General features: G+C 46.0%; 1 protein-coding gene across 1 annotated transcript; it reads right to left on the bottom strand.

The window, feature by feature from the left end:
- Nucleotides 1–28,776: 28,776 nt before the first annotated feature.
- Nucleotides 28,777–38,189, bottom strand: LOC149343914 (uncharacterized). Its single transcript, XM_089542522.1, has 4 exons — nt 38,082–38,189; nt 36,796–36,890; nt 33,923–34,172; nt 28,777–29,178 (listed from the first exon to the last, which is right to left on the bottom strand). Exons 2-4 carry the CDS (start codon nt 36,860–36,862, stop codon nt 28,896–28,898), a joined length of 600 nt encoding a protein of 199 aa, XP_089398648.1. The 5' UTR covers nt 36,863–36,890; nt 38,082–38,189; the 3' UTR covers nt 28,777–28,895.
- Nucleotides 38,190–72,089: the final 33,900 nt, after the last annotated feature.

The raw sequence follows: 72,089 nt of genomic DNA on the forward strand, positions 1-72,089 counted from the left end.
GCTGTTGCACGAAAATAAAAACGACTATGAAAATAACGATTCGCTCAACAGGAGGCCTATGTGTAAAATATACAGCCTGAGGAAGAACTGTCGGCGCAAAAATGAGGCTTGCGGGCGCTAGTTTTTCTCGCACTGCTTGGAAAGAGCAACGTTGGGCTCGGAGAACCCATCGGCGGTGTCCGTAGCAGCCACGTGCCGGTGTAGTAGTGCATAGCTTAGCCACTGCGCCATATTTGCGTATTTGTGACATTTTTTTGCGCATTTGTGCAGGCAATATTGAAATAGAATATGAATTGGAATAGATTGTGAATAGACACCACTTATTCAGAATTGAAATATAATTATGATTTCATTAGACTAGCGAATTGAACAAGACAGCTATCGCATTTCCTCGGCATCAATCTAATCGATCGTCCGTAATTCTTTTCGTTTCATTAGCATATAGTTTTTCTGTGACCGCTTCTGCTTATGCACATATTTTAGAGCGCTAGACGGTTCTGGCCAGCACAAGTAGCACATGTTTTCGGGCTATCGGGCTAGATGGTTATGCGATGTTTATTACTGACAGCCGTAATAAATACAACAACCGCTTGAAGTCGAAATCACAGTCCACTCAAGGCTACCGGAAAATCTTACCCCATGTATGCAATTCCGCCCCACATAAGTGTGATAGATCCTTGAAGTTTTATGGAAGGAGCCTTGAGCCCCTTCTTCCTCAAGAATAATCGCAAGAAATGAAGCAACGTTTCCCTTCGCTCCAAACGACATGCCCCTTCGAGAAGCAAGTTGGCAAAACAGCCCTTACAGTGCACGTAACTTGTCTAAATAGCCACACTTTGTTCAGCCGCAGCGCCGAAGCCAACGGTGTTTTCAAAATTCTAAAAGATACCTATAATAACTACCATGGGCAATGAGCCTATGATTTATTAAGGGGCCAAACAGTAGTAGTCAAAAAGTTAAATATTCAGTATTAGATAACCAGCCTCCTACCTAGAACATCATGTCCGTATTCTGTGTACTACAGCGTGGGCAATACTAGGCCGTATAAAGCGCTGCAGAAAGTCTTAGATAAACGATCGTGGTCATATTCTGCAGACGTAAATTAAGATACCTTCGTTGGAACGGTCCTCGAGGACTAGCATGTGATACCGGCACTCCAGCAGGATGCCATGGTTATCCTTCTGCTAACATTGTCTATGAGCACTGCGACAGGACACGGGTGTGAGAGTAAAAGGATAACAGGGTTGTTCTCCTGCAGTAGTATCGCCTTGGAAAGGTGCCCTGTAACCCTTCACTTCGTACTGAGCATGAAAGTGGCATTATATGATGATGACCTATTGAGAAGAGACGTACAAGCTATAATTTGAATTGAGGAATACATATTTTGAATTTTGAATATTTTGAATTGGGGAATACATATGCCATTGACGTCTTGGGCAGACACTACAGCTAACTGGTTTGTGCACTGAGGTGCAAAAAACTTTTTTAGAAAACTTTATACATACTGGTGCCCTGCAACATACATTACATGGGCACAGACAATGAGGACAGCTCCACATCTGGCCAATGGAGACATCCTCTCCGAGAGCAGCTTTTCGACTTTTCACTACTGAACAGCAGGCACTTCATCTGCATGACATAATAATTTCTAGCTGTGCATTCCCTGGAATGTGAAGGATCTGCAATATCTTGTACTTACTGATAAATATTTCCATTGCTACATTTCTCACAAACACAAACTATTTTTCAAACAGACAGAAGTTTAAATACAATACAGCACAAATTCACAGTAGTGCTCACGATAAGCTTTGCGCTGCTTTATTTCTTCCAATGATTTTCATTTGAAAGGGTTGTCTAAAAAGTGTTCCTTTTCTAGAAATCGTTTTTCGTAAATACTCAGCACCGACTTTTCTTCAAAGCTGCTTGCCACTAAAACCTCTTGAGCTGCAGCCAATGCTACACAGGTGAACAAGCAGCGAGTTTCCTTGGTCGGGCACCGCCGCGACGCGTCGCTAAATTCGCTCAGCCGCTTCCATGCGAAACAGCCATGACGCGTACAAATCCAACTTCGCTTTCGACACCCGTGGTCTTTTCCATACAATTTCTGGCTCTTTTTCGAACCCTCAAAAGTAATTACCGTCATTAACATTGACGAAGATAATTCTTGGCCATCTGAAAGCCTTTCGCATTTCTCAAAAGGCGAAAAAGTTAGTCTTGCTAAAAAATTTGCAAAAAATGATGCTTTATGGTTTATGGGGATTTAACGTCCCAAAGCCACTCAGGCTGCGAGGGGCGCCGTAGTGGAGGGCTCCGGAAATTTCGACCACCTGGGGTTCTGTAATGTGCACTGACATCGCACAGCACACTGTAATCTAGAATTTTGCCTCCACCGAATTTCGACCACCACGTCCGAGATCGAACCCCTGTCTTTCAGGTCAGGAACCCAGAGCCATAACCACTGAGACACCGCGACGGCGTACACAAAAAAAATGAAGTATTTTGTTTTGCGGTCGAAAATATTGTTTACGAATGGATATGCTTTGCGGTTTTTATCGCGTAAAAAGTGATTTCTGGACAACTTTTGGTGTTGTTTTATTGCATTATTTTACCACTAAAACATACGTGTCACCTATGTTTTTTTTTTCTTTTAAACTGTATCACTGTCTCATTAAATATGATTGGAACTGTATTAGCACAAAATTTCCGCAAAAACAAATACCGTACTCAGGAAAAACTGTGTTGTACCGTATTTTCGACTATAAATTTTGTACAGTGCCGTTCGCAGTAAAATGTTAGATTTCTCCCGATTGATATTGCAGCAGCCACCTCAAGGCACGGCTTTTATTTTCTTGAAGGTCTGAAGGTGAACTGAAACAAAACACAGTCTGTAAGAATGCACAAACACGTAGTACAGTAGGAGGTCCCGATGTAAAACTGTCTAGGAGACATCCCGTCACAATTACTTGAATATAAGCACAGAAGATAGAGAGATGAGCTGGAAAAAACACACGAAATCGAAACCTATCAGTACAATTTTTGGCAATGAATAAGTAATACAATAGCGGCAAAAATATATGTTTTGTTTGTTTCTCTGCGGTCAATTGTGCTAGTACGCTGTTTTACCATCTGGTGGCGACCACAATCAACTGCTTTCACATTTTGCGAGATTTTTGCAGTTTTCTTTGGTTTCTTCGTTGCGATGATTCTTTGCCGCATTTAAATTTATAGTAACGAAGAACTGCACGCATTCTGTTCGACGACTGCCGAGCACGCTTATTGCTACACGACGGCAGGGTCATTCAGTTCTTTGAAGAGGCGAGTCTGCCCAGTAAATAGTTTTCTTTAGCAGCACTTTTCGCTGTCTTTCTGATAGCCGTCGCTACTAATTGGCGTCTGATGGTGGCACTGAGCACCGGATATCCTTATCGACCTCGCCCCATGCCAGCCGCCGAAGCAGCCCGAGCCACCTCGAAGCATACAGCGGAAAATGAAGGCGTCCGAACCGAAGAGGAATTTTCGAAAGACCCGAGGTCTCCAAAATTTGCCACCCGAACGCAGACTACTACCGAGCAACGCGCTGGTGTGGAAAAACGTTTGTAAATTCACTGGCGACACCATCCTTTTTACACTTCCGCTGTTGACAACACCAGATCCACAAACATCGTTAGCAGAACAGGCCTATATATTCGGCAAACATTTTGCTGAAGTCTCAAGCTCATCCAACTGCAGTAACACGTTCCTGAAACGGAAAGAAAGGCCTCAAAAACAAAAACCTCTGTCTGGAGCAGGTAAGCATGAGGACTACAACCAGCCTGTCGCACAGCAGGAATTAAATAGGGTATTATCTTTCGGAAAAAAGACAGCACCACGCCTAGACAATGTGCTTTACGCTACACTTGCCTATCTCTGAGGCTACCGTAAATGCACTGTTGAAAGTCTCTAATAAAATATGGATAGCTGGAATTATACTTAATGAGTGGAAAAAAAGCACTCATAGTACTTTTCTGAAGCCCGAAAAACCACCGAAAAATTCAAGTAGTTACAGCCCAATAGCCCTCACCAGCTGCATTCCCAAATCTTTCTAAAGTGGACTAAACATTAGATTGACCTTTGTACTTGAATTCCGGCAACTTTTACACATATATATGAGCGTGAATTTAAAACAGCATGTTCAACCACTGATCACATTGTCCGCGTAGCAAGCACCAACCGGGAGGCGTTCATCCACAAGCAGCACTGCATCCGGGTCTTCTTCGACCTGGAGGAAGCTTACGATACCGCGTCAAAAGTTCGGCATCCTCCGTGATCTAGAAGCGCTAGGTATCTACAGCAGGAAACTGAACTGCTTTAACAACTTCCCGGCTAACCGAACATTCAGAGTCCGCCTAGGAGCAACTTTCTCTATGAATTTCACCCAAGAGATTGGCATACCCCGGGGGGGAATAATAAGCACAACACTCTTCAGAGTAAAAATGAATTCCTTAGCTAAAGTAACACCCAAGTCCATAATGTATTCGGTTTATGTAGATCACCCACAGATAGCATGCACTTCCTCCAGCATGTCAACGTTGTGAGGGACAAATACAAACCACATTAAATAAACTCGCTGCTTGTGCAGAGAAAAATATGAAATTTTCTTTTAAAGAAACAGTGGCCGCTCTGTTCGCATTGTTACCAGCCCTACAGGTCAACCCCAATCTATACTTTAACCAAACCGCGCTACCAATTAAACAATAAAACAAAATTTTAGACGTATCTTTTAACGAGAAACATTTATACCACACATTAACAACCTTAAAAAGAACTTCTCAAGCCGCCAATATCTTAAAAGTGTCTCCCAGAAACGGTGGATGTCCGATAGAGCATGCCTTTTACAAATATATCGCTATCTGGCGCGCTGCAAGCTGGACCACGGGTACGTAGTACAAAGTTCGGCCAGAGCGTCCTACGTAAAAAGATTAGACCCAGCTCATAATCTTCGTCTGCGCTTATCATCTGGTGCATACAGAAAATCGCCGGTAGGCTGCCTTTATGCTGACTCTAATGAGCGAACATTAGAAGATCGAAGAAATGCACTTACATGGACATATGTCCTAAAAAACCGTGCTCTTCCAAAACACCTCTGCCCCACCATTATCACCAAGTGCCTATCTAAAAGGTTATTCACCAACAAACCACTCTTTATGAGCCTATTAATACTGCGCTTTGAAGACAAATGCGAAGAGCTTGCGGTACTACATGCGCTACCTAAAATTGCATCGAGACAAAACCCTTTGCCACCATGATACAGCTTCCCTGCAGTATGTGACTTTAAAATGACACATTTAGACAAAAAGTAACCTCCAAACCAGCACATACTACAGGAATTCTTCGCGCTGCAAGAAAAATATTGCATCTGCACAGAATTTTACATTGATCGCTCCAAAATCAAGCGCGTGTCAAAAGCGCAGTAATTCAAGCCAAAGGAAAAAAAATGATACGACTGCCACAGTATGCTTCGGTTTTTACTTACGAGTGTTGCGCCATCTTCGTAGCTCTAGAGCAAATAGTAAAAGAGAACATCAAACACAGCATCATCAACAATGATTCCTTGAATATGCTCAGAGCATTGTACTCTAGAAACGCTTCTGAACCCATAACAAGAAACATCATACACAAGATGGATAAAATCCCAAAACAAAAACATAACATCATATTCTGCTGGGTCTATAGCCATGTTGGAATTGCGGGCAAACAGAAAGCAGATACAGGCGCTGCACAAGACCGAATTAGTCAAATGAAACCAGTTAACATACTGCGCAGGAACGTTTTGAAGTTAATATGCAGTTAACTTAGAAATAAGTGCTAAGGTACATGGCAGGACGAAATACACAAAAAACTGCACTCTGTAAAGCCCATTTTAGGGGAATTGAAATATGTAGACATCAGGAACGCTTTACAGAAGTTATCTTATGTCGACTATGCATCGGACACACAAACCTCACGCACAACTTCCTACTGACAAAAGACAAACCTCTCTGCAAATGTGTGGCAATGAACTCACAGTAAACCACATTTTAATTTCATGTACAAAACTTGAGCAACTGAGAAAAAGTATTTTAGGACATTCTACAATGAATACATCATATTACACCCCGTGTTGCTTTTAGGTGATGAAGCACTTATTTATTTTTCATGTATTTTCAAGTTTCTTAAAGATGCCATTAATTGAAACAAATTATAGGTATCTCCTTTAACACAAACTATTCTAACCCTGTGTTTGGCGCATCATGGATTTTGTGCTTTTGCGCCATAAAACCCAATAGAAGTAACTAACAACACATATGTTAAACCCCGACCAAGTATCTAGTCCGTCCGCTCTTGGTTCGGCCAACAATTAGCAACAGTGATGTCCTGCTAATTATAAAAAACATATAACACATAGATAGCTTCCATGCCCGACCACCTCCGAATTCGACCGCGCCAAACATAATGGGTACCTCTAAATTCGGCCCATCAATCCCGAAACTCGACCTTCGAGGTCCAGGCACAAGAAAATGGTTGCCTTCAAATTTGGTCCCAGACACCCGAAAAACTTGCCCTCCTCCCCCCCCCCCCTCCCTTACCCCCCAACGAAAGAAATTTTACCATCGCCGATTTTAACCAATCATAATGTCCAGCCATAATTGATTGCGCCCAACAGCATGCAGACCTCCAAATTTTGCCCAGCCACCCCGGATATTTTCACTTAGCCTATTTGAACCAACAACGATGTCCAGCCATTTTTAACTGTGTTTAGCATGATGGTACTCTCCGAGTTTGGTCCGGGATATTTAAATAATTTGGCCAAGACAAAAGCTAAAATTTGACCTTAGCCTTTTTGGATGAAAATCGATGTCAACTCATAATTGACCATGATGGTGGCCTCCAAATTTGGCCCGAGTCGTTTACAAAATATTACTATGCCATTGACAAAAAACAAGTCAGTCTTTCGCATTATAATACCTGAAATTAAGTTAAAACCCTAACAATTTTCTTCTGGTCACATAGCTTGTTTTAATTAACTAATCGCCTTGATGCGTCTTTGAGAGGGGAGTAATGCTTCGAATCCTTAGTCTGTTTGTTCGTTCACGGTCAAACACGCCAGCCCTCGACATTGTTCGGTTTGTGGCGTGAGATGCAGCCAGGCTTATCTCGATTGATCGCGGCAATGCACAATTGCTTCTACAATTTTCGAGACTGTTGCAATTGCATTTCGTTCCTTACCTTAAAGGTTCCTTGCCAGCCTTAGAGTGAGTCGGGCCACGAGCTGCGGGCATTCTGTTTGACGGCCGCCGATAACACTGTTTATTAGGTCTTCACCCAGTCATTTAATTCTTGGTGGACGCTTTCTTTTGAAAGCCTTTTTCGCTCCCTTTGTGACTGCGGTCAACATGTGTGAGAGGAGAATGGCAGAAAAGAATGGCAGAATGGAGAATCGCAGAATGGCAGAAGAGGATGGCAGAATTTTTAAAACACGAAACATTGGCATCAGACGGCAAAAGGATAAAAAGATGTGACAAAAAAGATATGAAACAGTGATGGCGGATGTATTGATGTAGACATTATAAAGATAAAATGAACACAAACCAAATATTCCAAATGAGGAATAATTTTGATCATTTACTGTGAGATTAGGAAGCAAACTAAAACTAAGGCAAGCTTAGCTATCGCTTGAAGTGAGAGTTAGTTGATGATATGCAGTTATTTTCCTCCGAAGTAGTTTTTAGAATAAAAGATCTACTTCACGACAAACAGTAAAAAAGAATTCACCGGTAAAGTCTTGACCTTGTTCATGAACAAATAAATGCAATAAATATTGCCCCGAAGCAGATTCAAACTCCCGGCGGTGAGCTCAGATCACCGTCGCTGGCCACTGTTCGAGAGCAATGTGCTATCGCCGCACCCCATCATGCCACGCAACACGTCATCTTCATCAACTTCCATCTGAAGCCCGAACCGATCAGATCAGCTTGACCTAAATCAGAGCTTAATCTGAGCCTGATATCATTGTTGCGACGTCGAAGCAAAGCCAAACTAGACGCAAATCAGGCTGAACGCATGCTTTCGCACATCTACTCGGTTTAACTACGTCAAAACCCAACTGTTTTTAAACACTCGGGATAACGGCAATATCGAGGTGACCGTTACAAGTTTTCTACTTCTCATGCAGGTTTTCTTGGCTAACATTTCCAGTGCGGTCCGTCCTTACGTATTTCCTTTCAACGAAAATTAACGGAATAAAATTGCTCAAAGTAATTCGAGAAGGAAACGAAACAGACGTGAGGACAGGACCGAGCGCAAACTTCTAACTAGTATTTATTTCTGACACACCCGATGCTTAAGTGCCAAACGTGAAATCATTTGTCACAGGCATGACAGGTAAAACACATGCACACTCAACCAGCAAAAAACAGCTGCCAAGCAAGAAGGAGCACTACCCTTATCTCATCTTATCGAGCAAACCAAACCGAAGGAAAAAACCAAAGGAAAACAACCACTGCGGCAGGGCGGCTGCAGAAAAGAAGGCGAGGCCAAACCTACGAATACATACTCACGCATGGGATACTGCGCGCGCAGACAGCTCAAAACACACACATGCACATGCACACGTAAAACGTATCTCATGACACGGCCACGTCATAGATAAAACGGCAAGAAGAAAAAAAGAGAAAAGGGTACACTTAAATTCGATAAAACCAGCCAAAAGGCTACAGAGATGAGATGGTCCTTCTGAAAAGGCTCTTTCTTTCGTTAGAAGTGTCAACGAGGTTGAACTAACACATTCTTCACCGGATTTTGCTATTAGAAAGGCCTCTATTATTTTTCTCTGCATTTTTCTTTTGGCACGTGCAAAACAGTGGTGCCCCCGTACACATGTTTGCATTGGTGAGACACTATATGGTCATACGCCCCGCCGCGGTGGCTCAGTGGTTACGGCGCTCGGCTGCTGACCCGGCTGCGGCGGCTGAATTTCTTTGGAGGAGAAATTCTAGAGGCCCGTGTGCTGTGCGATGTCAGTGCACGTTAAAGAACCCCAGGTGGTCGAAATTTCCGGAGCCTTTCACTACGGCGTCTCTCATAGCCTCAGTCGCTTTGGGACGTTAAACCCCAATAAACCAAAAAACGAAACTATATGGTCATACAGGTTGCCACTCTTGTAGATTTTCATATTCCACCTGTGTTCAATGATTCGATCATTGACACATCTACCCGCGTGTCCAATGTACTATGCGCAACCACAAGTGAGAGGCAGGCTTTACACCTCTTTGTTGGAGCATTCGATGAGCCTAGTTCCATGCTTCTTTTGACATTCTCCACGTTTTTTGCCTAGCACTGTGCGGATGCTTGAGAGCTTGGTAGGCGCGGAGAAGAGCACCCTGGCGTTCGTGTTGCAAAACTTATTCAGGTTATGCGAGATTTTGTGCAGATAAGGAATCACTTGAACCTGCTGTCTTGGCCGACGCACACTTGAGGCTTTCTTACTGCCATTCTTTTTTACTTTTTGCAGTGGACTTGCTGCGACACTGTTAATGACGGTAGAGAGATAGCCTGCTTTTTCTAGACGATCAATCTGCTGCAGACAACTGTCCTCCATGTAGTGTGAACAGCTTTTGGTGAGTGTGGCTTGAAGAAGACGGGTAATGATTCCACGTTTGATGAGGTTTCAATAGGTGCTTTGATAATATAAGAGGCTTTTCTTGCTGCGTGGATTATATTTGTAGCAAGGGTAGCAACCGGATTTACTGAATGTGATTAATAAATCGAGGAACTGAATCTCTTGATTCTGTAGCATCTCCCATGTAAACTCTAGGCCCATTGCTTCGGCACTTAACATATCTAAAATACTAGATACGAGAACATCAAAGTCGCAGCCAGGCACCACCTATAGTATGAAAAGGTAGTCATCGACATACCTCAGGACTTCCTCAACACCCATTCCTCTAAGACGGCCGGAGATTGGCTTGTCCATGGCGCACAGGTAGATGTCACACAGCACGGGTGCCACATAGGATCCTATGAGAATCCCTTTTCTTTTGACATCGTTTTTCTTGATTAAAAAATACAGCCGTTGACTTAAGGTAGAACTCTAAGAGGGTGATGAACTTATCGGGACTTACACCTGAGTATCTCTCGAAGCTGCATTCGTTGGTGTGCTCAGCTTCCTGCCGTACGGTTTCTAGGAGCTGCCCTTGCGGTACATAGTAATAAAGATCTTCCACCTCCTCAAAAAAGTCTCTATTAGCTGAAAGGAGGCTTTCGAAAGCTTCTACTGCTTCATTAGAACTTCTCACCAAAAAGGGACTCTCCAGTGGCAGGCACTTCAGCTGTTGCTGCAGAAACTTGCTCTATGCACCCTGCCATGTTTACGCTTTTCCGACGCAATTGTTAGTTAGTTAGTTATAAGGGGTTTTATGGCGCATAAGCAACTATGGCTATCATGCGCCAAACACAAGGTTAGATGATGTTATGTTAAGTGTATAGAGTTACATTATATTAGATTTAAAACATTGGCTTTCTTTAGACACTTACAAACAAGTGAAAACTCGACAAGTGTTTGCTCACCTAAAAGCAATGCGGGATGAAATGGAATGTCTTCATTGTAAAATACCATAAAACTTTTTTTTCTAAGTTCTTCCAGATGCGAACAAGAAATTAAAACGTGATTTACCGTGAGCTCCTCACCACACATTTCACACACAGGTTTGTCTTTTTTTGTTAATAAAAAGCTATGGGTGATGTGTGTGCCACCTATGCGTAAACGACATAAAGTTACTTTCATAAACCGCTCTTTATGGCGGCTTGATTTCCATTCTTTTAAAATGGGCTTTACAGTATGCAGCTTGTTGTTTCCTTCATTTTCCCAGGAAGCTTGCCATTTGGCTCTTAGTTTGCTACGTACTAACTTCATGTAATCCTTAGGAGGCAAATTCACATGTTTTATTTCCATGGTTCTTGCTTGTGCAGCACAAATGTCGGCTCTCTCATTGTCCCTAATACCAACCTGACCTTGAACCCAGCAAAATTTTATAACATGTATTTTTGCGGTGACCTTCACTATATTGTGTATGAAGCTCCCTATCAGTGGCTCCGTGGCATTTTTGGAGTTTAATGCTGTAAGGACGCTCAGTGAATCTGTATAAATGATGCTGTTTTTGATGTTTTCATTTGTTATTTTCTGTATCGCAACACAAATGGCATAAACCCCAGCGGTGAAAACTGTAGCACATGAGTGCAGTCATACTGCATTTTTATTTTTACCTTGTATTACTGCGCTTCCTACATGAGCATGAGTTTTTGACCTATCAGTATAAAATGCAGTATAATTTCTGTATTTTTCTCGTAGTGCTAGATATTCTTGTATTATATGGTCGTGTGGTGTACAGGTTTTCCTGAGGCGTGTTAGTGTGACGTCACACACTGTGGGGAGAGTGTACCACGGTGGTAGCCCTTCGTGTCTTGGGGCAATATTTGATTTCATTTAGTATGTTCAGAGCTTGACATTTTTCTTCGAAGCGCAAGAGCAACAACTTAATCACATGGGTCTTGTTGTCGAAAAGTACTCGGGAGGGCATTTCGTGACAATTGCTTAACAGCGATGTTTGGGCTGAGAAATGATTTTGAGGATGTATGTACAAGTTAGTGCAGTTCTTCGATCTTCTAAGGAAGGTTCATTAGTTTCCACATACAGACTTGCTATTGGGGTAATTCTGTAAGCACCGGAAGACAACCTTAAACCAAGATTGTGGACAGGATCCAGTCGTTTTATGTAGGACGGTCTTGCTGAGCCATGTACTATGGACCCATAGTCTAACTTAGAGCGAACCTGAGAACGATATATATGTAACAGGGAAGCCCTATCAGACCCCGAGCGTTTTCTTGATAGTAGTTTCAGCACATTGAGGGCCTGGGAAGTTTTTTTCTTTAAGCTGTTTATATGTGGCAAGAAAGTGAGTTTTTTATCGAAAGTTATCCCTAGAAATTTATGCTCTTGTTTTACAGGTAATGGGGTTTGGTGTAAATATAGTATGCGGCCGGCCTGTAGGCCTCGTCTCAAAGAGAACAGAACCGCTACTGTTTTCTGAGGGGAAAATCTAAATCCGTTTCTATCTGCCCAGGTAGCCAGTTTATTTATTGTTATTTGTATTTGCCGCTCACAGGTAGGTATGCTGGAAGACGGGCATGCTATTTGGAGGTCGTCTACGTAAACTGAGTACATTATGGATTTTAGGATTTCTTTTCCTATAGAGTTCATTTTGATGGCAAATAAGGTCGTGCTGAGGATGCACCCTTGGGGTACACCAGTTTCTTGAATAAAAGTGTTGGAGAAGGTTGCGCCGAGGCGGACTCTGAATGTGCGGTTGCTTAGGAAGTCGGTCAAACAGCTCAGCATCCTGCAGCGGATACCTAGGTCCGCTAGGTCACGGAGGATACCGAACCTCCACGTGGTATCGTAAGCCTTCTCTAGGTCGAAGAAGACCCCGATACAGTGTTGGTTGTGGATGAACGCTTCCAGGACTGTGTTCTCAAAGCGAACAAGGTGATCGGTGGTGGAACATGTCTTTTTAAACCCGCTCTGGTGTATATCTAAAAGTTGCCGGGGCTGAAGTATGAAGTTTAGTCTGATGTTTAGAATGCTTTCGAATGATTTTGCTATGCAGCTAGTGAGTGCTATTGGCCTGTAACTGGTGGGACTAGTAGGTGGTTTGCCAGGTTTTAGGAAGGGTACTATGATTGCTTCTTTCCATGCTTGGGGGATTTCTCCAGTCATCCATACTTTATTGAAAAATTTTAGGAGCGCCTCTATGGCAGTCTCAGAGAGGTGAGCAAGCATGGCATAATGTATATTGTCTGGGCCTGGTGCTGTCTTTTTACCGGATGTTAGTACTGTGTTTAGTTCCTGCATTGTAATAAGCTGATTGTAGTCTTCATGTATGCATGTTCTGAAGTGAAGTTTTTGTTTTTCTACTATTGTTTTGTGCTTTTGAAATGTGTGTGTGTAGTTGAATGAGCTTGAAGCTGTGGAAAAATGCTCACCCAATATGTTGGCCTGCTCTTCTAATGTTGTTTGAGTACCGGGTGTTGTTAGCATTAGAAATGTAAAAGGAGTAAAATTTCCTGCGAATTTCCGCACCTGCTCCCACATTTTCTTTGATGATATTGAGCTGTTTATCGAGGATATGTACTGTTGCCATGATGCCCTTTCTGTGTTGCGTCTAATATATCGTGCTTTGGCTCTAGCCCTTTTGAAGGTGAGCAAGTTTTCTGCAGTAGAATATCAGCGAAGGTTGCCCCTAGCCTTGTTTTGGTGCTTTTTAGCCAATGGGCATTCTTTTGACCACTAAACTTTATGTATTTTTTCGTACAATTTTAGACGTTGGTATGATTGCTTCTATTGCTGCACATATTAAGCATGTAACAAATTTTTCATTTATTTCTTCTATCGTAAGGGTTTCGGCATATTCTTTTTCCAGTGTGGCCTTCGTTCTCAAAAGTGCCCAATCGGCGAGGTGAATTTTCCATCGCCGTGGCTTCGTAGGGAGGATGGAGGTAGCTGATCTTAGCTTTAAAACCGTAGGTAAGCGATCACTTCCCCGAGGGTCATCTAAATCATCCCAAATAAAAGCACTAAAAACCGAAGGAGATGCAAATGCTAAATCGAGGCAGGTCATTTTTCCAGAGCTGGGGCAGCAGTACGTGGCTTTTCCCGTATTCATTAAACATATGTTATTCGAAAGAATAAAATTCTCGATGAGCTGACCCCTGGAATCAGTATGCTCACTTCCCCAGAATGAGGAGTGTGGGTTAAAATCCCCACTTATCACATATGGCTCAGGCAACTGCTCTAGAAGTTCTTCTAGATCATGCATGGCAATTGTGTTGTGTGGTGGTATGTACACAGAACATATTGTTATTGTTTTATGGCTAATGATGTTTACTGCGACCGCTTCTAAGTTTGTCTTTAATGATACCTCTCTTGCAGGGACATCGCTTTGCGTAATGATAGCGACGCCACCACAGAGTCAGCTAGCTTGCACTCGGTATTTCCGGAAAATATATCTTTTTAGGATGTTTGTGTGCTGTGGCCCAAGGTTCGTTTCCTGCAGGCACACAGCTGTAGGTGCCATTGTTTTGAGCATATCGGTTATGTCTGTGTAGTTTCTGTGTATTAGATTATTGCATTAGATATGCCATTGTGATAAGCTGGGGATTGGGGAAAGTTACTTATTTTCAGGAGCAGTGATTCGTGGTTTCCCTTTTTTCTTTAGGGAGTCTCGCCGCCGCTGCAGCGGTAGGGAGCCAGGAGTTGAATCCATCGCCACTTTCGTGGCGCCGGATTTCCGCGGAGACGCCGCGGATGTGTGAGTTTTAGATGTCGGCTGACTTTCGCTGACATCCATATCCTCCATGGTGGACGTGGAGGATGCTTCTTGGTTTCGATTGCCCGTGGCCTTCGCATTCGTCTTTTTTGTTGGCACCGCTGAACCAGGCCCTGCTACAGCAGCAGAGTGTCTTGGACCAGCAGTTGCTTTTTTAGAGGGGTGGGGCGACCGGTCCAGTTCAGCAGAGCTGTTCTGGGTGTCTGTCGCTGAGGATGCAGCTGCTGAAAGTGGGGCCTGAGGGCCTCCAGCGAGGATCGCGTGCTCTTCTCGCGAAATTTTCAGCCCTGTGAACTGTGCCACCGAATTCTGTGGTGGGGACTTGGGTGTCGACACAAGGTCCTTCGGATCGACCTGTGTGCCGACAGAAATCGAAGGCGGCGGCGGTCACCGCGTCACCGCTTCGGAGTATGTCCCTTTCTGTTGGAAAGAGACGCGTTTTTTTTGCCTCAAGGTAGGACAGGTGTTCTGTGGTCTTCAAAGTAATGATTTGTTTTTCTGTTTTCCAGACTGGGCACGACCTGGAGTACGCGCCATGTTCGTCGTTTGCATTTCGGTGCGCGTTCGCATCCTTCCTCGATATGTGCGTCTTCTGCGCATGTGACACAAGTGGGTTTGCCCCACAAGCCAACATGCTGTGTCCAAAGCGCTGGCATTTGAAACATCGTCTCGGATTTGGTATGTATGGGCGGACTTTACAATGGAGGTATGCGGCGTGGATAGAATCAGGCAGATTTGTGCTATTGAAAGTTAGGACAATGTGTTTTCTCTTCATTTCAGCATTGTTTCTCCGGATAGTTATTCGTCGGGCTGCTATAGCTCCTTGTTCAGCTAGTTCTTCTTCCATTTCCGCATCGGTACTCTGCAGGAGTTCATATTCAGATATGACGCCCTTTGAGTGGTTCAGGGTGCGGTGCGGGGTTACCTGTACACTCATTTTTCCAAGATTCTGTAATGACATCAGTTTGTTGCTTTGTTCATTTGTGTTTATTTCTACAAGGAGATCTCCGGTTCGCTGCTTTTTTGCGTTGTAGTCTTTGCCTACACAGCTTTTTAGGGTGTTGGCAATGACAAATGCAGACAGGTTGGCTACCGGTTAATCGGTGTTTGAGGCTTCTGTGGGTTCAATTTCTTCACATCGGTGCGACCCCTATTTGGGGGCCGATCAGATTTTTTTGCAGATTTATCCATTCGGCATGTACTGACTAAGGGTTCCTAATAGTTTGTCGCCTCTGATTCACCCTTATACACAGAAGGAGGTCCCTGGACTCCCCGCCTGGTAGACAGACGAGGGGCCCATCGGCCGAGGATTGACCACTTCCTCGACCGCCACCGTTCATGGTTTCTTCCCTCCACCTCTCAACCTATCGCCACGGTACGGATGACAGCTTCGGTATGGGGGCTAAGGGTCCGTGGTGGCGCCAAGCACCAACACCTCGTTACTCAAGGTGCCCCTGCGGGGGCCACAATTGTCCTGAGTGGGCATTCCGGCTTGTGCGTTTTGCCTGAAAAGAACAATCCTACGAAATTAATCTTCGATTTTTGGTGGCTGTTTTTACCCTCTCCAGGGAAAGATCTTGCAGCAGTTGAAAGGCAAAAGATTTCTGCTTTCTTGTACGAAACTTTACAGCTTTAAATTATTGTCTAGGGCTGCAAGCGCTTTATTTTTGAAAAGTGTTGCAGGCAACACAACGAAGCCCCCATCTTAATCACCATGTAGTAAGGTAGCTCCGCAGCTCTGTATCGCCTTGGCTATCTTTATAATGGAAGGCTTCTTTCTCTGGACTGCGTCTGCTGTTGTAGTACACAGTCAACGCCATCGCCAATCACTACCTTGTTCCTTTCCTTCGCCCTTGCGGCCACAGTCCTAAAAGCTCCAGTAGTTGTGGCCTGCTGGCTGCTGGTTCGTACTGAACTGCGGTCTTTTTTCCAGCGTGTTTCTTATGTCCACACGGAGCCGCAAAACCGCAGAACGACGAGCGTATCCATAGTTTCACGATTGCTTTTGTCTTTCCTGGGTAGATTGCTGACAATGCAGCGCCACTGAAACTAAGTACACTGGGTGGCCATATTTTTTAATTCGGCGAGACGACAAGCCTGTCTTGATGGATCAGTGTGTTCAGTGATGTACATTTTAAGCCATTCTTCCAGCAGGTGAACTTGGTGCCAATATTCAAATTTTAAAGTTTTGTAGATACTTCTTAAATGGCCCCACGAAGGATTCACATGCCTAAATAAGTATCGAACCTCTGGTGGCGCTTGCTTCCTTCTTAGGCAGAACGTGATGAACCCTGCTTAGCAGACGGTTCTGAAGACGAGTCTGACGCATGTGCTTGCTGGATCACTGGTCATTTCAATTGACAGAATAGAACCCAATGTAGAAGAAATAAGTTCACTAAGCATTTTCGTGTGGGCGAGTTGCTTCATACCAGCAATTACAGGAATAAGATTGGGCAAAGGGACTGAAGAAGAAAACGAGAGACGTGAGGACAGGAAAGAGCGCAAACTTCCAACTAGTTTTTATTTCAGAGACCCAAGCCGCTTATGTACCAAATGTGAATCAATTATCACAGGCATGACAGGTAAAACACATGCGCACTCAACCAGCAAAAAACAACTACCACGCCAGGAGGAACACTGCACATAATAACTTTGAGTTTAATGGTGCTGCGAATTGAGTGACGTGTCACCGACTGCCGAAGGGGAACGCGCTCGCGTGCAGGTTCGAAGAAGAAAACCAAGAGTTCAAACAAAACAAAACGAAGCCGTTTTTATGCTTTAAAGGAAAGGAGCCAAGAAAAAACGAAAACAACAACAAAAACACACATTCAAGACGCGTACAACACAATAGATAAAAGGAAAGAGTTCACCAGATACACAACGTCCGAGGAGAAGCGAGAATGCCTTGCAGGCAGCAAGGACGCGGGTTGATGAGTTGCGGTGCGTCGCTGGCGTTGCGTCGAGGGAAGCGGTAGTAGAAAGCCAGGCGTTAAGGTGGAACCCTGGAAGACGCTCAGCCTCGTGAGCCGACCCAGGAACTTGGCGGCAGCAGCAGCAAAAGCATAGCCGTGTCCAGTCAACCGCGTGCCAAAACGCCGTAGGCTAATGCAGGTTATTTAAGGAAGCAGCGGCAGCACGGACCATTAATCTATCGGCTTCCACTGCCAGTCTGGAAAGGGACGCAGTAGGCCTGTGTCGGTGATCCAAGGAATGTCTCCGGCAGCCCGGACCCAAAGTCCGACGGCTGCCACCCCCAAGCTTGAATGACCAACTTCCATTGTGGTGTCTTCGTTCACACCTCGGTTCACTGACACATCAGCTCTTCGCACGTGCACACGCGCAACGGGAGCCTCGCACGCGTGGCGCTGTGCTGTCCGACGCACCACCGTCGACGCACCACGTTCAAAAATCTCTCGACGATTCTGTGGGCACATCGCATATCGCCACCCTTCGGAAAAGGTTTTTCACATAGAAGAAACTGCCGATGGTTCACGCAACACTTTTGTTCATGTGGTAAACGGACAAGTCAGATGTCGCTGAAGACAATGAAGGCACTTTACACAGTCACACATGGAGGCACGTGGAAACGATCTTTTAGGAAATGGCCTCTTGAAACGCAAGCTCTTCGTACCGTTCGAAGATGTTGATGTGGAATATCTTCTTAGTGTGCCCCAAGTCGATCCAATAATCCACATCATTCTTTTCACCAGAAACCACGAATGGACCTTTCCACTGCATCAGGAGTTTATTGTAGTTACTCGGCAAAAGATTGAGGGCACGACCCCCAGCCTATAAGTTCCGCTTCTTTCTATTTCTGTCGTAGTAGCTCTTCTAAGATTTTTTGGCACGCAACAAATTTTGATGTGCTGCTCTCACAGTTTCCTTGAGACGTTCTCTTAGATCATGAACGTACCCATATAATGTCTTCGGGTCTTCTTCCAGCTCTTCTCTTGTCCGGAGCTCTCTGAGGGCTGCGAGCCGTCCTCGCACATGCCGTCTAAATATACACTCAAATGAAGAAAATCCTGAACTCGCCTGCGCCACCTTCCTGTATGCAAACAGAAGTGGAACGATATAATTATTTCATGTTTTGGGCTGCTCTTTACTGAGCTTCCGCAGCATCTGCTTGAGTGTGCCGTTAAATTTTTCCACCGTCCCATTGCGCACTGGATGGTAAGGGGTCATGCTGAGATGTTTCACCGCCGATCGGCCATTGAACTCTGTCATCATTTCTGAAGTCAAACAGGAGCCCTGGTCACAGAGGATCTCTCTCGGAAAACCTATTCATGAAAATATCTCCACCAAATCTTGTGCCACGGTTCCTGAATCTATCTTTGGCAGAGCCACGGCATCGGAATACCATGTGGAAAAATCGACAAGAGTGAGAATATACCTATTCACTTTCGCTGATGTGGGCGACAGCGGTCCGATAGTATCGACCGCGACCCCATCAAAAGGAGTGTCGATAAGAGGCATGCGTCCCAACGGAGCTTTCCCTACTCTGCCTTTCGGGCACGTCCTTTGGCAGGTGTCGCACGACCTGACATACCTTTTAATCAGCTCCTGCACTCCTGGTCAGTAGAATTCTTCCAGAACTCGACCTGTAGTTTTCTTGCTGCCCTGATGCCCCGCCAATGTGCTATCGTGGGCAAGCCTTAACATCTGTGACTTCCAAGACTCTCTGCAAGAGGCGAGATGATAGAGGTGGTACAGCAAACCCTTTTCTACAGAATACGAGTACGACCTGCCGTGCTTATCTTGGAACACCTTTCCTACTTTCACCCAACACGCCTTCAATGAACCATCGTCTCTTTGCCCTTTTTCTAACACCTCTTTGGTGAACTGCATGGGACCAACGCTTAAAGTATTTTCCATACTTTGCCCAAAGCTTCCTTTCGAGCAAAAGCACTTTTGGACCGTCACCATTTTTACTGGTAAACTCTTCATTCACTATGCTAGGACTCAATTTAGCAATGCGCTGCGCCTTCTCCCGATATCTGGATTTGACTACCTCTGATATATTTCGAATTATGACATCGTACAATGGTGTCTCCATGCACTGCACCAGGGCCGTGCCAGTGAAATAAGGGGAACCGATATAGACTTCTGCCGCGTTAACTTTCAGGCTACTGCCATCAACGAGGAACACCTTAGACCTCGGGCCGATGAGAGCTGTCAGGAACTAAGGCCCTCCGCACAACCACTGTATTTCTCTCCGTGTCCCCCAAAAAACACTTACGGGTAGGCCTCGGAGCTCTCCCTCTAGGACAGGCATGTATTGTGCGCCTGCAGAATTTTTCTGGAGAAGTTCTCCCACCACCTTATCCGCAGCTGGTTCAAGCTTACTTGCTGTTGTGGGCCCTGTTCATGCGCAACGCTCTCTGGCTGAACACCACAGGACGACTGCTTTTGGTTTCCGTGATTTATTGAGCAGGGACTTACATCAGGCCCTGATGTCCGGCAATAAACGCAATAAAGCTGTTTTGGCTTTGAGCGACAGTCGGCAGCCTTATGTCCTGGTCGATTAAAAATGATGCATCTTCCTGACTGTCTATTTGGTGGAACGTCCTCTTTTGAAATGCCCACTTCGAACGATTGGTTGAACGAAGACAAGTTTCTTGGCCGATGGGCCTCTAGAAAGTTGTCTGCTGTCTCAGCCATTTTGTCCGGCGTCTTTGATTCTCTTTCACGAAGGAAAAGAAAATTCATGGCGGGCACTTTGTTGACCCAAAGTGTGGTGAGGCGAAAGCCTTAAGCGTGGTGTTGCTGCTTCTCTCACTCATGTGTGGTTAAGATGTTAAGCTTCGCCTCTAAGAGAGGGTTGCAGCCTTCGGTCTACGGCCGCTTATCTGTTTTTTCAGCCAGGGTCCGCTTCGGCAGACGCGGTTGTTGCGACGCGCGTCTTTACTTTCTATCTCTCTTCTTTCTGCACGTGGCAGCGGTGGTGGCTCTGCTTGAGCCAGTCTGCAGGCAGGCCCCGTGCACTTTCCTTTTCGTCCTTCTCTCAGTCCCAACCAACCAACCGACCAACAAACCAACCCGCCTCTAAGAGCGGAACGCGACAGCGTGTTGCAACGCTGCCAGGGAGTCCATAGAACGCCATGGCCCGTTCGGTTCTACGCCTTGCTCGTCGGTAAATTGGTTTTTCAGGAAAAGAAATGTATCTGTCTCTCATATCTCGGTGGACACCTAAACCTCGCCGTAACGGGAAGGGAGGAAGATGGGAGTGAACAAAGACACCGTATTCACTAGACGCGCCTTTGTTCATTCCAAACCATCGAGCTGGCATGGCGAAGTGGTAGCGTGCTCGTCTCGCACTCCGGAGACCGGTGCTCGATTCCCGAGCTCGGCTAATTTCCTTCTCGGATTTATTTATTTATCTGGTCTAACTAGAAAGGTTAATAAGGCTAATTGGTTAAGTAAGCAATTAACTAAACTCAGTCCCACTTACGTGGAGCATCACTATACGGTCTCTTTAATTGGTTGCATGGTTAGTAGCCAAAGTAGAATTGGCCCCGTTTGAAATTCGCGCACTGTGACATCATCACCGTTTCCACCAATTGAAAAGCGTGACATTTCTATCGACAACTGCTGCTTACAAACGATGAGGCATTAAAGGCTTCCGCCTTAAAATCTCCAGACGAGTATGGCAGTTCCTCATTAACTGCTCGGCCACCGCGAAGTCACGTAAATCATTGTACGATGTGGCCGTTCCCGACATTTCGACCCATCGATCAAAAATACTGAGCAAGCACAATGCGTATTTCTAGCCTGTTTCGTTATCAGTTTCGTTATCAAGAGGCTTACTTTCACGAAACCTTTCGTGATAACCTTCTGCTGTGGAAGGAAAATGTTGGAACAGGGCTAGTTTTGCCTTATCATAATCAATTGAATCTGGTAGAGACAGTCGACCGAACACACGGAGAGCCTCCCCAGTCAAACAAATACTGGTCGCATTTGTTTTTCCAGTCCCGGACTACTTGCTGACAGGTCTCGGCTTCCGCTCTAACAGGAAACAGCGTCTTGGTCACATGACCTACTTGCCATAGGCTGCTTGCGAACTCGCCGCCAGAGCCGGGCTCCCCCTCGGTTACCGTACCAGGAAGCTGTCATCTGCTAGCAGATGACGCAAGCTACGGCCACCGCGACGCCGAAGCAACGCCGTGCGCTCGATCATGATACTTAGTCGATTTGAAGACCGTACTGTCAGCTTAGCGTAGGTACATTAGAGAACTCAGCTTCGGAGGTATGCTCGCCGCTATTGCTTGCGGCGAAGTTCGCACAAAGTAGCCCAACTCGCCTTCGCAAAAATGTTGACAGCAAGCGCTATAGCTGCTCCAAATACTATTGGTTCACCTGCGATGCTTTCAGGTAAGCGCGCAGACAGCATGTCGCAAAACAAGCGAACAAGAACCTCTTGACGCCACGAGCAAACAATACGCGCTCGCAGCTCCGAACGCGCGTCCGTTTGCGGTGGATTTCAAGAAAATAAACGAAGATGTAAGAACAAAAAGTCTCACGATGGCTCAGAGAGCAGCTACGGAGCTCATGTGAAGGTTTAACACACGATATCGTCCTCCAGGAACACGAAAAGTACGCAAAATGCACACGGAGTCTAACACAATATGGCTGCCAGCGCGGCACGCAGCTGTCGTCTGCTGCCTTTCCCGCAACCCCAAGTAGCCCGCGGACTGCCAATGGCGAAAAACGAACGCGTTGCTATGGCGATGCTGGCAGGTGGGCGGAGCTTTTGGGCTGCCCGAGAAAAACAAATACCGGACTCGAGTCCGCAAGTAGTCCCGGACAGTCCGGGACTGAAAAACAATTGCAGCCACTGAGTGCTGTAGCCTATTTTTCCTTAGGCCAGCTGTGCCCTTCTGCGATATGCTCAAAACGCTTTAAGCACGCATACAAGTCATCCCTGCGATCGTCGAAAGGCGGTATCAACTTATGTGGGCTAACCGCTGCTAAGGACCCCGGGCGGGCTCTCGATTACCCCCCCACCCCCTTGGGTGACACGTCTTCAGTACCAGAGGTGGGCACTTCGTCACCCATTACCGGAGGTTGAGGGGTGGTCAGATTCCTTTCTTGTGACGCTTGCGCTTATTGGGCCCCCTCATTAAGCAGATGACCAGTGGAGACAATCCATTTGGTGCTTCTGTTGCACATGGTGGCTCTGGGATTGCCCCAAGATCAGCATATTGTCGCCGTAGATGGTCAGCGTGGGGGAATCGAAGGTGCCCCTGCACTTTCACAACGTGCGTCACAGCACTCACAAGTGGATGCACGTCACCCTCCTCCCAAGAGACTTGTTCATCGCGCACTGTCTTCACGTACACGCGATCACCTTCGTGCAAAGCAAGCTCAGCACCAAGCGACACATCACGCTTTTCTTTCATGTCAACTTGTTTTTGTTGCATATCACCGACAAAGCTTGATTTGATTAAAGAATGCTTTGTATGCGGTTGACGCTTTAGAAAAAAATGCGCAGGAATTTGTCCCGTTACATTCCTTTGTGTATTTCTGTAGGCGACAAGAAAATTATCAATGCACACCTGAAGCGAACGCCCGTTGAGTGTCGTCGCGTTCCATGACCTGCTTTAGCAGCGATCATTTCATCGTCTGCACGGTGCGTTCTGCCGCACCATTGGACGCGGAGTGGTATGGCGGTGTAAAGACATGCTTCACACCATTGTTCTTCAAGAAGTCAGAGAACTCTCCAGATGTGAACTGCGGCACATTGTCACTGACTAATGTTTCAGGGAGTCCGTAGGAGGCAAAGACAGTCCTTAGTTCCTCAATTGTCTTGGTGGGAGACGTTGATGGCATCGGCCAAACTTCCACCCATTTAGAGAAAGAATAAACTAGAACAAAGAACACATTAGGATTTTCTCAAGAAAAATCAATGTGAACTCGCTCCGAGCACCTGGACATGTAGCTCCACAGATGGAGCGGCACGGATTGGGGTGAAGGTTGGACTCCTTGACAGATTTTGCACTTTTTGACGCACATTTTGATAGCTTGATCCTTACCAGGCCATCACAGAGAGCTTCTGGCAAGCATTTGCATGCGAGTGCTACCTGGGTGTTCGTCATGAAGCAAATACAGTAGGCGTTCTCTCAACTGATCCTGTATTCCCAGTCGAGTACCCCATGTTATGCAACCTTGCTCAAGTGACAGCTGATAACAGCGCACGTGGTACGCCTTCTTTTCTTCAGGGTATTGGTTTGGCCAGCCCTACAGTGTGTATTCACAAACTCGATTCAAAGTCAGGTTTCGCTTTGTGGCTTTAGCAACCTCCGCAGGATATGACGGCAGGCTCTCGAACACTGGCAGACATTGTTTTACTACATCAGTTGCTTTCTCAGCCTGCAGTAATCTGGAGAGCGCGTCCGATACTTCCCGGTTTTCGCCTTTGCGATACTTAAGCCGATAATTGTAAGCAGCAAGCAGCATGGCCCGACGCTGCATGCGCACTGCGGCCAAAGTAGGCGTCGGTTTGTCCTGGCCAAGGATGAATAGCAATGGCTGACGGTCAGTATGAAGTGTGAATTCCCTGCGTTCGAGAGGCAAAAGCTATGGAAAGGTCGCTGCCGTCTGCTGTGTCGTGAAAAATAACAGCTCCCAGGCCATAAGATGAGGTGTCGCGAAAGCATGCTGATCGGTTTATTGATGTCGTAAAATGTGAACACTTTGCTGCTTGTGAGCAACTTTTTGGTGGAGCGGAAAGAGTCGCTGCATTCTTTAGACCATGACCACTTTTGATCCTTCTTTAGAAACTGGTAAAGTGCCTGTGCTGCTATGGCCACGTTATCCAAACCCTTTGAATAAAAATTCAACATCCCCAGGTATGCCTTCAGTTCGGAAACTGTACTTGGCTCAGGCGCTTCCAGAATTGCCTTTACTTTAGCGTTAGTAGGGTAAATGCCCTCCGCCGTCACTTTGTCACACATATAAGTCACCGAGCCTTGGAAAAACGGCACTTATCGACATTGAATGTGATGTTGTAGGCAAGCAATCGCTGCAAGACACGTTAGAGTGTCTTTTGGCAGTCGTCCATGTCTGTGCCTGCCACAATGCCGTAATCAATGTAGCATCCAACTCCCGAAATGCCCTGCAACACTTCGCTTGTCAAGGCTTGGAAAATGGCTGGAGCGCTGGCCACCCCGTATGGAAGGTGTTGAAATTCGAAAAGCACCAAACTACAGTAGGATACAACTTAAAAAAAAAATAGCAGTTGCTCACACTGGGCCGCGGTCCGCGGCGTCCTGTGTTACTCCGCTGGCCAATCGCAACTGTAAACAAAATCAGCTTTTTAATTCTTGACTATATCAAACAATCCACGTGTCAAAATCCTAGGGCTTATTTTTTGCTTGTGATAAGCTTCTTATTTACATAAGAAGAAACGTTTAAGGAGCAGACTACTTTTTTGTCGAGGAGAAATTCGGTGCGCAGAGGCTGATTGTGGGCGCAGCTTCCCTGCAGACTTAAGTTGTATCCGACTATAGTGTTAATAGTCAAAAGTGGTGTGGTTTCTGGAGCGAGCGGCACTTGCTGGTAGGCAGCAGATAGATCGAGTACTCAAAAAAATTTTTCCACCCGCTAGTGTTGAATACAAGTCCTCCGGTCTTGGCAATGGATAGTGTTCGGTCTTCAACACTAGGTTTACCGTAACTTTATAATCTCCGCATAGCCGCAGGCTACCGTCTTTATTCTGGACCACAAGAACTGCTGTTGCCCAGTCACTATGTGAAACCTACCAATTCATGCCTGTTTTTACTATTTGGCCGAGTTTTTATTCTACTCTTTCACGTAGCGCGAAGGGAACCGACCGTGCGCGACTGAAAACGAGAGCAGCAATCTGTTTCAGCACAATGTTCGCCTCAAAGTTGCGTACTGCGCCCAGCGTGTTCAATGAAAAACGAAGAAAATTTTTCACGCAGTGCTTCAACGCGGCTTCCGCGCAAAATCTGCCTTATCTGCCGCCACTCCACCTGAAGGCGCGCAAGCCATTTGCGGCCTAAGATTGCTGGTTGCCGCCTCCCGCTATCACGCGTTACGAAAACAGGCAGATTCATGCGCTGGTTGTCGTACACGGCTGATACGTCACACTGGCCTTTCAAAGACAACTGCTCCCACGTGTAGGTGCGCAGTGACATGCTAGTGGGCTCACACTGCGCGTGCAGAAAGACAGAATTGTACAGACTCTCTGGAACAACTGAAACAGCCACGCCGGTGTCGATCTGCATTTTCAGTGGCTTGTCTTCAGCTTAAACATTCACTTCGTAACTTGATCAAGTCAAGTTTCTAAAATGGTACGAGTCTATCCCTTCTTCCTCGTCCTCAGTACCATCCATTGTATTCAGGCGCCTTGCGTTTGGGCACATTTTCTTCAAGTGACTGACTTTTAAACACTTATGGCATTTAAAATATTTGTACCAGCTCTGCTGTGATTCACGCTGCCTAGCACACCTTTCACAAAACACTTTCACTGGAACTTGGTCAGGATTCGACTTCGGTAATCTTTCTTTCCGTGCGCTCTTGCTCTTAGCCTGCAAGGAATGCAACAATAAGTTTGCCTCTCTCACTCGCATTACAGCGGCGTACTTTGCTACTAACTCTCGGTTCAATGCAATTTTTCACTTCCACTCAAACGTTAATCTCTCGGCAACGAACAATGCACGCTGGCTTTCCGTGTTCCGCGAGCCTGCAACTAACCTGTCCCGTAACGCATATTGCAAGAATGTGCCAAAATCGCACTTCCTAGCCAAATGTTTCACTTCAACAATAAATTCTTCCACACCTTCATGCTCTAGCTGTACGCGGCGATTGAACTTGCACTGTTCGGCAATCACAGAGCTTTTCGGACAGTAATGGGTTGAAGCAGTCGGTTTACCAAAGCACAAGTCTTGTCAGCGGGTGTTTTCGGAAGACACAGACTTTTCAACTCCTCATAAGCTTTCGCGCCAATAACAGTAAAAAATACAGACAGCTTTTTCCCTTGCAATTTTGTTCGGGCCAAAAAAGAGTTCAAAACGTTCGATGTATGATTCGATTTCTGAGTTTTAGCATCACACTCCGCTATCTTCCCGTAAGAAGGCATTTAGGCAGTACTTATCACACACTGCGTCTGTCTTCCCTTCGTCAGCATTCCTGCTGAACTCAGTTCACGCTTTCGTTTGCTATCGTGCTCCTTGAACAGGTACAGCTCAGCCGACGGTCAAGTGTTCGAAGAACGTGCTGGGTGCACTGGCTGGTCTTCTTACCGAAGAACGTTCCTTCCGCAGTGCCGAGGCGTCCCCACGCGTGGCCGAAGTGCCTCGTCGCCAGATGATATGACTGACGCCAGTCGTGGACGACGAACGAAAAATGCTTATTGAAAAGCGCGCTGAAATAAATAAGCTTGAGCGTCGTGATAACGCCGCATGCAACCATGGTCCGCAAGACTACAATGACGTCACAGCCAGCGTCGCGCTATCACAGGTTCACTATTGATTTCCGTCTAAAGAGGAGACCAGCTGTGCACTCGATTGCCTCGTATCCATCTTCGTTTCTGAATCTGATTCCTAAAATTGCAAATGAGCAAAAGAGGAAACCACTCTTCCTCAATGGTCCCACTTCACGAAGCACTGGTGATTAGTCGCACAATGTACCAGCTGCCTTTAATTTCCCCCTCGGTATCACAGCTTTGCCGTCCGGAAAATTTTGCACAGAAAGGACCTTAGCAGAGCCCTTTGAGTACCGCAGGCAGCAGCGAACAGTGCAGTTCTTCATGCGTAACTACCGAAAACCTGAGCTTTGTCGCTTCACAGAGGTTACTATTGCAACTTGGCCGCCTCGTAGAGATGGTGGCTGGCCGAGACCTCTTCAAGCGGCTCCGAAGGAGATCTGAGCCTGGTGTCTACTTGCAGCTTAATACTTTTACTTTCCTAGGCCTTGTTGGCCGAATAAAAAGCAAGCGGTTGAAACCACCCTGGTCATTTGCGAGCCTCGACAGTGCGGTCTCTATTCCTAACATGCTCGCTACCCAAGCAACAAAGCAAATTGGCCCAATACGGCAAATGGATGGTTGCACTCAGGTTTTGAGTAGGGCTGGCCTTTGCCAATACGTTTCCAGTATTGGGCCCATTAGCGGTGCTGCTTGCGTAAGAGCAGTTCTTTTTTGGTGGGAACGCTTTCGCTACTACTCGAACATTTAGAAAGAGTATGCCCGCCATATTCAAGTTTTCACTGGTGGTTCTGCAGATAAGGCCAGAGGTGTTAGCGCAGTTGATTTTCACATTCATTCTTTGAATACTTCGTGACCTTTAGGCTTTAGTGAGGTCATGGCCTCCACAATGACAGAAGAGTTAAAATTGATGCGGCTGTACACAAAGTAGGATCTTGTGCGGCTCAACCTATTGTGATCTTGGCGGATTCAAAATTTGCTCTTCGAAGGCTAATTCGCGGGTTCCCTACAGATCCTTTGCGTCTTAACTCCCTACGCATGATGCATAATCTGAACAACAGAGGATTTTCCATGCGATTTCAACGGGTGTTCTCACATGTCGGTGTCATAAGCAATGAGATGGCGGACAGTCTCGCTCATAAAGCGCTGTTAGGTAATGCATGAAGAAAAGTGTCTCAAACGCGAAGATATTCTTCAGAAAAACAGTGCTCGGCATTTTCAGTACTGTGTGGAGCTCACCCATCAAGCCGTGTGTGACCAATGCACTAAAAAGATCCCAGGCCACACTACTACATGGCATTCACACGGGCTTTGCCCTTATCCCTGCGTGCATGTATGAGACAGGTCTGGCATCGTCTCCGCTGTGTACTACATGTTGCGGCTACGGTGATATAGAACATTATCTTATGTGCTCTTCAGTGTACAACGCGGAAAGGTGTGTGCTGTTCGCTTCCCTCAAGAATACAGGAGACCGTCACAGTTCCCTTTAGGACATTGTTTACGTGCGCGAAAATTATCGTGTAAAAAGGAGGCTTCCAGGACTCGGATTTAGACTGCAGACTATTAACTGTTACCGGTGATTGTGTTTAGAGCTATGTAGATTAATCGGGTGTCAGCTGTGTGCCTGATTTGTCGACCTTATTTAATATTTAAGGGTAGCTACGGTGAGCAATTGGTGGCAGAATCCGCAAGGCTAACCCCACCAGTAGCTTGCAACAACCTCAAACTACCTGGAAAATAAGAGGAACGTGTTAAGGTGGTTGTAAAAAGTAGGAATGATTGGATAACTTGTAATAAAATCGTCCAGCCATAACGTGCTCGTCACTGCTAGAAATTTGATAAGTTTACCGGCTTTCTTTGCCGTGTATTTTGCAGGATGCACTTGTGTGGCTCTCCAGTACAGTAATCAGGAAAGAAGGAGGCCCCAGACGAATGTTGCACACAGATGTATTTGGTCACTTCAGTGATCAAAGCGCTTTTTGTACCATGGCCAAGCCTGGCAGGAAACGCTCATCAGAACAGCCCGACCTCTTACCAAATCATACCCTCTAAGGGGAAGTGATTTGCTTCAGGATGTTACGTGTGTGCCCGGCCAGCGTTTCGACCCAGAAATCCCTGACTACTTCAGGCAGCAACTTGGTCACCACAATGGATACTCCCATATCGACCGCTTCACTGACTCCTTCCAGTAAAAAATGCGCGCCCTCCAGCCAGGTGAGCCACACGTCCAGAGCAACAAGGTCACCGGTTGCGCTGTTTACTTCAAACAGCATGTTCAAAGTCACGTAGGGGGAGGCAGTGGTCACTTTTCCTGATTTCCCGCTGCAGTGCCTAGAAGGAAATGAAATCAAAAGCGAACAGTGGGTTATATTCAACTTTGTCTAGTCGTAAACACGTAATAGCAAGACAAAATTTTACCACAGTTCACTTTTTGCGCACCCTACATCGTCCCGCCAACCCGCATATCTCATCGCACTTCTCATCCTTTCCAAGTTTCTCGACCACGTGCCCGCACGGTTACTTTTGCAGCCTCATTTTCCCCCTTACCATTCTGGACTGGAACGACCTTCCCAGAGACATTGCAGCCATCATGTGCTCCGCGACCTTCGCTGATAATCTTCATGCTCATTTGTAATCGTGTTAACACTTGCCGCCAACGAATATTGTACCCACCCCTTATGTAATGCCCCTCACCGGGCCTTTAAGGAAAATAAATGAAATCAAATGAAACTGTTCTGACGCACTGATTTCCTCCATACAGGTATGGTTAAGAGGCAGAACATCGTTTAAACGTCTAGAAATTAATCGAAACCACACAGCAGTCGCTGTTATGATCAACTTCATTGAAACATAAGTACGTTTACTACAAATCTGTGGCCACCTTACCACCGCAAACTTTCTAATCTCATCCGCCACTTGACTTTCTGTGCACGCCTGCTACGATCGCTTTCTCTCGGAATCGATTCGGTTACCATAAAGCCCACAGGTTGTCTTATTTTATCACTACATGCCCTGCCTTTTCTCAGCTGTTCTATATGTCTACCCGGATATCAATTTGAGTGTCTAACCCGATCATTTCAAATATGTTGCCGTACCTTAGCGCTACAGCAATAATTTTTTTGCATACATCACTCCGCACTCCTAAACTTAATTTCTAGGCTTTTGTTACGCTCCAAGTTTCCACCCTGTAAGTAGTGGTACTGGAAAACACAACCGTTTTAATTAATTCTTCAGGGACACTCGTGAGCTGCTATTCGTAACCTGAATGTGCTAGTAATATGCACTCCCTCGCACCCTTATGTGAACGGTGGTTACGCTCTCCTTGTACGGCCCGGCGGTTACTACGTAGCTTAAGTGGAAGTAATCGCGGACAACTCCCAGTGGTTCACCGCCTACTGTTAACTCTTGTACTCTTCCCAGACTATTCGAGATAACTTCAGATATTTGATATTTATTTTAGGCTCTCCGTTCTGCTTCCTAGTCGGGGTTCTCAATCATGCTTTTAAATTTATCCGCGGGTTACTCAGTAAGGCCGTGTTATCAACGAATCAGAGTTCACTAAGGTATTCTCCATTTCCGTTCATCTGCACCTCTTCCGAATACAATTCTCTGAATACCTCCAGTAAGCAAGCGGTTTAGAGTACTTCACCGCTTGTGCTAGGCGAAGTAGTCTGTAGTATAGCATGGGAAGTTGACGCGGTGAAGTACGGTGGTGACACCTTTTATGATTCGCAGTTTAGCACCTTTATAATGCAAGACTATTGTAGTTGTGCAGCCATTAAACAGATATTTCAATAGCTTTACATGAGCTTCTTCTCAATATCCTGGTTCCGGAATTCCTGCATGACTGGCGGGGTTTCGACTCAGTCAATTCGCATTCCGCACCCTCCAAAGGCTGCACATACATATTCATTTGTCATACTGCGCGTATTTTTCTGTCACCTGACTTATAGTGTGAATGTGGTGAATCGCGGAGCCATTAAAGCCCTTTTGGCAGCTTGACCATACGTCACCTTGCTATATATTCTTTTTATGTGTGCGGTTAAAGAGCTGCCAGCATGTCACTCGGTGGCAGCCCCCTGACGCTGCGTCGCAAAAGAGCTACCGGGAGCAATGAAGCCTGCTGTCAGTAGGCTCCCTCATTTCTGGAAGATGCGTGTTCCTAAAGACATTAGTATCTTCCGTGGAGAGAGCACACTACTGGTCTAGAGGGTTGCTAAAAATATTCCACGTAGCCATGCCGTCGGTCGGAGCGGCTCGTGTACGCCGTAGTGACAATGAAATTGGAATTGGAGACAGTGGAAAAACTTCTCAGCACTACAGTCATTGTCCCCATGCGGCCAAGTATAGAAAGTATATGGATTCCGCAGGCCAGTGTTGTCAGAAAATATAATAACCCTTTAGACATAAATTGCGGACAGCTGAAACCTTCCAACCCATATAGGCTGTCGTGTAGGACATGCATTAGCGCAGAACGTGTTGCTTGAACAGCGTTAAAAAATTCTGGTTACCTTTTTTTTTAGGTGTCAGTTCACAAAATTGTCGGTCTGAGCTGTTCCACTTACTCCAGGTTTTAAATGAGCTCCTAAAATAACGACCCTTCGATGGGACATATGTACGGCAACACGAAGGGGCTTGTAGTGAAAACACCTCCTAGCGGCCTCAGTACGCATTTGAATCCGGAGGCGAGGATAAAAGGAATTCGGTACTCTAAACAGCTTCTAGTGCCTGCATTATGAATAGTGTGCCGGCGCCCCCTGTTTGTGACAGAGGAGGCTATCCCTCTCCTTCTTAATGAAAAAGATACTGCTGCGTGTAGTGCGGCGCAGTTGAGTCATAAAACGGTTCGAACGTACAACTGCACTCCGCCAAAAAGAGATTTTATCAATATCAGCCAGAGGATTAGGCTAGGCAACAGTTGCAGTTCCGAGAATACCAAACAAAAAATAAATTTAAGAGCAAGGTAGCTAAACTGATTGTAGGGTGACTGACGTGCACAAGAATGTCTTCCTCTAGTAAAGTACGGGCCCACATAGCTCAAACCACGCAATATCCAGAGTCTAAGCGGTCTGCCTTCATTTACTTGGCCCTATCTCATGGATGTATGCCTCAGCGGCATGCATTTCGCATTAACAATCTGATAAGGAAGATACATATTTTAAACGCACTGATGACATGTTCTTGCTTGCATCAGTCGGTCACGCTTTACTGCCGCACAGCATTGTCGTAAAGGTCTGTTTTCGTGATCACTTTTACCTTCCTTGATTTATTAGTTTATTTATTGCCAACCTGTTAAAAACTAGCCCTGTATAATTCGTGTTTCGCAAATAAACGCACGCCGTAGAATGATTCTCTCATCAAAAATGGTGCATTGGTTGAGCTGAAAATTAGCACAGAAATGGCATTTGGCCGGCAGAATTGTTTCATGCTACGTTTGTTGGGGTTACTTGCCTTCATCGGTCAAAGCAAATTATCGTATATTCGCAGCGTCTTCGCCGAAGGCGAAAAAAATCCCGCCGTTCTGAGTAACGTTGGTTATGATAGCACTCGCACCGATGGCGCCATCTCGTTTGTTGGCCGTAAAAGTTCGGCAAGGGAGGGGGCTTGCGTTGTTTTTCAAAGGTTTGAAGACGCTTTTTCAACTGCTTTATTGGTGATGCAAAATAAACGTAGTTTGGCCAAAATTCCACTAAATTTCAATTCTTTGGTGAAGGAACCCCCCACTCCCCCCCCCCCATTTGTTGAATCTCCATGGTTGCCAAATTAGATGGCGCCACTCGTGTGATCGCTGACAGAACAGCTTGATTTCCTTTGTCGCCACAGCAGAAGATGCAAGTATGCGACGATTTTGATCGATACAGGAAAGTAACCGAAGCAAATGTAGCTTGAAACAATTCTACCGGAAACATGCCCTTTCTGTACTAAATTTGATCTCGAACAATCGACCCGTTTAGCTGAGAGAAGCGATCTACTGCGCGCGTTTATTTCTGTAACACGCGGGATGGAGAGGAGCCGCCGAGGTGACTCAGTAGTCGGTGCTCTGCTGCTAACACGAAAGACGTGAGTTCGATCCCGGCCGCCGTTATTGCATTTCAATGAAGGGGAAGTGCTAGAAGCCCGTTTGCTATGCTATGTGAATACACGTCCAACAACCTGAGGTCGTCGCATTATCCGGAGCCTTCAACTATGACGTCCCCATAGCCTCAGTCGCTTTGGGACGTTAAGCCCTACAAACCATAACCTTTTTATAGATAGGAGCTTCCGATGTTGTAATATTGTCTAGGCTATTTTTGTCGCTGACATGTAAAACTCCTAGCTGTTTTAGCAGTAAACTCGAATGCCACATCAGCATTAGCGCGACTTCGTGAGCATCGCATTGGCGTCTTTAGCGTGAGTTCAGCATTAACGAAGGGAGAGGAAAGCACCCTAGCACCGTCTGTGCTCGCAGTCAGGGGTGGTGGCGTGCCCCTCTGATCAGAGAGCCATGGAAGCGGCACGCAACCACTCCGGCAGTCAGCGTGGCGGCCTGTGTAGTGTTACAGCGGTAAGTAGTAAAGACCAAGGTGAGCGGCCAATGCGCGTGCGTCACTGTCGTAGTTGGATGCCGACTGCTGGCATGGGACCACCCGTTCGCAAATCCCGTGCCTCGGGATAAATTCATGGTAATGTCAGGACGCGTGGTTGCAACAAGTGGGGTCACTGTGAAGTGAAACGCATCGAGAAAACATCCTAAATCCGAATACTCTCGGAAGCATCCGAAGCATCGCACGGCCCTTTGCGCCCATCGAAGGGTTCGAGTCAGGAACGACGCACCGAAGCCGCTCATCTGGGACGCCAGAATTAACAATTTCGCGCTGCTTCAGACGGGGATCTACATTACCGCGAACGTGGAATCTCCGTTTTAAGTTTTTTGATAACCCTGAATGAGCACAACGAACTGCAGCGCGCAAGGTTCAGTGCGTAGCCACAGAGATTATTTCATTATGGTCTATGAGGAAACACAAAGAACACTTATGGCTTGACGTTTCCTATATGGTGAAAAATGGTTGAAGGGGTGTTTGGCACATGCGCTCACCTCCACGGTACGCTGAAGTGCGCAAACCCGTGCGTACTAATCTCAAGCATCGCCTTGCCCCTCCTGCAGAAAAGTCTTGGTGCTCCCTGCAACTCCATCTTGGACAGGCCGACCAGGGTGGTGTTGCCTACTCTCAGACCGAGCAGCACATCTATCGGCTTCGCGTCCGCTAAGTTGTAGGATTCGGGCAATCGCTTGAGAACGTCATCCACCACCGGCTCCAGGTCAACGTCAGGAAAGGTGCAAGTGCCTAGACACATAAATAAGGATGCGCAAAATTTATAAGTACCAAAAGGAAACTGAGCATTAGAGCAGGGATGGTGTAAAGTGGGCAATTAGGATTTTAGCACAACAAAACACAGTTTGTGCTGGTTAAATGTCTATTCTGTTGGCGGCTCTAAGTTGTTTGGCTTTGTAACGGTCTATTCTATTGGCTGTTCAGGCTGTAAGGGAGGCTGTCCACTCACGCTATGAGGGACGCTCTCATGAAGGCGTCCCCATAGCCTTAGTAGCTTTGGGACGTTAAACTCCATGAACCATAATCCACTTGCTGCGCTCTGCTTTTCCACTTTTCATTCTCGGCTGTGCGCCTCGTTCGGTCGGTTAGGATGAAAGACTGCGATAGCAAAAAAAAAAAAAGCGCGAGGAGGAAGCGAATGAAGAGGGTACCGCGGAAGCATGAAAAGGAAAGCGCTAGAGGAAGCTATGGCGCAAAGTACACAGCGAGCGTGTCCCCGTAGTGCAAGTTGCTCAGAGATGGCTTGCTGGCGGCGCGTTGCATGAGTGGAGACCAGTCCGCGCCGGCTGCTGTGAATCGCTCCTAGGCCTCACTCATGCGCTTCCACCAGTGATTTTCCGTTTAGCGAGGCAGTCGCGGCCCACTCCACCGCACTCTCGGTGATTGATGAGAAATAGTCCGCACGGGACACATTATCAGCGCCAGCCACGCCACACACAACCTCCTCTTCTTGTCATCTTGCTTTTATATGCCGCAAAACTACATTACCTGAAAAGCTGCGCTCGAGTATCCGATTAGAGAGTATCGTAATCGTCGGTGAATTTTTCTTTTTTCGCTTTTATAATAGGTCAGTAATTACATCTGGAAATTAATTGCATTTTACAAACCGCTTTCTCTGAGCCCGTGAAGATGTACTCATACGTAGGCTACAGAATTTCAGAAAACATCTAGCCCATCAGCGAAAACAGCGTATAAAACGATATTATGTTCAGTTAAATGCTGCTTCCAAGACGTGAAGACACACGGGCATATAAAAAGCGCACAATTAATTCTCATGAATGATTTGCACGAAAGTGTGGTTACGCTCCGACGATTCATACGCACTGCTCTCCATTGGCGCTTTAGGTCCTGTCCTCATTATTAGCACGCCCGTCTTGAGCAGCCGCTAATCTGAAGGCAGCTGAACCGGCAGCCTGAGCAATGAAACAGATCGCATGCGTCTACTCTGCCCATTTCTGACGTCAGTTTTCGGCAGTGAGGAGTAAACTGCGGCAACCAACTACTGGCTGAAACAGCAAAAAGAAATTTGGAAATAAAAAGCTTGCGCAAACTGTCTCCTTGTGTCAGCCCTTACGGCATTATCAAGAGCATACCAGACAAGCCAAGCATGACAGATATCTGAAATTTCTAGAGCGTAAAAGCCACCTTAACTCACTCCGAGATCCTGTCTCGAGCGTCGTCTCAATGACCCGTAAAAACAGTTAATAAATGTACTCTTTCCTGCCTGCGCTCGTTTGACCAGGCTGCCGGGCAAATGATACGGACATTTAGAATGTTTTGCAGCACTTGCGCGCTGCACTTGAGTGCATGAAAAAGCACAATTGTTGTTTTGGCCCATTGTTACGTGTTAAAGAGAACCAGAGTATTAGAACTCTATACCACTAAAACTGCTCCGTAGGAACTGTGTAATAAAAAGTTGTCCATGCATGTTTTAACCGAAAAAGCGAGACGCGCAAGTCAGATTTGTTAGATTCATAACCTAAAACATTGAGGTAAAGTTGTAATGACATTGCATTTAAAATTGAGCATTCTTCGATAACCGTACTTTATTGCTCCAAGATCCTCCTCATTCACGCGTCATGGGCAGCAAATTTAAGCACAAGCTAACACAAACAGTAGTGCACTTAGGACAGACTGCACGAAAGAACACTGCCCACCCCACGCCCATGAAAGAACTCATAAAAACCTTAAAGAAGTCACTATGATGATACTCTCAATGTGAGCTCAGGCCAACAAAGGATTTCTGCGTTTGTTCTTCTGTGCGGTATTTTGTCCCAAAACTGTAGTGCTGGAAACAACCACAAAGATGCTAGTGGGGCTCACACATGGCAAATAATTCATTACCATGAAACGCGCTACGCTGCAGGAAACCGCATATGAAAGAAAAAAGGGACGTCGCAGCTGTTATGTATCGATCCATTAGAAGGGCAACTATGTTCAATTTCTACAGTGGTACTGCCGATGAAAATGCTTAAACGCAGACCTTACAAGACATGATTGATTGTTCACAATAATGACAAAATTCTTCTTTAGCATAAGTGAGGTGGAGCACTTGGAGCAGACCTCAAGGATGACGACGACAATGATACAGCTTCACGGAAGGTTTAGCAAGCGAGGAGATTTAACAGTGAAAGCGCAAAATTATTCAAGATTGCTGCCGCTTTGTGCAGAATTGAATAAATTACCATTTAAAAAAGCTAACGTTTATCCTTCAACTTCAGTACGCCGCTATAACATCTCGTTTCTTAGCATCTAATTTCTGTGTGCCTTCTTAGTTAACAAAGAACCACCTTCAGTAGAAAAGAAACATAGAGCAAAATATTGGAGATAAGAATATTGTGGCAAGTCTACTCACCGAATCGCGCACTTTCCTGGGCGGACACAATTGCTGCGCAGAGCAGGACTGCGCCAATAGTCTTCATATTTGCAATGATGCGACAGCAGCACTTGCTGAAAGTAAGAAAAAATTACAAATGAAAAAGCGACTTTTCGTGTTATTAATGAAAAAAAAAGTTTGGTTTTGTTTTCTTTGTGAGGGTTTAACGTCCCAAAGTGACTCAGGCTATAAGGGACACCGTAGTGAAAGGCGCCAGAAATTTCTACCACCTCGGGTTCTTGAACGCGCACTGACATCGCACTGTACACAGGCTCTAGAACATCGCCTCCATCGAAATTCAACATGGGTGCTCCCGATTTTTGATAAAGCAGACTCACCTTTTCGAGAGGAAGCAGCCGCTTAAAATTTATTCCACTGCACTACTTCTTTCTGTCTTCACTTCTAGTTTAACACTGTATTTGCTTGGGATAAAGTTCCAAGTAAACAATGTTAATTAGATGTTAGCGTAAGAAATTTCGCTAATGATGTATATAAGTAGAATGTTCTCATAGCAATTATATTCTCGCTCAAAGCTGCGAGCATTATTATTCACGAGGATGCAAAAAACTAAAGGAATACTTCTATAATAAAGCTTATGAAAAATTTCATTCTATAACTGGTTTGTTTCTATACCTTATTAATTCCGCGTCTTTTCAGGTGCGCAAATAAGCCGCCACTCTGTTGGCCTTAGTGTTTATTCCTTGATCCGCTTGGATACGGTTGTTTAAGTGACAAGAAGCTGGGCTCTAGGAAAAAAGTCAAGAAATGTCGTACTTAATGGCACAGCCAGCTTCATCCTATGATGCTAGTCAATATCATTGTTTGTGGTATACCATAGTTTGATTTATTTAACTTATGCTTTAAGCATGCTGGAATGCCAATAGGTTGACGGATCTCATGAGCAGTGCCAGCGATGCTCTTTTTGCGACGGATTTTCGTATCAGAGTGGTGGAATTCACAATATCTGGAGTGGGTATAAACGAAGAAAGTGTCTTTTTTTTTAAGTACCTCTAACTGCTCTGGCTGCAAGCGACCCATTTTAGGACAAGTCACCACAGACTTTACTAATTTCACCCAAATAACGAACCTTGTTAGCCCTTTGAAGAAAGCTAGCACGACGACACAGTAGGAGGTAAGGCCTTGTCGAAGAATATTTTTTTCTCTAGTAATTCTATTACAGATGCAAAATATGCGCGCACTGCCTATTATCACACGAAATAAGTCTAGGAGCAACTGTGAGCACGCACTGAGGGTTTAATTCCTACCTCTATCGATGCGTTTTCAGGGTGATGGCTCTCCAGGAGGTGTGGCTTGCTCCCGCTCAGATGACAGTGGTGCTTTATAGCTCGCTCAGGGTTATTTGTACGAGGCAGGCAGTGTGGCTACGCTGATACAGAAGGAAGCCCGTGTAGGGGTCGTTACTTGCGTCCGGTCGGACTGCCGATTGCGAGCATAGTGGAGGCTGCACGGCGCCTCCAATTAGTTCACTTCTGAGATGAAAGAGATTGTAATAATAGGAGGGTTTCTAACCACTGCTGTAGCTTTAAATGCAGCCTCATTGCCCTCTCTGCCGACAATGGCTTATCTGACGCTTCCCGGCCATGTCTCGACCTTGTTATGTGTTGTGTCAAAAGAAACTCTATTCGCGGCTACGGTCGAGAGTTTTGATAAAATTTTAACCGGTCATTGACGCTCTTTGCTGGACGCCTGTACCTAACCATCCAAAGGGCGGCATGTTTGGCTAGTATTTTTATGGGCTCACGGACCCACCCAACAGATATCACCCAAGGATGCAGGAGCCAAGAGAAAACCCGACCAGTGGTGGCGATTCTTTTAGATCTTTCTCGCGCTCGCTCCGCGCTTGGTCCCCTTCGAGCACAGCGCTCCCGTGGACGGCGTAAGACGTAATCTGGAACAATATGAGGTATTGTATGATAGCGGTCTCGTAAAAAATACGGCGATAAAAGTACACTTTTTATTGAAATTTATATTAACTAAAAATTACGAGGAACTTTAGCGGCTAAAGTGGTGAAAGGCGAAAGCCTGAGAGCTGCATTCTGCTACGCGATTGTTCACTGCACATTTTGTTGGTGCATTAATTAACTGCCAATTAATGACGCTTAAGCTTCGCCTTTAGGAGTGAAACGCGACAGCGTGTTGTAGCGCTGCCACGGAGTCCAAGGAACGCCACCACCCGTTCGGCGCGATGTGTTGCCCTTTGAACGCAATGCTTTTTAAGGAAAGGAAATGGGGCTGTAATTGTTTGTCATCTCGGTGGACACCTGAGCCGCACCGTACAGGAAGGGGGGAAGTGTGAGTGAAAGAAGAAAGAGGGGCCGTAATGAAGAAAATGCAAATTGTCTTTGAGGAAAGGTTTAGGTTTAGGTTTAGGTTTATGGGATTTAACGTCCCAAAGCGACTAAGGCTATGAGAGACGCCGTAGTGGAGGGCTCCGGAAATTTCGACCACCTGGGGTTCTTTAACGTGCACTGACATCGCACAGTACACGGGCCTCGAATTTCTCCTCCAAAGAAATTCAGCCGCCGTGGCCGGGATCGAACCCGCGTCTTTCAGGCCAGCAGCTGAGCACCATAGCCACTGAGCCACCGCGGCGGAAAGGAAATTACGCATTAACTGTCTCACATATCTCAGTAGACACTAGTCCGAAATTGTATTTGAGGAAAGGAAGTTGCGGAGTAACTGTCTCACATATTTTGGTGGACACCGGTAAAAATTCGCGCGCGGTGACGTCACGACAATTTGGACCAATCTGAAACGCGCACAAATACGCCTTGCTCGTTGGTAAATTGGTTTTTGAGGAAAGGAAATGTATCTGTCTCTCATATCTTGGTGGACACCTAAACCTCGCCGTAACGGGAAGGGAGGAAGATGGGAGTGAACGAAAAGACCGTATTCACTATACGCACCTTTGTTCATTCTAAACCATCGAGCTGGCATGGTGGCACTCCAGAATGGCAGGCTACCATTGTGACAAAGACGCACAACCGGCCCGAATTTATTTTCGGGAAAGCATGGACTGGTTTCTTGCAATCCAATAAGCAGCTGCGGAGCCTCCTGAGTGGCTCTCAAGACTAGAGCCGTTGTGTATGTTGCGGGAATTTTAGGCTGACGAAGCCAGTCTCGTGCTGGCTGACCACGACAGTGTCGTATGTATATAGCTTTATGTGTATTTTTGTTGTGCAATGTCATGAGCCAAAGCCAGGCAATAAAGAAAAAAAAAAGCTGGCATGGCGGAGTGGTAGCGTGCTCGACTCGCACTCCGGAGACCGGGGTTCGATTCCCAAGCTCGGCCAATTTCTTACTCGGTTTCATTTATTTATCTGGTCTGACTAGAAAGGTTAATTAGTCAAAGTCAAAGTCAAAGTCATTTTATTCAGGCAGCAGTAATAGGTGCCTAGGAGGCAGACATAAAGGCAAATTAATGCCTGACTCAGTGTCGGCCCCCTTCCCCCCTTCCCAAACACATCACTCAACAGCAGGTACAGTCAGATCGTTAAACAAAGTTTCGATCAACATAAAAGGAACACATTAATACAGCATAGCATACAGGGCTAAGTCACACTGCGAGAAAACAAACAGCCAAAATAAATCGCATGCAGTAATAGGCAGAGAAAATAAACAAGCGGGAACAATAAAACATTCACAACAAAAACCATCTGGTGTCTACTTGGAACCCAGAAAAAAGAAAAAAAAAAGGAAATAGTCAAAATTGTGTGCTCAAAAAAAATGTGTTAATGTTTCTTTTAAAGGCTAGAGCTGAAGAACTGTCAGTAATGATATTCATAACCATGGCGTGCTTATTCAAGAAGTCAGGAATCTGATATGTTAACTTTTGTGTTCCGTAGTTTGTACGAATCCTGTCTCTGTTATAAATGGTATGCCGGAGATTATACATGTGTTCTTTATGAAGATATTTCTCAGTGAACGATGATGCATTCTGTTTGATTTGAGTGTATATAGCTAGTGCTAGTTTTTTACATAGGATGTTTGTGATAGTCAGGATTCGGTGTTTTTGGAATAACGGTGCTGAATGAGTTCGGCGTGGGACATTTTCTATTTGGCGCAGAAAATGTTTTTGTAGTACATGTAGGTTCTCTAAATTTGTTTTTGTGGTCGTACCCCATACAAGAAGACAGTAGTGCAGACGGGAGTGTATTAGAGCATAATACAATTGCTTTTTTAACCATGGCGGTAGCAAATCCTTTAGTTTATAGGTGAGCCCAATCGTTCTTGATATATCTGTTCGAACTTTTGAGACATGTGTAGACCAGTTTAGGTGTTCCTGAAAGATTACACCTAGAAATTTATGTGATGCAACGCGTTCAATTTGCTCATTGCCGAAGCGCAGAAGAATGTCTGACATACATTTATTTTTTGGTCGAAATACAATATATTTTGTTTTGTTCGTGTTTAGGGCTAGTTTATTTACGTCAAGCCACACCGATAAGTTACACAGCCAGACATTCGCCTGCCTCTCAATATCTACAATATTCGCACCAGAAAAAAAGGCGTTAGTGTCATCAGCATACAGGATAATTTGCGGGGTTAGTGGAATATTTACAATATCATTAATATATAACAGAAAAAATAATGGACCAAGTATAGACCCTTGTGGTATCCCATATGCGATAATACCAATATCTGACTGCACTTTGCCTACCGCTGTGTACTGAAATCTGTTTGACAGGTAACTCTTAATTAAGTCGAGAGCAACACCCCTAATTCCGTAGTTGGGTAACTTTTGCAGTAAGATTTCATGTTTGATAGAGTCGAATGCTTTTTTGAAATCAAGAAACAATCCTACCGTGTACAATTTATGCTCAAAGTTATCTATTATTCGATCTTTAATGTATAGAAGGGCCGTCTCCGTTGACTTAGATTTTTGGAATCCATACTGTTGTTCTACTATGACGTCGTTGTGCTGGAAGTAGTTTAGAAGGCGTGTATTTATAACCTGTTCTATTATTTTAGAAAAGATTGGCAAGACAGAGATAGGTCTGTAGTTATTAAGGCTGCATTTATCACCTCCTTTATGAACAACGGATACTCTTGCAATTTTCAGTTTATCAGGAAAGACACCCGAACTTAGGATCAAATTGCATATATGCGACAAAGGGCGGCTAAAAAGATGTGCAACTCATTTTATTGGTTGCGCTTTCAAGTTATCCACTCCGCAAGCACTACTGTTGTTTAGCTTTTTTAGTAGCGTAAATATTTCTGCCTCTGTAGTAGGAGTCAAATAGATTGAACCCGCAACAGCCGTGTAAGGAGATAGCGCCACCCAGCGGCGTTCGTGAGGAGAAGACAAAGCACGAGGAGCGCGTGCGGAGGGGAACGCGGGGCAGGTCGAAGAGGATTACGTGGCAGAGAAGAGAAGAGCGCGGTGGGCGACGGACGTGGACGAGTTCTGCTGGCTCCCCGAGTTCCGGGCTTGGGCCTTAGCCGCAGACGTCCGGGCCACCAGACCTGGACATCCATCGTCGAGAGCCTCAACCACCAGGCCCAGGCGCCACTCTTCTCCGACCACCCGTCAGCTGCTCCACACGGCCGCCTCTGACGCCTACGTGACCTTTTTCCGGGATACCAGACCTGGAAACCGTGCCGGGAGCCCACGAACGCTGACGCTGCGGTAGCCTTGCATCGGCCTTTGGAACGCCAAGAGACTCCTTGACTACCCGACACGCAGCCAGTCCTCGCCGCTCGTTGCTCAAATAAGACAAGTAGTGTGAACTTTCCTCTTTGACTCTTTTTCCTGCATTTATCATAAGCACTTTGTTCTGTTCCCCCGTGTGTTTTTCCCGTGTATTGTTGCGTTGTTCTCTTGTTCCTTTCCTTTCTTCTCGCTCATATTGTAATTGGTTTCCTTTCCGTTAAAAGCCGCCTCGTTTATTGTTTATACTTTTGTGTTTATTTAAAAATAAGACCTGCAATCTCTCACAGAGTCCTCACAAATTTGGCGTCCACGACAGGACAAGGTCGGTTTTTATTTATTTGCCTGTTGTGTTAATTTAGGAACAATATGAGCGCTTCAGATTTGGTTGCTTTGGGCGAGCGCATGGGCTTGTGCGGCGCGGAGTTACGAGCGTGGGTGGAGGACGAGCTTCGTAAGGCACGGGAAGAGAGAGCCGCTGAGCGTGAAGCTGCGAAGCAGAAGCTGGAGTTAGAGGCACGGAATTTGGAGTTAGAGGCACGGAATTTGGAGACGGGGCGTGAAGCTGCGAAGGAACGTTTGGAGTTAGAGGCGCAGAACTTGCAGCTACAAATAAAGCTCAAGGAGGGTGGCGCAAATCCGCCGAGTGACCGTGGAGAGCGTAGCGTCTCATCGACCAGCTCCATTAACCCGCACAGCCTCATACCACAGTTCAATGAGGCGCGGGATGACCTCGATGCCTACTTAAAGAGGTTTGAGCATGTGGCCACGGGACAGGGTTGGCCAAAAGAAAAGTGGGCAACGGCGTTGAGCTTGTGCCTTGGCGGCGAAGCACTTAGGGTCTTCGGTCGGCTCTCGCCTGAGGATTCTGTGGATTATGACAAAGCGAAGCTTGCCTTGCTTCAGAGGTTTAGGTTCACCGCGGAAGGGTACCGAGAGAAGTTTCGCCAGAGCAAGCCCCAGGATGGAGAAACGGCCTCGCAATATGCTGCCAGGTTGTTTAGCTTCTTTGACCGTTGGGTCGAGATGCGGGGTGAAGGCCGCACTTTTGAGGTGGTTCGCGAGATGGTTGTGAGCGAACAATTTCTGAACAACTGTCATTCTCGTTTAGCCCTTTTCTTACGTGAGCGGGAGGGCAAGACAGTTGCCAAGCTGGCGGAGGCTGCCGATCATTTTCTTGAAGCACAGCGGCAAAATAACTTGTTGTTCTTCAAAGAACAGGGGGAGCATACGGTGAATAAAGCCAAGGACGAGGTTTCAGGTCCACAGTCTCGCCTTCGGTGTTTTCTTTGTGACAAGACTGGGCACAAGGCGTCGGATTGTCGGACGAAGCCGAAGCAATCGTATTGCACCTGGTGCCGCGAGGTAGGACATGATGCCCAGTCGTGCAAAGCTAAGAGGCCAGGAGACCGTGAGGAGTCCTCCTGTTGCATGACACCTCGATACTCACATCCCGATAACCCTGCAGAGGTAACGCGCGTAGAGGGCCAGTTGGGGGAGATGGTCTGTCCTTCCAACCCGGTGGAAGTTGCTATGCCAGTGGGGCACGGCGAGGTGTTCGGCCAGCATGGTTCGGTATTACGGGATACGGGCAGCACCGGTATTGTTGTGCGTGAGTCTCTTGTACCGCCAGCGGCACTAACAGGGAAAAAGGCTACATTATTCTTGGCCAATGGGACCCGTGTAGAAGTTCCGGAAGCGGAGGTGGTGATTTCTTCTCCATACTTCTCGGGTAAGGCCATCGCGCGCTGCTTGTCTACACCCTTATACGACATTATAATAGGCAATGTCCCCGGGGCTAAACCTCCATTCCCGGTTGACCCGCCAGTTCTCACTGATCAGGCAGTTTCCCTTGCCATGACGGGTGCGGTCGATGTTCCTTCCCGTATGGTGACAGCAAAGGTTTCAGAGAGTAGTAAAAGCCCCACTCTGAACACACTCCACTTGTCACGGCCGGAGTTTCGCCTCAAACAGGAAGAAGACCCGACCTTAGAGGTGTGTCGCAGGAAGTTGGGGCAAATATTTCATGGCAAGGGACAGACCGCCCACTCCTTTGATACAGATGACGGTGTTCTTTTCCGGTCGTACCAAGTGTGTCCCGGCCAAGTCGTTGAGCAAGCGGTGGTACCGAAGGGCTTACGCACGCAAGTTCTTAAGTTGGCACATAAGAGTGCATTATCCGGCCATCACGGAATACGGCAAACAATAGCTAGGGTGCTCAGTGAGTTTTACTGGCCCGGTGTACAGGCTGACATTAAGAGTTATGTCAGATCGTGTGATATGTGTCAGCAGACTGTGTCGAAGGCAAGGGAGAACAGAGTGAATAACATCGTAGGACGGGAACATGTAAAATCAGGGTGGAAACCGAGGTCGGTTTGGAGAAAACGGTTTCACAAAGGAAAACGGAAGTACTAGCCGAAAAAGTTCTCGCGACGGTGAAGTGGTTTGATGTGAACAATGGAATACAGAAGAATGTAGCCCACACCTGTTGTTGGAATTGTTTTTGTTTGTTCATGCTTGTTTTTGAATGTCGGCTATCTACTTTTTATGCTTTCCGTGTTTCTTCGCCCTCTATGGACGCTTTACGTTGACTTTCCATGTGCTCTCTGTGCTGTGTGTGCGAAGGTCTGTGAACGCTTCGAACATTGACGACCGTCGTATTGTGTGTGGTGTGTAGTGTGCGCGCTGTGGTGCGGTGTTCTGTGTTGCGATCGTCGAACGCGTCTGGTGTCGCTCTCCTGAAGTTGAGTTCTTTCCCTTGGAAAAAACTTCCGAAGAGGGGGCCTTCTGTAAGGAGATAGCGCCACCCAGCGGCGTTCGTGAGGAGAAGACAAAGCACGAGGAGCGCGTGCGGAGGGGAACGCGGGGCAGGTCGAAGAGGATTACGTGGCAGAGAAGAGAAGAGCGCGGTGGGCGACGGACGTGGACGAGTTCTGCTGGCTCCCCGAGTTCCGGGCTTGGGCCTTAGCCGCAGACGTCCGGGCCACCAGACCTGGACATCCATCGTCGAGAGCCTCAACCACCAGGCCCAGGCGCCACTCTTCTCCGACCACCCGTCAGCTGCTCCACACGGCCGCCTCTGACGCCTACGTGACCTTTTTCCGGGATACCAGACCTGGAAACCGTGCCGGGAGCCCACGAACGCTGACGCTGCGGTAGCCTTGCATCGGCCTTTGGAACGCCAAGAGACTCCTTGACTACCCGACACGCAGCCAGTCCTCGCCGCTCGTTGCTCAAATAAGACAAGTAGTGTGAACTTTCCTCTTTGACTCTTTTTCCTGCATTTATCATAAGCACTTTGTTCTGTTCCCCCGTGTGTTTTTCCCGTGTATTGTTGCGTTGTTCTCTTGTTCCTTTCCTTTCTTCTCGCTCATATTGTAATTGGTTTCCTTTCCGTTAAAAGCCGCCTCGTTTATTGTTTATACTTTTGTGTTTATTTAAAAATAAGACCTGCAATCTCTCACAGAGTCCTCACAAGCCGAACCCATATATGATTTGCAGTCAAGGTTAGAGCTATCCGCGTTGTTTGTATTAAATGCTCCTGCGTTTAGGAAGTGTTCGTTGAATTTATTTGCTAGCGAGGTTCCCGTATAAGTTGTGCCTTCAATACTCAATTCCTTGAGTTCTTTCCTCTGAGTATTTGACATGAGATGGTTTGCGGTTTGCCACATTTTTCTTGGGTTGTTGATGACACCTGCAAACTTGTTTTCGTAGTAGGAATGGCGCGCTTTTTTAATGTCATGTCCTAGTTTGTTTCTTATTTTCTTATATTGATTTAAGTAGTCCAGAGCTCTAGTTCTGATAAATAGAGCGAAAAGTCTATCACGTTCCTTGATTCTGTTTAAAAGTGCTCTGTTAATCCACGGCTTTCTTACTTTCCTAGTTTTCCTGAATTCTAATACTGGAAATGATTGTTTATAAGTGTTCTCAACTTTCTCTAAAAATAAATTGTACGCCATTACTGGGTCCTCTGAACAGTAAACGTCATCCCAATTTGTTTGCGCTGTTAGTCTTTCAAATATCTTAATTGTTTCTTCATTAATAACCGTGTACTGAATCCATGTGCGCGAGGGTCGCACCGTGTGCTGTGTAAGGTGGGTTAGAAAAATAAAGATCGGTAGATGGTCGCTCAGGTCCGCTAGTAAAACACCAGATTCAATATCGGCTGAGCTACAGTTCGTGAAACAAAGATCTAACAAGGTTCCAGAATTGTTTGTTACTCTTGTTGGTACATAAATGACATTTTCATACCCGTATAAAAGAAACATATCAGTAAGTTTTTGATTATTCAAATCAGGACAAAGAATGTCTACATTGAAATCACCAATGAAAACAACCGATGAGCTGTATTGTATGCAGCATTCCAACATTTCTTCGAGAAATTCAAGAAACATAGACAGTGTTCCAGATGGGGGTCGGTATACTACCACACATACTATGCTCTCGCACTTTATCATAACCGTCTCAAAATGAGGACTTATTCGGCAATATTTTGAGATAACACTGCAACTTAAATTTTCCTTGACATAAACGGTCACGCCTCCGCCTCTTGTATTAGTACGAAAAATTGACGTATGTTTGTACCCGCTAAATTCAATAACATTCATTTCATTGGAAAACCAGGTCTCAGTGAAAGCGAACAAGTCAAACCGATGATTTAACGAGTCCAGAAGCATATCACACGCGTCCTTTTTTGTTCGTAGGCTTTGAGCGTTTAGGTGGCAGACAGAAAAGGCCTTAGCACAACGAGTCTTATAATCACGGAAAGAAACAGCGTCATGATAGCCGCCTTTAGAAATGCAGTTTGTCATTGGCATAAAGCCAGTAAGTAAGCAACTCTTGGCCCATCAGAATCCTTATCGTATTTTCTCTAGATCATCGACAGAAGTGATCCTGATAATCTTGCTACGAGGGGCCCGACGCACAAACAGCTTTCCGTTCTTAACCCAGGCAAACTCGTATTCCTTTTCTTTCGCCTTCGACTTCATTCTCCACAACAAGTCCTTATTTTGTGCTGTAAGGTTCTCGTTTAAGAATATCTTTGACTGTTTGTCCTTCAGTTCATTCTTCTTGCTAAGCCACTTGTCCCTAGTCACACGAGATGAAAAGCGAACTAGCACAGGTGCTATCCTTTCCGAAGCGTCTTTATCGCCCCTGATTGGAAGTCGATGCACCGCCTCAACGTCGGCCTCGGAAAGTCGAGCAATCTCAAGTTCATCGGCCAGAAGGTTAATTTTGTCTAAAAGCTTTTCGTCGGTATGCTGAGGCAGTCCATGTATTTCCATATTCTGCTGTCTGCTATACTGCTCGAGATTGTTGATCTCTTGCCTCAGTTTCTTAGTTTCTTGGTCATCAACTTTTTCTTCAAGCTTTTCCATGCGTTTCTTTAAGCCAGTTATGTCTGCACTTTGAGTTTCCATGCGCGTGAGGACTTCATCGTATTTATCAGACATTGCTTTTACTGAGCTCTCAATGCAGCCCACGGTGGTCATAATAGCCTCAATGTTGTCTAACTTCGACTTCATTTCCAGTACAGTAGCAAGCTTGCTCTGTATGTCAGCAATTTCTTTTGCCAGGTCTAGGCCGGCCTCTTTCTGCTTTGTTGTGCCCTGACTACTACCACGGGCTTGTGCAGTTTTGCAGGTGGCGCACTTCCATGTTTTTTTTGCGATCTCCGATTTTTTCTTGTAGTTGGCCTGATTTACTCCTGAGCAGGCGCCTATGTGATAATTATAGTCACACTCCGCGCACGACAAGAACACTTCATCGTCAGAAAGTTTTTCATGACATGCAAGACATTCATCAGACATTTTTAGTCTGACGCACTCAGACTCAGACTGTTTAGACTTATGCACTCAGCACTCAGCAGCAGCGGCGGCCGACACCATACACAACTGACAGAAAACTTAAGCAAGAGCAGTCCAAAAAGGGTCGACCAACCTGCGCAAGTTGTCGAGACTAAGTGGTTAAGTAAGCAATTAACTGAACTCAGTCAAACTTACTTAGAGCATCGTATAGTGATGCTCCATCTGATGATGGAGCATCACTATACGATACCTTTAATTGGTTGCATGCTTAGTAGCCAAAGTACAATTGTACCCGTTTGAAATTCGCGCCCTGTGAGGTCACGACCGTTTCGACCAATTGAAAAGCGTGACATTTCTGTCGACAGGTCCTGCTTACAACGATGAGGCATTAAAGGCTTCCGCCTTAAAACACGTTAATAAACCACACCCACACTCAGACAAGACCTCAATACCGGTAAAAAAGATGGAAATAGCGAGGCGTTTATTTTATCAAGGCAGCAACGAAATAATAATGGCTTGCTGTTGATATAGATTCTGTTCCTCATGTCTCTCCTCTCCTTGCTCTCTTTTTCTTGTCAAATTTGGCGCCTGAACGCAGCGCTAACCACGGTTCATGCTTGCTCAACATAAATTCCTTGCGTCGGAACTGATGTAAAGAAATAGTCTGATTTTAAAATAAGTCAGTGCACTGATAATACAATCCTTGTCTGGATTTTACAAACTGAGTTGCGCATTTATTTCTGTGCAGACTACCGCCGCCTTAACAATATCACATGCAAGGACGTATATCCCCTGGCACGCATCGATGATGCTCTAGACTGCTTGCAAGGTGCGGAAATATTTTCTTTAGATTTTCGCTCCGGGTACTCCCGGGTACCCATGGAAGAGGCCGATCGCCCCAAAACAGCCTTTGTACCTCTGACGGCCTATATGAATTTACTGTGATGCCTTTCGGCCTTTGTAATGCTCCTGCCACCTTTGAGCGGATGATGGATACCATTCTGCGTGGGCTGAAGTGGAAGACCTGCCTCTGTTACCTCGACGACATCGTCGTGTTTCCGCCTGACTTTGACACTAACCTTTACCGCCTGAAGCACGTTTTGACCTGCCTCTCTAGCGCTGGCCTTCAGCTCAACTTAAAGAAGTGTCATTTTGCCGCCCGCCAACTTACCATTTTAGGCCATGTTGTTTTTAAGGACGGTGTAAGTCCGGACCCGGCTAAACTTCGTGCTGTGGCTGCGTTTCCTAGACCTACTTCTATCAAAGACCTGTGCAGCTTCCTGGGGCTGTGCTTCCGTAGGCTTATCCGCAACTTTGCCTCAATTGCTGCACCTTTGACACAACTTCTGTCCGGCAGTTCCGATCTTTCTCAGTGGTCCCATGTTTGTGACGACGCCTTCGATTCTTAGCGCCGTATCCTGGCCGCACCGCCGATACTGCGACATTTCGACCCAAACGCACCTACCGAGGTCCATACTGACGCCAGTGGGGTAGGTATCGGCGCCGTACTCGCACAACACAAATCTGGCTTCATCGAATACGTCGTTGCCTATGCCAGCCGCACGGTAACAAAGGCTGAATCTAACTACTCGATCACTGAAAAAGAGTGTCTGGCGATAGTTTGGGCCCTTACCAAGTTCCGCCCTTACCTCTACGGGCGCCCGTTTGAAGTCGTGACCGACCACCATGCGCTATTGTGGCTTTCCTCTCTGAAAGATCCATCCGGTCGCCTCGCGAGGTGGGCCCTTCCCCTCCAGGAGTACGATATAGGCGTCGTGTAGCGTACTGGCCGCAAACATCAAGACGCCGATGCTCTATCCCGCTGCCCACTTTCAGCCAATATTTCCAGCCTTTCCACCTTCGACGCCTTCGCATCGATGCGTCACATCAGCGCCATGCCTTCCTCGCAGCGTGCCGACCCATGGATCTCTTCTCCTATTGACTTCCTCACCAACCCTACGGCTGCTTCGCCTTTGCGCGCTCTTCGCCGCCATGCTTCCGATTTCTCAATACGTGATAACCTCTTTTATCGCCGCAACTACACCTCAGACGGCCGCAAGTGGTTGCTAGTTATTCCCCATCACCTTAGTTCGGAAGTCTGCGCCCATTTTCATGCTGACCCGGAGTGTGGTCATGTCGGAGTGTTCAAGACCTACGATCGCATCCGAGTACGATATTATTGGCGTAGCATGTACACATTCATCCGCAAATACGTTCGGTCATGCCTTACCTGTCAACGTCGCAAGCCACCTCCTCATCGTTCTGCTGGAGAATTGCAGCCGCTACCTTGCCCGCCACGCCCATCTGACCGCGTCGGCATTGACTTATACGGTCCCCTCCCGTACACTTCGGCCGGCAACCGTTGGGCTATCGTCGCGGCTGACTATTTGATAAGGTATGCCGAAACCGCAGCCCTTCCAGCCGCCACAGCCTCAGAGGTGGCCTCGTTTATTTTAAACCGATTCATCCTTCGTCACGGCGCCCCTCGTGAACTGCTGAGCGACAGAGGTCGCGTCTTTCTGTCAGATTTTGTGAAAGCACTGCTCACCAAGTGCAATATAATTCATCGAACCACCTTCGAATATCATCCGCAAACCAACGGTCTCACCGAGCGCTTTAATCGTACCCTCGGTGACATGTTGTCTATGTATGTCTCTTCAGACCAGTCAAACTGGGATCTTGTCCTTCCGTATGTAACCTACGCGTACAATACCGCAACGCTGTCCACTACCGGCTTTTCTCCTTTCTTTCTCCTTTACGGCCGTCACCCTTCTGTACCATCGACACCATTATCCCGTACCAACCCGATGCTTCCGAGTATACACCTCTTTCTGAAGCCGCCCGGCACGCCGAAGACTATCGCCGCATCGCCCGTGCATTCACGACTGACACCCAGTGCAGAGAGAAATCCCGCCACGACCTCAGTCAAACAACACACACTTCGCCAACGGCTCCCTTGTGTGGCTCTGGATTCCGACGAATACTGCGGGCTTGTCATCAAAATTTCTTGGAAAGTACCATGGCCCACGCCGCGTACTGGAGCGCACATCTCCAGTTAATTACACTGTAGAACCTCTCAACACATCTTCTGATCGGCGCCGCCGTGGACGCGAGACTGTTCACGTCCAGCGCCTCAAGCCATTCTACGACCCAGCCGTCCTGCCTGGGGCCTGAGTCGCCAGGTTGGCTCCTTTTCTCCCCGGGGGCAATTGTAAAGACGAAGACGAACATTCTGTGCAGCGGTGGCAGTGCCATCGCTGCGCGTGCTTTGGGCTCGCTTTGGCTGACCGCAGACTGTTGCCGCCCTGCTCCTTTAATAAGGTCCCAGTGCCTTTACGATAGGCTGAGACTTTAACGAACAGTGACGTTTTAGAGTGCCTTCAATTTTCTGTTACTCTCCTTTCTCTTTCTTTTTTTATCCCCTCGCTCCTTCCCCCCCCCCTCCCGTGTAGGGTAGCAAACCGATTATTCTTTGGGTTAACCTCCCGGCCTTTCCTCTTCTACATCCTCCTCCGTCCAGTGCCTTTAATAAACCCCCGTCTTACAATTTATTTGCAAATTTATTTACACAAGAGCTGTCGGTCTAGTTCGTTTGGCTTGGACATGGCTTATACAGGGTGTTATAGAGTGGAAACTCTTATTGCTTTGCTTGCACCATATAGCCGTGTATTCAACTGTGAAATCTACAGGATCAGCCGAAAAACCTTAATTATAAAATGAATGAATTTAATTTAATTCAGTTGATTTAATTTCTTTTGCAACCTTCCATGGTAGTAGGTGGCAATGTGGGGGGAGAGAAATCCCCCTCCCCTCCGCATTTAACAAAATGGAGTCAGAAGGAAGTGCGAGTGGGGAAAAGAGAGAGTGGAAAACGGCGGTGGCCAGATCAGATTTCGTTGACTTGCATTAGCACGGCTATGCTTTCCATTGCAGCTGTCGATGTTCCTTGCTAAAAGGTGAAGGAGAGCTTCAAGCAGATTTTGCAGAATAATGAAGTAAACCGGTTAGCCTAGCTGTAGAAATTTTTCGCTTGGGTGTAACAATTTTTGTTTAACAAGCCTGCGTACATTAACACAGTTTTCATTTGCCAGCTAGCTCGAGGGCAGTTGAAGCCACTTGAGACATTGGGGCTTGTGTACGGAGGTGGTTAGTTAACAAAAATGTAATAATTAAAATTTTAATCATTGTCGTTCGTCACCATGCTATAATACTGAATTTAAAGGACAGATTGAGCATGCAACGCCTGCACGGTCAACTGGGAGGGGAAATGAAGCATTGTGGGTTCTACTTTCGAAATTATTTTACCTTCGGAACCAACTTTAAATCCAAACTGAGTTAGTACCCTACTGAAAAATCCGGTATGAATTTTAAACCGGAACCGCATACCGGGTTATTGTACAGGATTTGCGATACCGGATTACCGAAATATCCTGTATAAAACAGGACAGTCCTGTATAATACAGGACAGTCCTGTATAAGCCAGGCGTCGCCAGGCCCTGAGCATTGGCAATGATCAGTATCGTGAATGTACCTCACGCCTTCCATATTTGAATCAATAATGCATTGCAAATCTGCGTCGTAACATTGTTGGTGTGTAAACAGGTTGCTCGGACGATTCCGATGCTTGCGTGGTCATCCTCCATTATTTACGGCACACACCGCAGCATCGATGCGATGCGTGATGTTTATTCAAAGTCTTGAGCCGCTCCACCTCTGGACGCTTATCGATGATTGCTCTCGCACGTATACACCATATGCCTCTGTAAAGAAAGAATACAAACTATAAAACTTAGCTTAGTCGCGTTATCATGAAGGACAAGATATTTCGGTATGTAACTGAAAGAAAATTTTGCGCTATTTCTACGCTGTGCAGTCTACAAAGTTTTAGACACTGGTCAGTTAGAACGTTTCTGTTGACGCCTAGCATATAACCGAGACGGAGGCAGTACTTAAAGAACCGAGTGATTTAAAATGCATACTTACGTCCTAGCAGCACGACGTCGCCGTCATAAAATCCGCCTTCACCGCCGTGGCCTCCACCGGTCAAATGTTCACCACTCACGTCTTTCGGAGCGAAGTTATTCAACACTGAGACAAGGACGACAGGGTTCCACCATACTTGCACTGGACGTACGCATGGAAGGCGATGTCATCTTCGATCGTGGATTGATCAAGCAACACGAGGAAAGACGCAAAAAACTGTATAACACAAATTCAACGAGGACTAGCGAGTGCCAGCGTGTTTTCGCAGCTACCTTCATCCCTTGACACTCAACCCAACCCCAGGAGAGAAAAAAAACCTGTTCCAAACAAACGCAGGAAAGGCGGGGGAGTACTTCTAGCGATATGGCACAGTGAACAAGCAGAATCGGAACCTCCTCGCCACTTCATGGAAGCCTCTCGGGGAGCGTGGTCGGGAGGGCGGCTTAAAAAAAACGTTCGGTCGTGGGTTGTAGAGTGAGCGCCTCCGCGCCGTTGCGGGGAACGGCACTGGGAGGGGTAGGACAGACACACAGGAGCCCAAGTGGAAGGAACAAAGGCCGACAGAAAAACCAGGGATGAGCAGGTTTTTGGTTGCGGCCGACTCGGACCCAGGAAAAGCAGAGAAGGCGGTGATGAGAGAAAAGAAAAAAGCTTTAGAAAAAATCGCGCAAAGACGGGTTACTCGTGTAAGGTTTCTACAGGTGGTTTTTGTTTTTATTTTGTTCTCTCGAGCGCTGTATTTTTTTGCTAGCACGAAGCGTCGCCCTTAAGGGAACACCACAAGCTGCCGGCTCCGTTGAATTAACCTTTTCTTCGTCGATAGAAATGTTCTGGGCGATTTGTGATAAGTATGTCTTCCTGATAGAGTGAAGGGTGGGGCCGCTCGAGATGGCGCTTGGACAAGTTGCGTTATCAATGGGCAATCACTTGACGAAGAAGAAGTGCAAAGAATTCCTGCACGAAAACCAAGAATTTTCTTTCTTCATCGATGCGTCACTACAGACTGCCGCTAGCGAACATTAAGAAAGCTGCTGCAATGAACGCGACAGTAACAAACCTTTTGGAGCCTCTGGCGCAGTCACCGGAGGCTCGCCATGTTTATCAGCCAGTCGTGAAGTTCTGCACTGTGAAATCCAGAGTAATCTTCTCAGGACTTACGAAGGCTGCGGGCGGATATATACTAGCCGTTTGCCCGCACACAGCCGCCCTGACTTTGTCAGAGTGCTGCACGGGAAGCCAATATGGCGGTTGCCCGCAATTCCCCTTCATGCAGCCCCCGCCTTTCATGCACAAACTGCATGTTTTGCCACTGCGAACCTCACGCTTAGCCCTTTTCTTTTCCTAGCCCTTTCAACAAAACCGTGCATGTGTTGATTATCGCACTTATGCGCACGCTAACCCCCCCCCCCCCCCCCCCCCCCCGTTCCCCTAAAAAATATCTGCTGGCGTACAACCGTCAATCTGCAGACAAAGCACCAAAACCGCAGCACATATCGCTCTGAATATAGGCTGGTATGTCCGGTTTGAGCTCCGCACCGACTAGTCTGTCCGGTTTCAGATCCGTACCGGACTGGTCTGTCCGGTTTGAGCTTCGAACCGGGAATGGACTGTCCGGTATGAGCTCCGTACCGGAGCTGTCTGTCCGGTTTGGGATCGATACCGGACCGGTATGAACCGGTATAGCCATCAAACCGGACGGGTCTCGCCAGTATGAGAGTGATACCGGACCGGTATGAAACCGATATGTTCCGGTAAAATTCCGTTTGCCGCGATACCGGATTTTTCAATAGGGTATTCCCTTGATGTCGTCATTTCAGACTTATCTACCTCGGTCAACGCTCACTGGCTCGAGCCCACCGTTTCTGGTGCTCGAGCGAATCGGCGCGGACAGAAGTAAAGTTATATAAAACGCAGACACTCGAACGAGCCGTATGCCGAGTTTCGGCCGTTCTCTACCACTTCTGATTGGTCGAAACCGCGGAAGCGGATTTCAGTTGGGCTGCAAATGTGAGCGACTTCAGGATTTTACAGCGAAGCGCCAAGCTGCACTTCTGCTCTCTGGCGATCAATGCAACACAATGAAAGCAATATTCAGCCTCATTTTTATTCGCTCGTCAGTTGTCACAGTAAAAATGCAATCAAAAGCTGCTTCATTAACCAAGTGTAGTTCAGTAAATACAAAAAATATTTCAAGGCATTTTTTTGTGCAACGTAAATACCAGTAGTAGAATTAAAAAGAAATTTAATGCACACAACCGTGCGCGGTGCTGTAGTGACATATGAAGTCGGTGCAGACGCCGATCCCCGATTGTGAATAGAAGACCGCTAGCTTTTCGCGCAACACGGCGTTTTACATTTAACTGGAGCGGAAAAATGAGAGGGGGGGGGGGGGACGGGCAAAATACGTAGAGTGCACTCAATCGTTACACAGTGTATGCTCGCTGCGGTGATGAACCAGCACGTGCCATTTGCAACTTCTCTAAAAGTAGAAGGCATTGGTGAGATCTGACAGTTGCGCAGATGGCAATCTACGTTTTCGTTTTTATATGCAGGCAACGAAAAAAGCCTCGACATGTCGCTGTTAGTCTTATAGTTTTACTGCCGTAAATAAATAAATGGGGTTGAGAGACTTATGCGTTGAGAGACTTCGCAGACGAAGTTTTCAGAGGTTCGACATAACGAGAAGCGTCAACAGACGCCTGAAAAAACTTGCGAGATAATGCGCCAGCTCAACGCAGAGCCGTAGCACCGCAGATATTGACAACAGCAATTTATGGAAAACGCGTCGCTGTAGTGTCGCGTAGCTCGCGGCTTACTATTAGCACGATGAGCGGATCCATGCTGCCAGATAATGCGCACGATCTTTATGCGTGGCTCTCCTAGGGCTCATAGAGTTTCCCAGATTAGTGAACGCACATTTGGATGCAGTTAACAGAGGCGTTTCGCGGTACATTAAGCTTTATGTCGCATCTTTCAAAGCAAGCAAACACAGAACCAAAGGTAACTACGCTGATAGTTACGTCATCTTGTTTCTATAAATTGAAACACTTCTGCAATAAACTGGTGCCCGCAGGCCTCGTAACCACCGAAAAGACCAATGAAGCAAAAATTAGACCATATTGATCGCCTATTCGATTTGTTGCAGGCAAGATAAGCCAAAGCGACAGCCCTGTATATAATTTATAGCTAATTGACCTTCCGAAAGACGAAGTAAAATCGACGAGTTCCTTCCGAAGCTGTAGGGTGCACTACAGAACGTCCCGCCATGTTGGCTATTTACCTCATTCGAGGCCTTAGATACCTGCTATGTTATCGTACGTCAAGTGCTGCCGATATCGTCCATTTCTTGGACAGTTTTCGCGGCACACGAGCTGTCCCATCCTCTCCAGGCGGTCCGACCAATCGGGTCAGGCCGAAAACGAAGGTTTCGAAAATGACTAAACGCGGGTTATGGGCGCAGTCTGGCCAGAATTGTGGCGAACAAGCCGATATATCCGCCTTCCCTTGTGAACCAGCCTGGCGTCATCGAAGACGATATTATAGGGTGTTTGCCTCTCCTGTGTTTTATTCTTTCGGCTGCAGCTTTCAACATTGACGCCTGCCGTCGGGGCCTGCCGAAAGCAGAGCATTCCTTGTCATTTCCTGCCACGGGAGAGTGTGCCGTATCATGTCGGGAATAAGTACCGTCAACTATGTTGTCTTTCTTGAAACGCGCAGGCTTCTGCACATTTATTTGGAGGTTGTCAAGGCTGATAATTCGCTTGCTAAGCGAGCTCGCCTAACTTAAATCAAAGGTTTAGACAAGATTTTCGGTTCAATAAAAAAGTCAATCACGCTAGTGAGGTGTTCATCATCATCATCTCCTTCAGCCTGACTACGCTCACTACAGGCCAAAGGCCTCTCTCATGCATCTCCAATTAACCCTGCCCTTTACCAGTTGCGGCCACCGTACTCCCGCAAACTTCCTGATCTCACCAGCCTACCTAACTTTCTGCCGCCCCCTGCTACACTTGCCTTGTCTTGGGATCTACTATGTTACCCAGATGGACCAGCGGTTAGCTTGCCCTCGCATTACATTTCTGCCGAAGCCTATTTCTTCCTCTTGATTTGGACTAGGATGTCACTGACCCGTGTTTGTTTTCTTATCCACTCTGCCCGCTTCCGATCTCTTTTCTTTTCTATAGCATTTTTCTTTCTATAGCATGCTGCGTTGTCCCTACCTTACGCTGAACAATATTTTTTAGCCTCCACGTTCCTGCCCCATAAGTGAGCACCGCTTTGTAGATCTGCTATGTACTTTTCCCTTAAGGGATGATGGTCAACTGCCATTCATGACGTGAGATAACCTGCCATATGCGCTCCACCCCATTCTTATTCTTCTATTACTCTCTAATGATCCGGATCAGCGGCCACTACATGCAACAAATACATAATATATTCTCTTACTACTTGGAACACCTCGCTAAGAATTCCGAACTGCTGTCCCCTTGATATCTTTATTTTCTTTCTTTATCTTTATTTGCCATCAAATACAGATGGGAGGATTGTAGAAAAAAAGCTGTCCTTGGACAGCTTGACGGGTCCACAATCCCTTATTTTGGCAGAGTGGCGGCATCACGTAACATATTCTTGATATGTAAACATATGCATACATATTTAATATGATACAGACTTAGTACTCGTAAACGAAAACAACAGAAAACAACAAAAACAACCGCGGAACTCACTTCTACAAATCCAAACGGAAACAACAGCAAGGCTAGATAACATTACATAGAAACCAAATACATCTGCCGGAGATCCTTGTAGGTTGCCGTGAAGAGGTCAAAACGGACAGAATTATAATAATTAAAAAGCGTTGGTATTGTGTACTTAAGGCACTGCTTCCCGTAACTTGAACGTGACATTGGTACTGACCAATCCTCGAAGTGTCTTGTAAGGTAACTTGGAGTTCTGTCTTGTAATTGGGATAGCTTACGTATATTGTTGATATTCCTGTGGATTTCTTGTTCATATACATGGCTTAATTTAAGCGATATCTATAGAGATTGTGAGCTGGAATTACACCAGAGTTGCTAAAGAAAGTTGAGGTGGAAGCAGTATAAGAAGCATTATATGTGTGTCCGAGATACTTTTTCTGTAACAGGTGGATGTGTTCTATATTAGTGGATGCTGTGTTTCCCCATACTAGTTGACAATAGTTCAAGTGTGACTGAAAGAGTGGATGATAAAGCAAACGTTTCATGCGTGTGGGAAGGATATACCTTAAACGACCTATTACACCAGTTATTTGACTTATTTTGCTTAGAACATGCTTGACGTAATTATCCCAGGACATAAATGCGGAAAAGGTGACACTCAGACATTTGAAATTCTCGACTAAAGCGATGCATCGTGAGTTTATTACAATATCTTGATGCGGAGGTATGCGCTTGTTTTTCGGCCTGAATATAATCGTTTTTGTTTGGCTTTCATTTACGTTCATTGCATTTACTCTCGACAATTCCTCTAAGGATTTCATTTCACTCTTACATTGTTCAACAAGAAGATTAAGATCATTGCCAGCAAAAAAAAATACTAGTGTCATCTGCATAGAAAATAAATTTTCTTTACGGTTAATAGTGACGATAACATTCATATAGAGAATAAAAAGTAAAGGTCCTAAAATACTTCCCTGTGCCACTCCACAATTAACAGCTTTAGCTTTCGATGTAAATGCACCTATTTTCACAACTTGAGTTCTATTGGATAGGTAGGATTTCATAACAGCTAGTGCCTGTCCTCGTATTCCATACTTACTGAATTTTTCCAGCAAAATGTTATGGTTAACTAAATCGAAGGCTTTAGAAAAGTCCACGAAAATGCCAACAACTATTGCTTTGTTTTCAAACGCCGTTAATATATATTCTTTCTGCTCTAGCAACGCTAATTCAACTGATTTGTTTTTACGGAAACCGAACTGGTGTGGTGTTAACAGATTATGTTTTTCAATGAAATTTGCCATCCTCGAATACAAGACTTTTTCAAACAACTTTGAAAAGATCGGTAAAATAGATACCGGCCTGTAATTTCCCAGCTCATTACAATCTCCTTTTTTGTACAGAACAGTAACTTTTGCGCACTGCATTCTCGCTGGGAAAGTTGCTGATTCTAAACACATGTTAAAAATGTGGGTGAGGATGGTGGCAATAATATCAACTACATGTTTGATTGGGCGTACTTGAATACCATCGATGTCACAACTGCTAGAGTTCTTTAAGGCTTGTATAACGGACATGATTTCATCCACTGTGACGGGTTGAAGGTATACTGTGTTGTTAATATAAGTGGAAACATATTTGCTAGGATGAGAGGATATAGAGGGAGCAAAACGGATAGTAGTGAAAAAATTGTTAAAAGCATCAGCTAGTTCTGCACGGGATAATTCTTTTGCATCAACTTGTAATTTCAATGAATGCTTATGCGAGTGACCAGGATTAAGGATGGTGTTCAACCTCGACCATAACAGACTGTTTTGACGGCACTCAATATCCAACAAAGATGAATAATATGCTGCTCGTGCATTTCGCAACTTCTTTGTTAGTTTATTACGATGCTTTTTAAATTGGACAAGATCATCTGCTGATCGCGTGTGAAGGAAATGTTCATGTAGCTTGTCCCTCGTTTTCATTTCACTCCGTAATTCAGGTGTAAGCCATGCTTTGCGTGTTCTTTTACTTTTTTTGCGTGTTCTTGACGGGAAACTCTTGTGGTTTAGTTGGGTCAGTATATCCATAAACTTATCGTACACTTCACCTGCATTTGTGAGATTACCGATCATGTACCATTCTACTGACAACAGGGCGTCACGAAAGGAATTCAGTGTTGTGTCTGTTATTAGTTGGTACATTATTGGTGGGGATTTTTTTCTTATTGACCTGCTTGATTCTACACACAAGAACACTGGCAAATGATCGCTGATAGAACATGACAAAACTCCAGATTTAACATTCGACCCCAAGGAATTGGTAATAAATAAATCCAGAGTGGACTGGCCTTCAGGTGTTATCCTGGTTGGTGTATCAATTAAGTTAGCAAAACCGTTCAATAATATGACCATATTGAAAGCATTTGATGATGGACTGTTTACACTCATGTCGACGTTAAAATCTCCACCAGCTATTACAGGTTTAGAGTTATGATTTTGAACCACATAAGCCAGGAACTGATCATAGAACTGCAGAAACGCAGGCAAATCGCCATTCGGTGGTCGATAGCACACAGAAAATACATGTCTATCAGTGCACAGGGTCAGCATTTCATAGTCTGGTGAAAGAACTGTGTAAAAATCAATGATCTGACAATCTACATCATTTGTTATCAGCAATGACACTCCGCCCCCTCGAGAGTCCGACCGGTTTACATAGTGGGTATTATAATCAGGCAACCTAAAAACATCACATTCATTAGTGCTCCATGTCTCTGTTAACATAATAACCGAAAATTGAAAAGAGAAACCAGTAAATAACTCCTCCAGGGATGACACCTTATTTCTGACAGAACGCGTGTTCATGTGGATACATTTTAAGAGAGATGCGGGAAATGTTGGGACAATTTCATCTACATCATCAGGCAAGTAAAAATCCACTTCGTTATGCATCCTTCTTTTGTTGCAAAAAAAAAACGCTCCCTTTAAAGGTCGTCCAGCTCTCCCTTATCCCTGACGTGAATTGCACTAGCTCCGTCGGTCTTTCGAACCTTGTTTGGTACGTGAACCTTGTCGTTCACGTACCAAACAAACTTATAGCCTTTTTCTTTTGCTGCTTCCTTTACCGACCGTAGAAGGTCCCTGTTATGCCGAGTCAAGTTTTCTTGAAAGAAAATTGCAGGGGTTTCCTTCCTCAGGGCGTTTTTTTTTCTTAAGCCATGTGTCTCTGGTTCCCTGCTTTGTGAAACGGACAAGAATTCCCGGCACGTTGTCTTGCCTAGCGGGCAGCCGATGCACGGCTGCAACGTCAGCCTCTTCAAGCTGAGGTATCTGGAGCTTATCAGCTACCTCATTTAGACAGCATATGAGTTTTTCACCCTCCACAACAGGGATTCCATGCAACTCAAGGTTCAGTCGCCTACTTTGGAACTCAAGGTCATTCACCTGACGTTGAAGTTCGGATTCAACGGCTGCATGCACTGTCTCTCTTTCCTCCAGTTCTGCCATTCTTTTTCTTAACCCTTTGATTTCAGTATCTTGATTAGCAATCTTATCTTGAAATTCATCGAATTTCTGAGCCAGAAACTGATCTGCCTCTTCCATGCTGTTTACTTTTTCAACTAGAGCTGGCAGGCGCTCAAGTTTTTCATTGATTGACGCAACAACTAAGCTTACATCAATGTCATCCTCACTGCGGCTAGACCGCGAGCCTGCGCTCTTACATGTCACGCATTTCCAGGCCTTCTTAGCCACCTCATGTTTGGATTTGTAGGTTTTTTCTAGCAAACCAGCACATTTCCCGACGTGGTACATATATGAACACTCACTACATTTCACAGCCCCTTCATCCTGCACAGGCAGCTTACACGATAAACAAATGTCAGACATAGCACTGAAGAATCAAGAAGAAACAAACTAAAATGAAAACCAAAAGCGAGAAAGTTCCGCAAGGCAACTGTTATGCAATCTTATTGAATAATTTTATGGCATTGGCAGTAGTGGCAGCAGCGACAGCGTAAAAGAAGCATTGAAGTGCAAAAGAAAGCTCAGGATTACTAACCTGCAAAAGCAGAGTACAAATGTTAGGCGTGCTTCTAGATGCTGCCGCCGCTGCAAAATGACCGCCTACCGGGAAACGCCCCACAATTTACAGGCTGCGATGCGTTGAACGGCGCTTGCGCAGACGGTATCCTCGGATTCGTGAATCCAGAAGCAGAGTGCAGCCTATCGTCCGGATTTCGTCGCAGGAACACTGACGATAAGGATGGCCGCCGGAAAATTGTGCTTCTGACGATGCCGCAGTAGGGGCGAATGCAGCACGGCTTCAATACGGCAACTGCAACAGCAGAGTACAAATGTTAGGCGTGCTGCCAGATGCTGCCGCCGCTGCCAAATATTACTTTGTTCAATAATACTGTTGAATATTACTTTGGTATTCTGCATGTTAATTTTTTGCCCCACCGTGCGGTTCTGCCTGTCCAACTCATTGATCATGCTTCGCAGTTTATGTCCTGAGTGACTTAGCAAGGCAATGATATCAGCGAATCGCAGATTACTGAGGTAACCGGAGGGGCGATTATTAAATTCAAACTTTTAGCTGTGAAACACTAGTCTGCTCAGCACCCGCATAGCTCCGTTTCTGCCTACTCTTGACTTCTAATGTGGTTCAAAAGTTTCGCGTCAACTGGTGCTGTGTTCTGGAAGAGAAAAAAAAGTTAAGCAGAGGTTAATGACAGTTATACCCAAAGGTCCAGCAGTAGCATTTTCACATGGCCCGTGCCAAATCTTCATGTCGCCAGCTATTGGGGCACGCTTAATCAAAGTTGAACATTGATTTTGGTCCAATCGGCGAAAGTAAAATTTCATCTGCTACCTGAGAAAATTTTTGCCATGACCCGGGCCAAATTTGAAAGTAGTCACAATATCGGGCAGGCTCAATTATGTTTGCACATCAGTTTTGTCCCAAATCATCCAAGGTCCGTCAGTCCAAGTGAATCTGTTGCTATGCTCTGCATCTCAATGTTAAATCAGGCACAGAAGGGCGAGTAGCTGTTGCCCTGAGACAGTTACTGGTTTTTTTTTAAGTAGTATTATCTATGAAGAGTGCGAGAGCGGCGTCTTCGCGTATGTGGGGTCCAAGCGGAAAGAGAAGGTGCGTGAACCTGCCTTATCTACCAGGACCCAGTCCTCCTCAGTATTGTTACTTGATGGCAGAGGTATTCTTCGAGACCGGCTTGAGACAGGCGAGCAGCTCACAAGCGCGCTCCACAGTGTCGTCCTCTTTCTAAGCACTTAATCGTCCTCTAAGCGTCGGAGATGCCAGCTAGCGGGGGAGGAAGGACAGGTAAGCAGGTGTAAAGCCTACGGAGGGAGCTTGAGAAGACAGCTTAAGCTGAGAAGGAGGTAGGTGCTGTTTTGGATGATATGGGCAACGGTGTGCAATAAAGTTGCGTTGCGTGTAGAATCACAGCGATGATAGGAAAGCGACGTAGTCTCCGTCAAGGACAGGCGGAGAATGTGATACTCTAATGTACGAGAAGACAGCAGCTTGATGCCGCAGACTAGCAAGCTTGGTAGAGTGAAGGCGAGAGGAGCTCATGGAGTACACAGCACAGAGACAGATCTAATCGGATACGGCCACAGGAACAATCAATAGGGGCTCAATGTGCAGTCAAAAAAGTTGAAAAGACATTTAAGACTGCTTACGGTGAGAAGGCGTAAGCCCGCTCGCTCACTTTATGAACGAAGTCACCACGCGCTGCTGCGTGACGTAACTCGATGCCACGCAGCTGGTAGCTCTACTTCTGCACGGCTCTACGTAGCCGCTGCACCCCTTCTGATCTGGGCGCTAAATTCGTAAAGTCGCCGCTTTCCCGCGGCGTGCGCTCCGTATTAAGAGTATGACGCGATAACTAATGAGTTAACGTCCATATATACGGACTTAGTGTGTTTCTCGTTAACATTCAGAGATTCTCTGGAGTCCTCATACTACTCCAGGGGCAGCACTTAAGCGGTGCGCAACAGCCCTTGGATAGCAAGTGATGCCACCGGCGGGAATTCTGCGATCCAGGTTGTCCGGAGCAACCTCGCGCGACCATCATTCATTTAGCCGCTACCTTCGAGGTTACATGAGGGCCTCATCTTTTACGGGTGCGATCACGGGTCATCAGACCCACACATACAGACAGGTTTTCGCTCGAATGAGCAAGTAAGGCCTACGCCTCGAACGTCAACGACAAGGATCACGCTCTCAGGGCACCTGGTCAGGATGGTTTAACGAATTTGAATATGACGACCGACAATGCTGACTCACGCATTGCACATTCCAGTCATGGCAGCGGTGCTGCCATCGGTGAAGCAAATGCTGGGCGTGGCGGCTAGCGTGAAAACTTTATTGAGGAGGGCAGGGACTGGGACACCATCTACACAAACATTGAGGAAATTACGTAAGGAAGCGAGGGTGAAGATAATATTCTTACGCCTATGGAATGATGCAGCGTCCGTTACGACGGCTGCATCAGCTGTTTTTCTGAGAAGTGGGGGGAGTTGAAAACACACGAGTTGCGGGGAGCACGAGGGTAGCGAGATCGGCGACCTTGCGTGGATGGTGAGCGGCTGGACCTACTGGCTGGCGGATCGGGCTCGACACGGAGTAGATCTCGACGAGGTGAATAACGACGCGAGGCGTAGTTGGTGGGGCGGTGTAAAGAGAAGAAAAGTGGTGGGGACCGATGGTTGCTGCAGAGAAAGGGAATGTGCCCTACTCACGATCACCAAGGCTACGCCCTTCGCGCATGCACACTATCGGCCTCCCACGCTCACGGCGAAATGCTGGACTGGGTAGCGTAGTCTAGCTCTCGCTACAAAGTAGTTGCCATCCTTTTCTCACTCAGCAGAGGCCAGCAGCCCGATCCCATGCTGCACTTAAATGAAACCGTGCTCCCATTAAAACAATAGCAAAAATTCTTTGGTGTAACATTCGACAAAGAGCTCACATTCCTCCCACACACAATTAAATTGACAGTCAAAGTCTATCGAGGTCTAAAAATACTTAAAGTGTGCTCACGAGCACAATCGGGCTTTGATAGGATGTCATTTCCATACCTATTGTGCACTTGTGCGGTCCTGTATAGAATACGAGTGGGGTGGAAACATTACAGAGATACGTCACCGCACCGCAATATTGGAATTCGCCACAGAAAGATTCCACCCTGCATAAACGGGTTACACTGGGCTATTCCAGTTAGCCTGTGACTGAATACTCTGGACCATAAACGCAAAGTTTCGAACGCCAGAGACATGGAAACATCTCAAGACATTGCACCGACCCCCTCCTCTGCAAAGTATGCGCTGGCCCTCGCACACACAAGGAATGTACGTCGAGAGCGCGCCCAAAATGCGCAAATTGCCATGGCCCACATCCCGCATCATACGGAGGGTGTCCCATATAGAAAGGAGCTACGCTTGAACACACAATGAAACAAGTACAAGAAAAACCGCTAACCGACACGACGCGCAACCTAGTCCTGAATTTGTTTTTGCACCTATCCAAGACAAAAATCAAAAACTCAACAAGACAAGAAAGCTGGAAACTCCGACGCAGCTGCTGCTAAGAAAAAGCGTGGCAAGCACTCTATCTCTTGGCCAATTCTGAAGTCAACCTTATCTTACACACAACACGCGGTAAATGCCAACTCCCGCCCTCGGCCACAGACACCGCAACCCGACAGGATAACCTCCCAAAAGAAAAGAATTTCCACAGAACAAGATATTTCGGGATTATTGTTACCTATGCTGTTTGTAGCCATCAAGGCTCTTGTCCGCGTAAGCTCTCCCTCAAGATGTCTCCCCGAGATAGAAGCTCTTCTGGCAATAGAGTCGTTGGTGCCAGCATCCTACGGCCCAAAGGGCCACTTCACTCTGCAGTAGTAATCGTGGGTTCTGCAACAAAGTCCTTCTCTGATCTAACCATTCACATCCTATTCCGCAAATGCAACATATTTCAGTGGAACGCTCGTGGTGTACAGTCGAAACTTAGACTTTTCACGGCTTGTGTGAGCGTATTAGTTTCCTTTTATTGTGATATCAGAATCGCGTGTTGGCGACCAGTTCTGATTGAACGGCTACCACTCCTTCATTCGCAGCGACAAGACGACGTCGGCAGGTTGCTGATAGGCTTCCCGGAGGATGTTCCGGCTTCCTTGGTTCAAGACGCACCTCACAGCGGCAACGGGTACGTGTGTGCCCTGTGAGTAATTGGTAGGCACGTCTACACTTTCGTTGCTGTATATTTGGAGCCAGGCAAGCCATTAGACATATCAAGGCTTGAACATTTAATATTGACTTAGCCGTCGCCACATGGTAATTGTGGAGACTTTGACGCTCACAATGAAATCTAAGGCAGCTCACACATGTGCGCTGGTGCGAAACTTGCCGATCTTTTCACAAAGCATTCAATTGAGCCGCTAAACGACGGTGTGTACAATTGTACACATCAAATTTGGCGCCGCGTGGCGCTCCCGCCCTTGCTTCAAACGGGATGGTACATCACGTGGGCACGTAAACATGCCTCCTAAGTGGACAACTAACGCCATCTAGTTTTTTTTCACCAAAGCTGAAGCCCAAGCAAACATTGAAAATGGACGCCACCGCCTTTTACGGAGCAGCGCGTGAGTGCATTGCAATTCTTTTTCTTTTTTCGCTTGTAAATTGTATTTAGAACAATAGTGTTTATATTAGCGTAATATATAAGTTTCGGGCTTTTCACGTGAAAAATGTTTTTGCATCATGTATTAAAGATGGCTGTGTGCTGCAGATTGAAAGATGCGTGTGTACAATTGTACACATGGCGCCTCAAGGCCGCCCCACCTGATAACGCTGTTTGTGATTTTATTTCGTTTCTGAAGACCTTATGCACATCTTTTATGTATTATAGGTCTTAGAGAGCACTTAGTATGCCGTCAAAAAACATCGACTACGTCCACTCAAGCTCTTTTGGGCAAAATAGCCGATGGAAACATCTCGGATGGGGACAACTCAGACGATGAATTCGAAGAATCTGCCTAAATTGTGGTAAGTTTTGTCACTACACAAAAACAGCTTTAAAATTTACTTCATGATTATTTCTATCACTCTTTTATTTTATTCTAGCCTGCTTCAAACGGAGGTCCTGTGCTAGTCGACCACAACATCAGTAGCAGTGACGATGAAGAGAATGTGCAGCCACCGCCAATGAAAAGAAAGAAAATCGTGGTTAAGTGGATTAAGAAGAAATTCTCACCGGTGGATACTGAGTGCAAGTTCATTCCTAACGGAGGATCTGAGCCGCTTGAGTACTTTATGAAGTACTTATGAAGTACTGAAGTACAGGAGGGGAAGACCAAGCACGAGCACAGCAAAGCCTGCCCGAAAATCACATGTCGGCACACCTCTGCCGACAAACTCCACAAGATTGGACGGAAACAACCACTGGCCCATTCACATCAACGCCAACTTTCCGCAAAGGTGCCGAAACGCGGGCTGTCTGTCAAAGTCTCGAATCTGCTGTTGTAAATGCGGAGTTTTCCTCTGCCCTAGTGCCACCAAGGACTGCTACTATGAATTTCATCACAAAAGTAGGAATCATCCAAGTAGGCAAGCTGAGAGGCATTGGAAATGCACTCTTAAGTACTTGAAAGAAGTTAACAGTACGTTAAAATGGTTGTTCCTTGAGTAAGTGGACATAGACATATTTCGCGGCATAGAGGCGCCATGTGTACAATCGTACACATCAAAAAAATTTTTGTGCGCTCAATAAACATGTTGTTTTTTCATATTACTCAGTTCGGATCGTTATTTAGAGGCAATATGTGAAGGAATCGCAATTTTCTTTCGTGTTTATCTTAATTCGCGCCCGAAGGGGATAACCCACCTCCGAGGTGTGACCACTGCGAGCTACATTGATGTGACCTTCGCAACATGTAGAGCTGCTAAAAACTTCTGGTGTACTGACTTAGAAACACGTGACTTAGAAACCACCCAATTCTCATTTGCGCTGGTAATGCGCAGACGTCATGAAAGTGGAAGCTTGCTTATAATTCTACAAATTGGGATACCTACAAAAATGAAGTCAGCAGGGGAAATGCAAATGCAATCAAGAACACGAAATTAGTTTCCAGATCAGATCACTGCCTTGAATTGAGCGCAGAAATCACAGCCAAAAGTGACTGAGTACCGTTAAATGATGAGGAATATGAAAGGCGGTGTGCGATGCGCAGGCGTGCCGAAAAGATATATTTGTGCACGAAAATCATTGAGGATCTTCGGGCCTGCTGAGGGGCACAAATGCATATCAGGCGCTGTCTAGACAAACTTAGCCGACAAAAGTGGCGAGTCTTCTGTTCGACATTGGATGTACAAAAACCGGCTGCCAAAATTTGGCGGACTCTTCGAGGTATGCGCGCGCCTCCTCACAAAATTAACCCCTTTGCCGCACTATGTCTGCATGAACGCAAATTTCTAAAAGAAATTTCGGTGGAATACTGTACGTTTTTATCAGCGTGCTCACAGCCTTCGACATCAAACATAAATTGTCCATCGTACCGCCCACAGGCAGCCGTACCTGCGATGGACCAAGTGTTCACCAAAATAGACCTAAACATGGCTATCACTGAGTGGAACGAGAGAACGTCTCCGGACAATGATCAGGTGAATTATGGAGCTTTTGCAAAAGCTACCTCAAAGTGCCGTCTTCTCCTGCTCTTCCTCTACAACTCTTCCTGGCTGACTGGTGAGGTACCTCTCGGAGTGGAAGCTGGCTAAAATTATTCCCATTTTGAAACCGCCAAAGCAGCCATTTAACTACTCATCGTTCCGGCCCATCGCCCTACTGAGTTGTGCAAGTAAACTTATGGAGCGTATAATCCATAAGCGCTTACCATGGTTTCTGGAAAGCCGCAATGAGTGCCCCCAAGAAATTAACGAGGGCTACAGCCTAGGACACTCTCCACCACAGAACAGCTATACGGAATAAAAGAAGCTGGCTGCTATGTCCTGCGCCATTACCCAGGGCTCTATGTAATCTTCACGGACTCGCAACGAAGGCTGCAAACCTTGTCCATCCTGCAGAAGAGAACAACAAATCACCTGCCAATTTCTCATGACATTGAATAACTGCACATCTTGGCTGTTGCTGAAGGCCACTGTGTAATGAATGTTTCAGTGGATTCCAGCTCACTGTGGCATCCTGGCCAACGAAAGACCATACGAAGCGGCCCGCAAAGGTCTACAACACCTTAACTGCAAGTGCACCTTCTTCATAAAATCTCATGTGTACAAACTCGCCAAAACGATGCACGCAAAATGAAGAGGACCACCTCTGTAACTCGCCAAGTAATCTGTACTGCTTTCTCCATTCCATCGACCCACAGCTTAAATTGGTTGGTTGGTTGGTTGGCCTCGAGTAGAATGGCACATACCCACTACGGGGGAGTGGCCAAGACACAGGCGGTGAACTGTTGGAATGATTAGGAGCTTTAGAGGAAAAGGAGAATTAATAGGGTATAGGCTGACAGATTGGACGACGCAACGAAAGGGGTCCTGTCAGCTGGGAGATCGAAGATGGGAGGACGGCATAATGTACAGATTTGAATGCAACATCTGGAATGGTTCAATTTTGTATTGACTGAAAGAGAGGCAGAAAAAATAAAAAATAATAATAATAAATTAAGAGATTGATAATCAGAAAAATGGAAACAAAAAGGGGAAAAAATAAATAAATAAATAAATAAATAAATAAATTAAAAAAAAAGTAAAAAAAAATTAGCATGGGAGTCGCTGTGTTTCTAAAAGAAATTTTTGAACGGCACAGCGCGCACTCCTGTTGCTTCGTCCAAGCGAAGTAGCGCCAAAGGAAAGAACAACCTCAGTGGACACAGGCAGACCCAGCTGATGAAACGGAAATTCTAATAGGCGCCTCCTCAAAGAAGAGAATCGGCGGCAGAACAGCAGGAAGTGATCCACTGTCTCAGGCTCGGCACAAAATGAGCACAGTGGAGAAACCGCCAGACCAGATCTGTGAAGGTAGAAATTTAGCAGAGGAACTCGGCATCGCAAACGCGTGAAAGAGACCTCCAGTCTGCGCGAACTCCAGTCTTTGCTGCTCCAAGGGTGCAGAAGATGCTTGTATTCGGGGGATGAAGTAAGCGCCGAGGCTGAAAATTCCTGAAATATTGTGTAACTGCGAAACCTCACCGCAGCTGTATATGCGCAGGTTGGCAGGACCGCAATTATTGGGCCACAGAGAGAGGCCCTTGCTAATGAATCAGCAACCTCATTTAACTGAATGCCCACGTGACCCGGTACCCAAAGCAACCTCACCGAATTTAGATGAAGCGGGATCAGCTGCTTAAAGAGGCGTAATGCCCGAGACTCAGAGGTTGATGATAATGAAAAGCAAATAGATAGAGAGTCCGTCATAACCATGACTTTGGAAACGGCAGGATCTAATTTACGTAAAGCTAGAATGACAGCTAATAATTCGGCCAGATAAATAGGAGTGAAGTCAGGGAGACCGAGAGAAAAGGACCATCCCAATGCAGGAGAAAAAATGCCCACACCTGCCTTTTCACGATCCTGCGAGGCATCGGTAGCAATGAGAATATGAAAAGGAAAGGATCTTAGGTGGTCCTGTAACAAACCGAGAAGGAGAGGAAATGGCTGGAGCTTGGCATTCGATGGGAAAATGTTATCAAATGCAATCTCGACTGAAGGTGAGATGTTATGCAGAGGATGGATATCTGTGAGCTTAATGTTTAAGGGATCGAGGAGAGACTGCACGAAACATATCTGCGGAGTATGCAAACGAGACCAGGTAGCATTTAAAAAGACTGCGGGCTGACTAAGAAATATTACATTGGATGTGTGGAGAGGAGAGTCGCACAAATTTAAAAAGGTTTGGACTGTTAAAAGGCGAAATCTGGCTAATAAAGATGGAATTCGCGCCTCAAGGTGCAGGACAACATTAGCTACATACTTCGGAAGTCCCAAGCAGAGGCGCAACGCCTCACGCTCCAAGAGCACAAGCGGTCGAAGTTTATAGGCAGGAGCTCCTGAGAATAAAACACATCCGAACTCCAAAATTGGGCGGACATACATTTTATAGATCAGCAGAAGTGTGTGCCTTCTCATCCCTGACCTAGCGCTGCAAAGACGACGCAGGATGCCAATGGCCCGAACTCCTTTTACAGAAACTTGGTCAATGTGAGGCCGCCAGGACATAGTAGAGTCATAGATCACTCCAAGATACTTCACTGTTTGAACCTGAGGAATTATATGATTTCTATAAGAAACGCAGATATGTACAGGATGAGAAACCGGGAAGACCAACAAAGCGCATTTGTTCACATTGAGGGACAGATGAATACTTCCTAACCAGTTGTCAAGAATATTGAGGTAATCCTGCAAGATCTGATACAGAGAGTGAATATCTTTTGCAGAAGCAAAAAATGCGATGTCGTCAGCGTACACGTAAGTTGACACATTATGGATGCATGGAATGGAGCTTAGAAAGATGTTAAAAAGAACAGGGGAAAGAACTGAGCCTTGCGGAACACCTCTTGTCTGTCGGAATTTCTTTGAAGAAACACCATTTCGGCAGCAATAAAATTCTCTGTTTTCCAGGAAAGCAAAGATCCAGGCTACGAAATAGTTTGGGAAATTAAGGACCTGTAATCTGTGTAACAGCATCGAGTACTCGACGCTGTCGTAGGCTTTACTGATATCCAGTGTGACAAGCGCGGCAAACTGTTTAGTGCTGCGAGCTAATTTAATACGGCTCTCAAGGTCAGTATGAGCACACCAAATCGAACAGCCCGGCCTGAAACCAATTTGACAAGGATTCAAGATATCATTTGCAGAAATGAAATACATGATACGACGAAGCAGGACCCGTTCCACCAATTTCACTAAATTCGATGTTAATGAAATCGGGCGTATGTTGTCAGAAGTGAAACCCTCCCCTTGTTTTTTAAGTATTGGAACTATTTCCGCAAGACGCCACTCATGGGGTATCCATGGACCTTTAAGGGAATGGTTAACCAAAGCCAATAGATCTTCAGGAGATTCGGTAAACAAAATTTTAATCATA

The sequence above is a fragment of the Amblyomma mixtum genome, chromosome 5, assembly GCF_055824585.1.
Source record: "Amblyomma mixtum isolate Tamu chromosome 5, ASM5582458v1, whole genome shotgun sequence".
NCBI classification, from domain to species: Eukaryota; Metazoa; Arthropoda; class Arachnida; order Ixodida; family Ixodidae; genus Amblyomma; species Amblyomma mixtum.

Coding starts and splice junctions, on each gene's coding strand:
- LOC149343914 (XM_089542522.1), bottom strand. CDS start 36,862: ATGAAGACTATTGGCGCAGTCCTGCTCTGCGCAGCAATTGTGTCCGCC. Junction 34,173..36,795: donor CCAGGAAAGTGCGCGATTCG/GTGAGTAGACTT, acceptor TTATGTGTCTAG/GCACTTGCACCTTTCCTGAC. Junction 29,179..33,922: donor CACTTCAGCGTACCGTGGAG/GTGAGCGCATGT, acceptor ATTTCCTTCTAG/GCACTGCAGCGGGAAATCAG.